Here is a 72,089-nt window from a genome sequence, read left to right on the forward strand (position 1 = left end):
TTGGAAATTAGTTCCTAGACCTCATGATAAAAATGTTATAGGAACAAAATGGATATTTAAGAATATGTTGAATGAAAATGGAGAAGTTATTAGAAACAAGGCAAGACATGTTTGTAAAGGGCATGTTCAACAATAAGGTATAGATTTTGAAGAAAATTTTTCACCTATTGCCAAACTTGAAGCCATAATAACGTTTCTTGCTTTTTCTAGTTTTTGAAAATTCAAAGTATATCAAATGGATGTAAAATCAAATTTTCTTAATGGAGATTTAGAAGAGGAAGTTTATATTGAGAAACTAGAAGGATTCATTCTAGGAAATGATGCAAAACTTGTATGCAAGCTCAAAAAGGCTCTTTATGGTCTGAAATAGGCTCCAAGGGCTTGGTATTACCATCTTGACAAATAACAACAAGGTTTCACAAAAGGTTCTACAGATAGCAACTTATACACAAAGATTGAAAATGATAAACTGCTAATTATTGTTGTTTATGTTGATGATATCATCTTTGGTAGCAATGAAGAATCTATGAGTCATAATTTTGCTTCGGTAATGCAACAAGAATTTAAAATTTCCTTACTTGGTGAACTTTCTTATTTTCTTGGCCTACAAGTACAACAAGCAAAAGATGGTATTTTTCTTTCACAAACCAAATATCTCAAGCAGATCTTGAAGAAGTATGGAATGGAAGATTCTAAACCAGTATGTACTCCAATGGTAACAAGATGCAGTCTCAGTTATAATGATGAATCACCTATAGTAAACCAACCAACATATAGATCTATGTTTGGAAGTCTGCTTTATCTAACATGTACCAGACCTGATATCATGCATGCAATAGGAATTCTTGGAAGGTTCCAAGAAAATACAAAGGAATCACATCTTCAGGCAATTAAAATAATTTTCAAATATCTTCAAGGAAGTCAAGACTTTGGACTATGGTATCCTAAAGATACATACCTTACTCTTCATGCATATACAGATGCAGACTAGGTAGGAAATGTTGATGATCGAAAGAGCACTAGTGAAGGTGCATTCTATATGGGTTCACGGTTATTGTCTTGGTTCAACAAGAAACAAAGTTTGATTTCCTTATCTACAGCTAAAGAATAATATGTGGTTGTTGCATCTTGCTGCACACAACTAATTCGGATGATGCAGACAATGCAAGACATTCAGATCACATGTACTCCACCCATATCCATTCTATGTGATAATACAAGTGCCATCAGTATTTCGACAAATCTTGTCATGCACTCCAAGACCAAGAACATACCCATTAAGTACCATTTTCCATGAGAACAAGTGTTTGAACAGAAGGGTAAATTGGAGTATGTTCCCTCCAAAGAATAGGTTGCTGATATATTCACCAAACCGCTTCCCAGAGAAACATTTGAATATCTCTGAAAAAAGTTGGGAGTAGTTGCTGCATCATCCTACTATTAAATACAATTTTTCAGAGGAAGGTTCTTATACGTGGGTTTCATGAAGTATAGTCACGTATATATGTGGGCTTCTATGGCTGCAAAAGCATATACTTTTTTCTGACAGAAAAACAATGGGGTAGACTCTAATATGGGTGCTCAGTCTGATAATGATGATTACAGTCTAACAATATGATTTGTTCATTGATTTTTATCTAACTAACAAAGATGCCTTGATGAATGACTTGTTGACAATGCACAGGTAGCACAGGTTAAAGGGGAGCAATAGCCTTCACACACATTCTGCATTTTTGGCATTATGGTTGCTAAGTTCAGCTATGGTTTCAGATATTTTTTTGTTGCATAAGTCATGTAAAGATCTAGGGTGTGATATGTCTCCTTCTGTCATAGTCTATGTTTGAATGAGTCCTATTGGACATATGATGAAATTTGTATCCCATATATGCATGGGATGGATGATGTAATATTTGTTGTATTTTAGTCATGTATAAACAATTGGTATATCCCCACTTGGTTGGGTGGATGAGTCAAATGTGGTGTATCCCCACTTAGTTGGGTGATTGATGTATGTATGATTCATTGGTCTTAGGGAGGTCATAACTTGGCTGAGTTAAAGAGTCACGTTATTATTTTGAAACATATCTCTGCAAACTCTACATATACTCAGGGGGAGCATGGATAGCATAATGTATATCAAAGGGGGAGAGTATCTTGGTTCACCCTTTGCCCTTGATGTCAAAGGGGCAGAGTATTTTGGTGTTGTTTGTTATCTCTAACATTTTCTACAACTTGTTGTAATCAACACCAACATGGTTGCCATCAAGTCCAAAGGTGGAGATTGTTGGCATTATGATACAAGAGTTGTCCTTAATGGCAACTCACTCACAGGTCAGTTCAGTTTTGATAAAAGGAAACTCTCAGAGTAACAGGTCTATTCAGAGGTAACAAGGCATTGGTACAGAAGAACAGGAAGATGGAACTAAGGGCTACTGATCAGAATAAAGAAGTTGAAGGAAAAGGACGGTGTAAAGTAGTTTAAGATGTATACGTAGGTCCACTTAGTCAAAACAACGTATACATGTTGGTTGACATAACAAAAAGAGTGTATACATATATACGCACTTTCATAAGAAGAAAAATCCGTATGTGTTGGAAAATCAAGCAAATTCAAGAGTAAACAATACAAGGGGTAAATACCATGGTATTAGCACACAATATTGAGCAGAGTAATTACTATTTAATCCCGTACAAGAATACCATGGGTCCTAAGTGGTTTTGGTTCGAGGTATTGAGAAAGGCCAAAAAATATATAAGGAGGAGAAGATCAAAAGGCCAATGTGTGAAAGTGAAAGGGTTTCTCAAGAATAATTCTATCTGAAGTATATTTTATGTTGTAAGGGCTAAGTTTGTGATTTGATTTGAAATATTTTGTGCACCTTGAATTCAATGTTGGATCAAGATCACGAGACCTGAAATGAATTATCATTAAATGATCTGATATTGGTTGGGCTAGATCTGATTATGTACACCTGTTTTATTCTTTAAATGTCATGATTTGGGTTTGTTTAAAGTCTGAAATACCAGTGAAGTTGCAGATCTATACACTAGTTCACCTCGGTAAAAGCACGTATACATGCAGGTTATACTATTCCAAGTAGCGTATACAAAGGAAAATCATATTCTTCAGAAATGATTGATAAATCTAATCATTTTTGCTGTCTTACTATTGTTTGTCAATGAAGTCTTCTTAGATCTGAATGTAAAACTGAATGCATAAGGAGTTTTGTGTCTGGTTGATTGATTAATTAAGTGAGAAAGGTTATCTCTACTACTTCCCATCTAAATTTCTATATATTGACAATAAGATGTTCAGTATATTGCTGGTTGGTATAGGCTTGATTCAGAAGTTTTATGTTTCAATAAAGTAAAGTAGCATATACATTTTGATGCATGTTTTTTGAGGTTACAACTGGTTTTGAATGATGATGTAGGTTTTTGGGTTCAACACAGTGTTCTCGTGACAGTGATCTGACTGTTCAGATTAACTGATTATTGGTTGATCCAGTTTGAAAGTTCTGATAGGTCTAGTATGAAAATTTGATGAAATGAGGCCTTCATTTATATTGTTCTGTACCAGGAGCATCCAGTCTAAAAATTTATGAAACGTGATCCCTGGAGGAAGAGAGAAGGTCGTAGCCTTCTGTAGGTTGTCAGCTACGTACTAGTAAACACATTGGCTAGTACAAGAGCTAGGGGGTTGTATCTCCCTTCCAGTAGAAGCTAGAAAATGAGAGAAGGTTGTAGCCTTTTGTAGGTGGGTGCCTGCGTACTGGTATGAGTCTGCACAAGTACAAGATTGTAAGCAAATTTTCTTAATATTAAAAGAAGACAAAGACGACAACAACAAGTGGTTTTTCCCTCGCATTAGGTTTCCACCTTAAATCTTGGTGTTCATGTGTGTTTCTTATGTGTGATGGTTTATTATGTTTAACAAGTTATTGATGCACTGATTAAGGTTCAACACATGATAAACTGACTAAATCATAAATTCTCTAGGTATACACTGGTTTCTTTAATCATAGTAGTGTCTACACACAAGTTCACTTCGCACAAGTAGCGTATATAAATCTGTTTGGGAAATGAAAAATTATTGAACTATAAATACTGATTCACCCCCCCTCTCAATATTATTTCCAACATAAGGGGAATTCTCATGAATCCCAGATACCCTAATATGCCCTTCATTTCTAAAACTTTTGTACAAAACAGCTCCTAGTATTCATGTAGCAGCTTTGTAACTTTATTAATTGTATCTTTATCCAAAGAGTCTCCAACCGTTGTGAAATTTGGTTCCTCTTCTGATCATATATTCACATTTTTAGTCTTTACTAACTTTGCTATATTTGGTATTTCTAGCTTAGGTCGAGTGACTTAACGGTGACCTTCTGATTTTGTTATGTCGATATTGCGAAGATCTTCATATTCTTCTACAATAATGCTATAGCATTCTAGTGTATGTTCTAGATGCAGAGTTCAATATGGTTGTTGCCATGTTAGTGAAGTCACTTCCCAAGGATATTTTCTCTGACTGTTTCAAGAGTCGAGTCTATACATGGGAAATCATATTAAAAAATGAATGTTAATATAAATCCTTCAACCAAATCTGCCCAATTTACAGTAGCATGGCGCAATTCTGTTTCTAGGTACCATTTCATAGGAATTGTCTCTAATCTATGGATAAACCCGTGTACCCATTCATGTTATGGAATCTCATCCCATACTATAGTGCATCGGTGAATATGATCCCTAGGTTCAACTTTACCATCATACTTTACTTATATTTATGTACCTATTGACCCAAACCTGATCCACATTAATCTTTGACCCTGCTTCCAGTTTGCTATATTTCTTTTATGTGCAGCCCACCATCTAGTAGGAGTAGACCTCAGGGCTACATCCAAAGCTAACACCCTTTGTTATTCTGGTATTTTTCTTTCATAATCATCAAGGAAAGTGCTTAAATTACCAAAACCATCATAGTAAGGAAAATTACATACCTCAGAGGCTATATAAGGAAGTGATTTAGTGATACTTCATGTAACCTGTTTTTCTAATTTTCCAACTCTCCTTTAGGATCTGAGGTACAAGAGTTGTCCTGTTCCCAACTCAATTTTCCATATGCAGTGGGGTTGATCCATTCTTCTTCTCTACTTGTTATATGATAAATGTTATTTATATCTGCTGCATAATACTCATCTTTGACAGGCTCTGTATATCTCGCCCCTTCTGATGGGTCCAATGGAACTATTACTCTCATGTTGTCCTTTTCAAATACCATTTATATTTTATTTATGTTGATTATAGCCAGATGTTTGGAATGGGTTCCCCTAGAGTCAATTTTGGGGTCAAAAGCCCAAGTTTTGGAGCAGAAAGCCCAAATTTTGTATGAAAGAATGTAAAATCAAGGCATTTTGTGGTCACGGAGTGCAAAGCTGTAAAGAGTAATTAAGGGTTTCCTCCCTTCTTTTGTGTAAGTCATGTTGGCTTTAGAGATCTACCCATGGTCCACGGACCATGGGACTGTATAAAAAGAAGTCCTAGAAGTGTCTCTTAGTAGTTCAGTTCAGTAGATCATGGATGAGTCATTAATATAATGGGTCTATGAGAGCTAAGAAAAAAGAGTCTTAGTGTAGGAAGGAGGCTCTGTAGCTGTGTGCGCAGAGGCCTAAGGTAGAAATCCGCAGCTGAGTGTGCAGACCCCTGCAGTTGTGTGCATAGGGTAGTTAGAGTATGTACTGGAAATATGGATTATCAATAAGGAGAAGTATTCTGGAATTACCTGTGTATTTTACTTCTGTTAATTGAATGTGGTTATGTTGCGTTGAACACTAGGTTTATGTTTAATGCTATTCTGATGCACAAATTTATATGTTTCTCTTTTTTATATGAACGCAAGCAAAGATATATGTTTATGCGAAGATAATCATAATTACTTGTTAAGACTGTACGAAACTAATATAATCTGAGTAAATATAGAAGTAAGAGTAATTACAGAGGCGCATAACTGCCTGATCTATCTATTTAGGGTACGCGAAGGACAGTCGTAGACCTTCATGGAGGACCCTAGGATGATTAGGAAAGCTGTATCAATAAGCCCTAAATGGCTTATAGATATGCATGAAGGCATGATGAAGGTATAAAAGCGACATTGCTACCATCTCAGGGTGCAAAAATTTGGTTCCTGCATCCCCCCATACTGCTTCGAGTGAGACGTCAGTCTGCACTCCGCGGATTGATGCCGAAAGGGATAGTAGTGTTGGGATTTGCTTGGCAAACTAATGCTAAACCTAGGTCAGGGCCCATCAAGCCACCAAATGTTTCCATTGCTAGGACCGGGATCTGCATGAGAGATGTGTAATGTCACATCATTGGAATCCAACTAAGAAAGAGATTGAAGACTGGTTGGACAGAAAGATCCACAAATTTGCGGTGTACGAATAAAAGAATCTATGATTCACGAAAGAACATTGGTTGGACAGATATCTATACACAGAGATACATGAAACCTTATTCTGTTCCTTCCCGGTTGAATTATACAAGTGGATCACGAAGTTGGCAGATGGCTAAGGAATGTGGAGGCTTGACGGTTCCATTGTCTGGACTGCGAAGTTAGTGCAGAGATTGGAAGCCTCGAAGATAAGATCATGCACGTTGTCGATCATTGGATCGATCATATCATAGGAGGGTTTGTGACAAAGTTTGCGGTTGATACCTCGGTTAATTATAGTGAAGCAGAGCACCGCTTCTTCCAGGGGTTGTGAGGTAAGTATTTAAAATCATTAAATACTTGGATTAAGATGCTCTTGTGTGAAAAGAGGGTTATGCAGCTAAGTTGACGTTTGGGGCTATGCGAAGTGGAAGGAAATTTAGGAAAAAGGGAAGATTAGGCCGTGAATATAGCCTGCTAATTGAAACTCCTATGAGTGACGATAATGAAGAAGTATAGGCATCTCCACAGAGTGTTGTTTAGTTGATAAAACAAGGGTTCCCGCGAATACCTCATCCACCGACACCTCCTTCATCTTCACCTCTACCGCATATGCCTTCACCTACACCACCACCACATCTTCCACCATTCAATATGGCAAACTCCATAAAGCTACCTGTGTTCAAGGACATGGGAAATAAAGATCTGGACTAGTTTTGGTTTATCGGGAAGGCTGTATGGGAAGCTTAGGGTATCACAGATGATCAAATGAAGAAATCAACATTGGTTAGTGCTTTGTAGGACCCCACACTAACGTGGTACATTAAGTACTTCACTAATAATCTGATGTCCATGTTGGCAAGTATCCCAACTGCACTAAAAAAGAAATTCAGTAGACCTAAGTTTGATGCGCAATTAATTGTGGGATTCAAAGAGATCATGATGAATCCTGGTGAGACACCTTGTGATTTGGATCAGAGATTGAAGTGTACGATCTATGAGGCTAACATGAATCTAACTGATGGGCAACACCATGAATGGTTTGTAGCCTCACTCTTGCATCATCTAAGGGTTGCACTATCACAACAGAAGATTGGGACCTATGGGGAAGCTTTAGAAATCACAACGACATTGCATGAGATGCCATTGCAAGATGCTAATCTAGGGGTTTAGTAGATTTATGCGCAGTTGCAAAACACTTGCCTCGAAATGTAGAGTCTGAAGAAAGATAGAACAACTCGGCCCAAGGCGCGCGAAGAAGTTTGGTGCCTAAAGTGAAAAAGCTAGGGGCATGGCAAAGATCACTATCTAGTTTTCGCAAATTATGTTGCAGTAGGGGGAAAAATGCCTCTGAGGCCAGAAGCTGCATTAGAGCCAAGTACAGGCTCCACACTATGGTTTGATATCTATCAGGTAGCTGGGAAACATGCAACAGATAATTTCCATTTACTGCATAAATTTGTACAGACACTGCAACAACTCTTCTACAACTTTTGTTAATCAGTGGGTCATGATAAGCGCAATTTCTGGAGTTACAAATTAATGATGGATAGGACACTGCATACAGGGTGCAGGCATAAACACGGCCTCTAGGCCAAGGCACTAGAGGAGTGCGAGGCAAGTATCAGGGGCGTGGACGAGGCCGAGGTGGAGGAGGACCTGGTAGAGGTCGAGGGAAGGATATTTGTTACAATTGTGGAGGACAAGGATACCACGCACGAGGATGCTCAAATTCAACATGTTTGTCATGCCTCTATTTTACTCAGTTTGACCATGCAATGGAGGATTGCCCTATATTGTTGGCTAAGATACACGAGAAGGGGGCATAGCCTCAGTAGCTGACTCAGAACCTGTAGGTGATGAGGGCTGAGCCTCGTGAGGAAGATCCTAAGGTAAATATTATGTTGTGGAGTGGGGAAATGACTGGTGAAGATAAGGGGAAGAAACCTGAAGAAGGTGAGTGGCTCCCCAAAGCGCCAGAAAAGGAGACTGGGTTTGATCTAGAATGTGCAAAAGAAATTGTTTATGGAAGAAAAGAAAAGTTTTGTTCAAGCCTCTACCTCAGGGAGTTAGGAGAAGTCGAATGAAGAAATGGACTCGACTATGATTACCACGTTTTTGGAGACCTGCATGAAACTTCTACATGATAGCAAGGCTGTGAATGGACTGCAGGAGTTGATCAACAGGTATGCTGGGAAGGAAAATTCTACTGATGGACCGCGTGTAATCAGAAATATTGGCAGGCATAAGACAAGAATGTGGCGTGAGATGGGGCTTACTGCGCAGATAGGCAAATATGAGATGGATCAAGTTATTTTAGATTTGGGGTCGGACGAAAACGTTTTGGCGAAATAGACATGGGAGAGAATGGGGAGACCTATGCTACAGTGGTCTCTGATTCAGTTAGGGATGGCAAATCAATAGAAAGTCATCCCAATGGGGAGGTTGCAGGGGGTAACAATTGATATTGAAGGCACAAGCGCACTACCTGATTTTGAAGTGATAGAGATTATGGATGACAGTAATCCCTACCCCATGCTCCTTGGGATTGATTGGGCCACTGACATGAATGGGGTAATCAATATGAAGAAGCGGAATATGATATTTGAGAAGAAATTTCTCTGCAAAATGGTGCCCCTAGACCCTACTGAAGGACTGCACTATACTGAACCAATCCACGATTATGAAAGTGATGATGATTCGGACCAGATTTATAAGATAACATCGCGAGATCAAGACTGGGTGAATCTGACAGAAGATGGATGTATTGCATGGGACCAAAAAACTTCCTGCATGTCAGATTTAGAAGAAGAACTGGAGCACTGATAGAATTGACTGCATGGAGTATCTACACTATGATGTAATATGATGACCAAGTCGCTGCGCTGTGTGTCATCAGAGGTAAGAAATATGCCTTACTATGATGGTTTAACTAATGTTGATCACTTTTTGGATGCATTTGAGAGAGAAGTGCCAGAGAAACATCACTTCTAGGCCATACCAGATATGGTGGGGCACACACAAGGACAATTTTGATGATTGGCACATATACAGAGAAATGATGAGAGTGTGGTTTGGTCACCCACAAGTATGACTAACAGAAAAGTATGATGGGAGGAATGATCCGCATGACCATTTGGCCAAATTGACTGAAGTGTACGGAGAAAAGCCTCAGCCAAAGTGGGTCCATTTGTTTTGTCATACCTTGGATGTTATACCAATGAATTGGTACTTGGAGACAAAACTCTGCCATGGCACTGAAGAATGGGATGTTTTGCACCAAGGATTTTTTATGACGTTCATATTTGAGGATGGCTTTGAATGTATTGACGAAGCATATAGGAGGTTAAGGCAGTGATGTTTAGGATATCATGTGCTGGATTGCTACAATGTAATAGCGGAAGAAGAAGATGAAGACACGAGGAAGATTAATATTCCGGAGACTAAAGGTCACCGCGAAGTTGAGGGACCACAATTAGAGAACCTAGACATAACCGAGCTACTCAAAATTAGACAGGTGAACATTGGCACAGAGGTAGAGCCGAAGTTTTCAAATATTGGGGACTACTAGGATGACACGACAATTGATAAGGTCACCAAAAATACTCCGTGAATATTAGGATCTGTTCCCCACGAAGTTTTCAGATCTGAAATGGATAATAGAGGACTTAGGTGTGATGAATATCACCCTAAAACTAGACGCGGAGCCATTTAAGAAAATACCTTACTACCTCAATCCAAAGTATAAAGAATGGGTCCATTTGGAGTTGGATAAAATGCTTGCAGCAGGTATCATTGAACTAGTCGAGGAGTCTGATTGGGTAAGCCCAATGGTAGTTCAGGACAAGAAACAAAAGGATGAGATATGGATATGCATAGATCTCATGAAGTTGAATGATGCTTGTGTGCATGATCCCTTCCCAACTCCGTTCACCGATGAGGTGTTGGATAATGTTGGCGGCCAAGAAGCATATTCCTTTATTGACGGGTTCTTAGGGTACCATCAGATCAAGATCGCGCCAGAGGATAGGAGTAAGACAAACTTCACAACTGAATGGGGATGCTTCTAGTATATGGTGATGCCTTTCGGCCTAAAGAATGCGCCGACAATCTTCTCACTCGTAGTCATCGCAACGTTCAAGGATTTCATTCACAAATTTTTGGAGGTATACTTTGACGATTGGACAATGTTTGCACTGGTAAAGCACCACGTAGAAAGTCTGCGTTTGATGCTAAATACATGCCGGAGGTACTAGATTGCACTCAATCTAAAGAAATGATTTTACATCCCTTTTGGGATCTGGCTAGGTCATGTGGTATGCATACAAGGCTTGATGGTAGACCCTGCAAAGATCATGGTTATAATGAATTTGGAGGCACCAACAAGTGTCAAATAGCTGCACGCAATGTTGGGGCATACGGAATTTCATCAAGAGCTATGCCCAGATCACTGTGCTGATGTAAAAAATGTTAAAGAAGGATGTTATGTTCTGTTGGAATGAAGAATTTCAGAAGAGGTTGGATGTGCTAAAGGAGAAAATGGTCACGTGCCAATCCTAGTCTTCTAGGATTGGAAGAATGAATTTCATGTGCATGTGGACGCATCATGTATTGTGTTGGGAGTAGTACTGGCACATGCCGGTGAAGGGGGCTTGGATCATACTATAGCGTTCACAAGTAGGAAGTTGTCCAAAGCTGAGAAACATTATTCCACGACAAAGCGCGAAGGATTAGCTATGGTGTACGTGCTCCATAAGTTTAGGCATTATCTGTTGGGTGGAAATTTTAAGATGTATACAAACCATTCTGCATTAAAATACCTGGTCAACAAGTCTATGTTGGGGTAGTAGGTATGCAAGTGGATGTTGTTGTTCCAGGAATATGATTTTGAAGTCATTGTGAAACCAGGACAATTGAATGCAGGACCAGATCATCTGTCATGCATTGAAATTGGAGAAGAGCCTACAAATTTGGGGGAAGGACTGCCTGACGTGCAACTCTCTGCAGTGCGCATCGCATATAGTCACTTTGAAGATATTATACACTTCCTGATGAAAAGAACGACTCCGGATGGATATACAAGTCAACAGAAGAAGGAACTAGTGGTGCGCACAACAGGATTTTCTGTCATTGCAGGGAACTTGTACAAAATGGGATCAGATGAAATATTGTGACATTATGTGCCAAGTTTGAATGAAACAACAACCTTGTTGAGGCTCATGGTAGAGCCGCGAGAGGTCATTATGTAGGAAAAGCAACAACACAAAAGATTCTACACGCTGGGTTTTGGTGGCCGACCTTGCATAAGGATTCAAAAGCATATTCTAGGTCATGCTATGCATGTCAAAGGAGTGGCAGGCCATCGCAAAGGGATAAGCTACCTCAGAGTCTGTAGGTGAGCTTACAACCATTTGAAAAGTGGGTGATTGACTTTGTGGGATTAATTCAACCTCCAGGAAAGAAGACGGGTGCATAGTACATGATCACTGTGACTGAGTATTTAACCGGATGGGCAGAGGAACGACCTGTGAAGGACTATACAAGCATGAAAGCCACAAAATGCATCTTTGAGTATGTATTGACAAGGTTTTGTTGTCCAAAAATTTCAATGAGCAGTCACGGTATGCATTTTCTTAATGAGATGATCAGCGCAATGACAGAGGAATTTCAATTTTATCATCAGAAGAGCACACCATATCACCCATAGGCTAATGGAATGGTAGAAGCGTTTAATAAAATATTGGAGGGTGCGCTAACAAATGTTTGCAATGCTCAAAGAAATGACAAGGATGTGCGCATAACCGTGGTGCTATGGGCTTATAGAACGACTTGCAAGAAGTTGACTCGACAAACACCATTCAGGTTGGTTTATGGCGTAGAAGCTGTGATGCCGATGGAGTACATTGTACCTAGTCTGTGCATAGTGGAATTCAGAGGAATGGCAGATTGTGGAGTCCTAGAGGAGAGGTTCGCACAACTAATAAAGCTTGAAGAGGATATATTTCTAGATGGATTCCATCAACAAGTTCAAAAGGAGCGCAAAAAGGCATGGCACGACTGGCACATCAAACTGCGCACTTTCAAGGTAAATGATTTAGTTTTATTATATGACAACAAGTTTGATAAATTTCTAGGAAAATTTAGGATGCATTCATTGGGGCCATATGTCATCAAGGAGATTACCGACGGTGGGGCAGTTCAGTTGGTAAAATTAAATGGAGAACCCTTCCTAGGAAAGCTGAATGGCAGCCGATTGAATCCATACACCGATGATATGGCTAGATGACTACATGACGGAAGCATAGTCTTAGCACTCCAGGTAGATGAAAGGAGGCACGAGACTATAAACTACACTACTCGAGTTGTGGAGTTGCATGATTGGACAACTACACGGAATGAAGGAATGTCATAGTGTCAGCAGAAACACGTGGGATAAGGAACTGCGCAAAGCAATCGGAAAGTGACCATTATGATCAATATTCATGATTTGATGATGAAAAAAACGGATAAATGGAGTGGGGGGGTGACATTTAAGTCAGAATTTAAGGGAAAGATCTTTGAAAATCTGTCGCAAATCTAGCATTTATGAAAGAATTTTGGGGGGGACAGTCGGATTTGAATTTGAAAATGCCTATAAATTACAGATGGCTACCCAGCAAAAAACACTTGGTATTTTGAGAATTGAGGTGTTGAGCTTTCAGGCGCGTATGAACCATGAGAACTTTGAAGCTTTGATAACGAGTTCAATGTTTGAGAGGTTTCCAAAGGAAACGAAGGTGTTTTTGACTAGCATCATGTTGATGCCTGCAGAAACCGTGAGTGCTTGAGAAGCAATGGCAGTTGAGGGAGTTGCCTCGGAGGTAGTAGTTGTAGCTGAGGAAGCTGCCCCAGAGATAATAATTATCGAAGTACCTCCAGAGGCCCCCAAATCACTGAGGTCGTGCCTACACCAACAAAATAGGGTCTGAAAATAAAGAAAGATAAGAAGAAAGCAACATCACTGGTGTGCACATCACCCAGAAAACACCCGTAGAAGGAAAAGCCCACCGCACAGAAGGGCAAGGTAGTTGACTTCGAACCTGGATAAGACATTGAAGATATCAATATGGGTGGGGAAGACATTGACATGGGGGCAAAGGATGTTGATGTTGAAAGGTCTGACCCTATCTCTAAACTTCTCAAATACATTCCTCTGTGCCGAGGGAATGCAAAGGTCCCAAAGGACAGTGATGAGAGAAAACTCACACTACACATCATTGCTGCCAAACAAGATCGCATTTGAAGGACCATGCCTGGTGCATTTCCCCCATTTAAGGCTAGAGGATTAGGATTTGGCCGATACAAAGTACTTTCCCCACATAGCGACCGATCAATTCATGCACGTGTCTTCTATAAGGACTTTGGTGTGACCATGTTGGAGCCAAGGAAGTGGATAAAAGGGGTGGACAAGGCAGGACTGCTAAACATGCTATGGGTGTTGCATTACAACCGCATGCCCATAACCATGATAGTGATCAAATAGCTGCTATGCTTGGTGCACGATGGTTGCCCGTGGTTAGAAGAACCAATACCGATCATTGACATGCTGATCCATAGGATCACTCAGCTGTTGCATTCAGGATTAAATATGACCATGGAATTTGACAGAAAGATAGGTGAGCTTGACCTCGTCAAGCAAATGAAGGACAAATTTTAGCTCGCCAAGAAGCCACGTGGCTACTTCATTTCTAGTATAACTGACCCTGCAGTAAAAGTAGCCAACCAAATCCTGGATGGAAAAATTATGAGGAAGTGTCTCGCAGATGAAGTGCTAGTACCGGTCATATAATTAGTAACCTAGTGCGCGAAGGGTGTACAATTCAACATGGCATGCTACCTCTGAATCGAGTTCCTCGTGAACTACAGAGAGGCGTAGGATCAAAGTAAAACTTTTCACTATGCATGGTTGTTGCTATCAATAGTATTGGTCACATGGGAGTTACCAGAGGATAGTCAGTTTCCTCTGGTCACACAATATTTACGAGAAGCATCGAAGTTCGCTTCGCTCTAGGCCACCAAGGACCCCCAAAGGGTCAAGGACAACAAGATATTTTGGATCTTGATGGAGATGAGTATCAACATGGCCATCAACCGCAAACTTTGGTTATCACTGATTCTATTCGAAAAGATGGCAGGGTATGTGGAGTTCAAGGCGGACTTCCACTGTGTCTCCATGCAAGCATAGAAGGTCCCTGATCAAAAGTGGTATGACTTTCCATACCTGGTCACAGACGATGCAATCTAGATGGTCCTCGACTGTTGGCTAGTAGAGTGGTGCATGGCCTTAGACTTGACAGCTGGGTCTTGCAAGTCTGCAACGAAGCATAAGAAGGAAGAGGCCAGACTAAAGATGGAATAATTGGCTGAAAATAGGAAGAAAGAGGTTGAGGAAAAATCAAAAGCAGAGCGCACTGAAAAAAAGTAGACAGAAGGGAAGGAAGAAGAGGAGGAGCGCGACTCTGATAAGAGTTAGAAATCTCCTTCCCCGGAGACAGAAGAGGAAGAGAAATGATCCAAATAGGGAGGAGTAGACTTAGAGACTACTCCATTATGGGTTAATCACAACAGGGAGCAGGAGAAAGTAGGGCCACGAAAGAAGTCCAAGGCCATAAAAGCATCCCTCAACCCAATCACCTTATTAGAAGGTGATTTGAATGATATTAGCGATACGATGAGGGATGTGACTGTGAAATTGTTGCAGCAGTTCAAACAACAGTAGAAACAAGCTTTGGGTGCCAATCAAATGGGTCTGTGCGAACTGTAAATCTAGGCATCAAAGGTACAAACCAATGTGGAGAAAAGCAGTGCAGTGTCAGCTAGTTTGGCACCTGGAACTTTAGAGGCAGAAGAAATGGTGCACACACTAGATCCCCGGGCCATAGCGCTGACTATAGAAGCAGAAGCTGAAAGGGCCACTCTCAGCACCCTCAAGAGGGTTGGGATAAATTTGGTTGTGATTCCATGTGAAGCCCTTCACACCTTGCAAGATGGTGTGATCGCGGAAATTTGGTCTGGAGAACAGTGCGCTCGAAATTTTATCAGTGAGAAGAAGGTGAACAACGCTCAGATGGATGTACAGAAGAATTCTACCATTGATCTTCTTAAGGCCATCATAGAAAATAATGAGCACACGATCAAGGTGGAGGCTAAGGTATGCACGATTGTTCCAGAACTAGATATTCCTAAAGATGTGCCAATGGATGTGAGGATTTGGAAGCTCACTACTAGACTGCGTGAAGCGAGAACAAAGCTAGCTAAGGTTCAATTTGAATTGAACCTTAAAATTATAGAGCTTGAGTTGAGGGCCCATCCTTCAACTCCAATAGAGGTTAAAGCACAATGTGCGACTGCTATCAAAGATGCAGTAGCAGTTGTAGATGCCGCAGTGAAGGATTGCACTATGCTCTTCAAGTAGTCACTCGAAGTAGTCACCAGCCTATAGGAGGATTCTAATGTGCAGAGGCTGGAAACAGAGGCACGGGATCTGTTGCAGAGATATGATGAGGTTAAAATGACGGCGCAAACCGTCGCCATTACACAAAGGTTAGAGAAGCTACATGAAGAGAAGGCGCTTAAAGAACAGGTGGACACAACACATCACAAGGAGGCAGTACTGAAGGCTTGATTGAAGCCTTGGCTAGATGAAGTGTGTGTGCTCATGGCCACCATTGAAGGAAAAATAGCTAGTCTATAGGTAATACAGTAGAAAATGCAGGCAGATGGCGTGGGGCTAACGACGAAGCAGTTGGTCAGGCGGGTGAAGCAGGCAGCAACAAAGTACCCCACCAAAGTTGCAGTGGTATAGGTGTAGCCGGGAGATCTTCACGACAAGATCTCCACGCTAGTAGAGTGACTCAAGGGTGAGTCACCATGTTTGTGTTGGGGGCCTATTGGGAACGGGTTCCCCTAGAGCCAATTTTGGGGTCAGAAGCCTAAGTTTTATGGCAGAAAGCCAAAATTTTGCATGAAAGAATGTAAAATATCTGCATTTTGTGGTCATAGAGCAAGAATATGTAAAGAGTCATTATGGGTTTCTGTCCTTCTTTTGTGTAAGTCATGTGGGCTTTAGAGATCTAGCCATGGTCCGCGAACCATGGGATTGTATAAAAAGAAGTCCCAGAAGAGTCTCTTAGTAGTTCAATTCAGTAGATCATGGATGAATCATTGATGTAATGGGTCTATGAGAGCTAATAGCGAAGAGTCTTAGCATAAGAAGGAGGCTCTACAGCTGTGTGTGTAGAGGCCTAAGGTAGAAATCTGTAGCTGAGTGCGTAGACCCCTGCAGCTATGTGCACAATGTAGTCAGAGTCTTTATTGGAAATCTGGATTATCAATAAAGAGAGGTATTATGGATTTACCTGTGTATTTTACTTCTGTTAATTGCATGTGGTTATGTTGCATTGAACACTGGGTTTATGTTTAATGCTATTTTGATGCGTGAATATATATGTTTCTCTTTGTTATATGAACGCAAGCAAAGATATATGTTTATGTGAAGATAATCATAATTACATGTTAACACTGAATGAAACTAAGATAATCTGAGTAAATATAGAATTAAGAGTAATTACATAGGCGCGTAAGTGCCTGATCTATCTATGTAGGGTATGTGAAGGACAGTCACAGACCTTCACGAAGGACTCCAAGATTATTAAGAAAGGTGTATCAATAAGCCCTAAAGGGCTTATTGATGTGTGCGAAGGTAGAGTGAAGGTATAAAAGTGACATCGCTACCATCTCAGGGTGCAGAAACTTGGTTGCTGCATCCCCCCATACTGCTTCGGGTGAGACTTTAGTTCGTGCTCTTCGGATTGATGCCGAAAGGGCCAGTAGTGTAGGGATTTTCTTGGCTGACTAATGCTGAACCTGGTTCAAGGCCCATCAAGCCAGCACCGTATCAAATGCCCAATCCAATCCAAGCAATGTTGGATAGGGGTTGCTGTTATCCACAATTTCTATCACTTCGAAGTCTGCAATAGTGCGAGCTCCTTCAATGTCTACTACCACACCAGATACTATTCCTAAGGGGAGGATCTTCTACTGATTGGACATTCTCAACTGAATTGGTGACCATTGTAACTTTTACTTACCCATCAATTCCCAAGTTTTCTTTGCTAAAACAATGGAATCAAATCCTAAATCCATAATAACGTGATCCATGTCATATTGTATGATTTGTGTAGTAAGTCTTGTTTCTTTTCCAGTCCTTCTTTTATGTCGATTTAAATTGTTGACTGTGTGTAAGTCACTCTGTGGTACTTTCTTAGAAGCACGAGAATCTATCAATTCCTACAACCCTTCTACAAATTTCTAGTTTCTTAACGGATTCATGCAAGTTTGTAGAAAATACTTTAAAATACTTGGATCCATATCTTATGTCACAACTGATATTATGTCATAGTAATTTTTCTACTTTGGCTATGTGCTAGAGTATTAAGTTCCAACATCCATAAAACTTTGCCTCACCTCCATAAACACTTATTTTTCATTCTAAGCATCAAAGGTAGGAGCTTTCTCTGTGATGTTTCTTAGCCAAGTGGATTCATCTTCCTTCTTTCCACCTACTTTGTCATTTCTAGTCAGATATCCACTCCTTGTTACAATAATAACGCGAGGTTCATCGGTCCTTAGTTCCATAGTCATCATCTAAATGTTCTATGTCGGCTGTTGAGTTTTCTTTTCTTACAGTTTTGCTATAAGTACCAAACACTCCTCAATTACATGATCAAATGATTTGCAATACTTACATGTCGTAGTAGGATTCTGACAGTCTCTTGCAAGGTGACCTACCTGGCCACAGTTGTAGCAAATAATCTATCCACAACCTCGACTAGCTCTACCAACTTGACCTCTTCCTTGTTATCTGCCTCGACCACTACATTGTTCACTTACTTCATTTCCTTGTTCCTTAGCTTGTATTCTATATGTGAACACCACGATCAATCATTAATTCATAAGCTCGACAATTATTTTCATCTTACCCTACTGATTTGTAAAAATTGCAATATAAGGTCTTTGGAGTTTGTACATATTTTTTCAACAACTAACAATCTTCTGCATGATGTTCACCTCTATTTTTTCATATCTCACACCATAAACTGGATCCGGGATTCAAAGGATTCGATACTCCACTAGCCATGTAGTTTCTCAAGAGAGGGCATTGTTCTTTAGAATGGCCTTCTAATTTACACTTTATATACCACACTTATTCTCTGGCTTCCTTTTCTTCATATCTTGTATCTCTAGAGTCAAATTTTCTAGCTGACTCTCAATTTACTGCATACTTGCATTGGTATCCCTTATAGGTGAAGCTTCTAATTTCATCACAAGTACTAAAGCTTTGGCTTGAGTTTCTATCTTCTGTTGTGACAAAGGAAATCTTATATTTTGAAGCAGCGCAACTATAAACCATTATTTATGTTGTTGCGGAGCCATTTCGAAGCTCACCTGATCCAATAATATCTTGAATCTTTAATCAAATTCCCAAATATACTCAGTAGGATTTTGTTTGATTTCTCTTAATTCTGTGATACACTGTGACTCAGACTTCAACTTCTTAAATTCTTTTACCAATGTTGTTTTAATTTATACAAATGATCTGATATGATTGCTCAAATACTTCATGTACCATGTCAACTCTTTATCTTGGAATGTCATAACAAGTTGCACTTGCTTCATTTTTTCATCATGGACCTGCTTCGTTGTCCATACTACTTTGCATAAAAACAAGAACTTCTCTGGATCCTCTAATATAATCCCTTTAAAGACATGTAGCTTAATATCATCGGCCATAGTTCTTCTCGGATGGGGTGGGAGAGGGGGTGGGGGAAGGGAGGGGGATGGGGGGGTAAGGGGGGTAGTGGGACAGGGAAAACCAAAAGCACCTTGGTTACTACTTGATTCTAGCTTCGACAAGCTTTCAAGATGAAAGGATGAATACTGTGGAGTTACTTCAGGGTCCTCGCAGCGGTTTTCTTCACTTCCAAACTCACTTAACATAGGGATATAGCCAGTTTCTATAAAACTCTTTGGATCTTTGCCACCAGATCTCCTCCTAGTGTCTATTCTATATCTTTTTCCACTTCACTTTGTTCTAGTTTCTTCTTTAGATCTTCTCCCCAACATAAGTAACTAATGATCTGACTGCATTCGTAAAATTCCCTTTTCGCACAAAAAAATCTTAATCCAAAGTTTTAGAGATGTTAAGAACTTACCTCATGGTCCTTCAAAAAATTTCCATTTTGCTTCATTGTAAGACACAATCGAGTCTACTGCGAACTCAATAATGAATCTTCCCAAAATTCTAACAATCTAAAAATCAATAGCTCTTGAGATCCTATTTTCGGTGTTCTTCAGTCACTGTATCAGTTCAGGAGTCAACTCCTTAGGTTCATCTCCTTTAAAATAGTTCTTTCTCTCAGTAAACCTTCATATCCACTTATATATCTCCACACGGAATGAACCGAAGAATATTTTGTATTTATCTTCAAATATATACTTTTCCAACCACCTTTCAATTGACAAAGAAGGGTTTCTTTTATCTTGTTCTCCAAATTCTCATTCCTTCTATTATACCTAAGCTTGAATTTATTTCTTCAATGGATGCCACATAAACATTGCTCAAACAGATCTTGGTATCAAAAATAGAACAATTTGTTGGTTTGTTTGGGCTTGATCCAGGTTTGATCCTTTACTACACACCAACAAATCCCTAATCATTGACCCTTTCGGCAATGACCTACAAGAAGATCACAGTCTCACCCAAAGTGACTATGGGAGGTTGCAAAACTAGGTTTTTCTATCCTTGAGGGATATTGCGATGTGGCATTTTACTCTATTTTTACTTAATACTTTATTCTTTACTTTTCAAGATTTGAATCATCTACTTAACCATATCATAAACAAACATAAACAATTATGCATGGAAGTAAAATATAACCAAAATATTGGACAGAAAGCAAAGATACACAATAATCATACATAAATTATGCCCATTAAACTATACATCTTTATATAAATGCTTTGAAATAGTGTATAATTCATTGATCTACGCAACCAGCTGCATGTGTTTGCGCACTCAGCTAAAGACTTTAATCCCCAACACACTCAGCTGCGGAGCCTTTCCTTCTAGACCCAAAAATAGATATAGATATTCACTTATGCTTGTATCATATGATTACATCTACATATCTCCTCTTTTGACTTATATAGTTTCCCTTTATATACTAATTACATCAACACGTATATCAAAAATACCATGGATCTTCTAAAACAAGCAACTATTTCCCAAAAACCCATTACAAAAGGAAGGGGTTTCGACCCATCCTGAATCCCATAAAACACTGCATGGTATATAGATCCATAGTACAACGCACTCTGCTCCCTAAAATGCGGAGTTATGACCAAGACTTGGACCAAGTTGGGCTACCCCCAACAGAACTAACCCAACGTTCTAATAATCCCCACACCAAAAAGACAATTCCAAGGAACTGATGCTAATATATCACCATAATTTTCCATGATATCTCTAAAAGAATAACATTCCAAAATGAAATGTTTTTCTAATTCCAATACCCCAAACGTGAAAAATGTACACACCCATTCTTCCCAAGCTTCTTTAGGTTGTTTCCATCATTTTATTTTACACCATTGTTGATGTGAGTTAGTTCTTAATTGAGCAATAAGAATATTTTTTCTCCACAGAATGATAGCGTCAATGTACAACAGTAGGTGTTTTTTCTCCCGCATTGGGTTTTCACCTTAAATCTTGGTATTCATGTGTGTTGCGTATGTGTGATGGTTTATTATATTTAGCAAGTTACTGATGCAGTAATTAAGGTTCAATGCATGATAAATTGAATAAATCATAGGTTCTCTAGGTATATGCTGGTTTCTCTAATCACAGTAGCTTGTACAAGCAAGTTCACTTCATAGAAGTAGCATATATAAATCTATTTTGGAAATGAAAAATCATTGAACTATAAATACTGATTCAACCCCCTCTCAGTATTATTTCCAACAATTGGTATCAAAGAAGGTCCTTCAGAAGAAGCTTGATCACTTAAAGGAAGATCTTTCAAGATGAATTTTCATGAAGGCATAGGATCTATCAGACCACCAATCTTCAATGGGAGCAACTTGGTATATTGGAAAATAAGAACTAGAGCCTATATTCAATTGCTTGGAGCCGATGTTTAGGAAATTGTGGAAGGAGGATATCAATTTCCAACAACAATACCTGCAGACTCTGCAGGTAAGAAGTTATATGAAACCAATGCCAAGGTTGTTAATACTTTATTGGGAATTCTGTCAGAATCAAAATTTGTCAAAGTCATGCAGCTCAAGGTAACCAAAGTGATATGGGACAAAATCATTCAGAGCTATGAAGGAGACTCCCAGGGAAAACATGCTAAGCTTCAAACTCTTAATTCAGTATGAAACTCTTAATATGCAGAGTGATGATATTATTGCTAGTTACTTTGTATGTGTCGATGAGATTGTTAATTGTATGAAGCATCTAGGTGAAGAGATAAAGGAAGCTACTTTAGTTGAGAAAATTTTGAGATCTTTGTCTTCTAAATTTGAGTCAAAAGTATCTGCCATAGAAGAAAAATAGGATATTCAAATTATTACTATGACCCAACTCCATTTAAACCTAACTGCCTTTGAAATGAGGAAAGGAAGTCAGCCATTATGCTTCCAAATGTCCCCAGAAAGATAAATATGAAAAGGGAAGGGAATATGCAAAAGGAAATAGAAAGAAGCTTGTCAATAGAAGGAGTTACTATATGCATGAAGATAGTGATGGTTTATCTAATAGTGATGAAGATGAAACTGAACAAGATTATAGACTTCTCATGGCCTATGACAATGATGATTTTTTGGATGCCTTAGAAGAGGAAGACTTTCTTGAAGAAATCACAAAACTCAAAATCTGTTTAGAAGAGAATAATATGATCATAGATACGTTGACACATAAACTCACTGAAAGAGAAAAAAACAATGAAAATCTAGAATGTGAAATTGTGGATCTAAGAAAAGAACATGAGAAGATGAAACCTCTTAATCTTAGATTTGCTAAAGGATCAGAAAATTTAAATGAAATAATCAAAGTTCAGCATTCTCCTCTTATAAAGACAAGTCTTGGATATACTGAAGAATCATCTCAATCACAAAAGTCATCAGCCTCCACCAGAAGCTATCTTGATGTAGCAAAGACCAGTGAACAATATGTCAATCGTCAGCAAAGGCCTAAAAGTACTCATCAGGTATTCCAAGGATGAATATCAGTAGAAGCTTCAACCAACAGGTAAAAAATGCCAAAAGTTTCTATGATCGCAAAAACTTCTTTAATGTCCAATGTTTTTCATGACATAACTTTGGGCATAAGGCTTCTCAATGTGTTGCTTACAAACCCATCATGACTAGAGAAGCACAAAATCAAAGGAGTGTAATAAGAATCAAGAAAATTTCCTATAATAAATTTTCTCCTCTTGAAGATGAAATAGAATGTTCTATTTGTAACAACTTTGGTCATGAAGAATCTAAATGCAGGAGCAAATTCGGCCAACTCTTCAAAAGGAGCAAACATCATCAAATTCCAAGATATGGAGAAAGAAGGAATCTCAAACAGAAAGATTTGGCATAGCTCTATATGCAGAAGGAAAAGAGAATTAGTGGTACACTGACAACAGATGCTCCAAATACATGATAGGTGATAAAGAGAAACTTCATTCATATAATGATTTAGAAAAAGAAAAGAATGTCTCATTTGGAAATGACACACCAACTGTCATTAAAGGTAAGGGCTCTGTTTTCTTGAAAGAAAAGGTTAAATCTGGAAATGTCGTGTATGTAGATGTTTTAAAACATAACTTGTCAAGTGTCAGTCAAATGTGTGATCAAGGAAATGAAGTTGTGTTTCAATCGAATGGATGTGTGGTTCGTGAGCTTGACACAAGAAAGACTGTAATCAAAGGTACAAGAACTCCAAACAATTTATACGTACTCAAAGGAGGACAACAACAATGATATCTAAGCAAAACAGATGGAAACTGGCTATGGCATAGAAGTTTGGGACATCTAAGCTTTTATCAAATAAGAAAAGCAGGCAGACTCAAGACGGTCCATGATCTTCTAGATATCAGCATCCCAGAAAATACCATATGAAAACCATGTCAAGTCGGTAAGAAAACTAGATTTCACTTCAGTGGGAAAGAAGGACCAGCAAGTAAGCCTCTTGAACTCATCCATACTTGTTTATGTGGACCAACAAGGAAAAAGCCACCCCCTGGAGAAGAATACTTTATTTTATTTATTAATGATTTCTCCAGGATGTGTTGGATAGGTCTACTAAAGCATAAAGATGAAGCATTTGAAAAGTTCAAAGCCTTCAAAGCTTTAGTTGAAAATGATTCAGATCAAAAAATCAAATGTCTCAGATTTGATTGAGGGGGAGAATTCATATCAAATGAATTCTTTGACTTTTGTGAACAACATGGAATAAAAAGGCAATTATCTATTTCCAGAAATCCTCAACAAAATGGTGTGGTGGAAAGAATGAACAAAACATTTCAATAAATGGCTCAAGTTATTCTTAATGAATATCGAACTCCTGCAACCTTCTGGGGTGAAGCTACATTTTCTGCCATGACCATTCTCAATAAAGCAAATGTTTGGGTAAATAGTGATCAAACTCCATATGAACTTTTGTATGGGAAGCCTCCTACTATAAAACACTTTAGAGTTTTTGGAATCAAATGTTTCATCAAAAGGACTGATGAAAAACTTGGTAAGTTTGAACCCAGAGCAGACGAAGGAATTCTTCTTGGTTATTCATCCAGAAGCAAAGGATACAAATGTCATAATAAAATACTTCGAAAAAGTGTTGAATGCATTGATGTTGTAATTGATGAAGCATACATAAATCCAGAACAAATAAAATCAACAAAGGAATATGAAAATGAGGAAGATGGGGAATATTTCCTACATCAAATCAAAATGATATAGAAGAAGAAACCAATGAAGCACCAAAAGAAGATACAATAGACAATGAAAAAACTCCATCCATGTATGTTTAGAAGAATCATTGAGAATATCAAATTCTAGGAGAAAAAGGGTCTGGAGTAAAGACAAGAAGAACTCTTACAGGGACCTCAAGTTATCTAGCATTACTATCCTCCACAGAACCACATAATGTAAATGAAGCTAGAAAATATGAATGTTGGGTTAAGTCCATGGATGGAGAACTTGACCAAATTGAAAAGAATGATACTTGGAAATTAGTTCCTAGACCTCATGATGAAAATGTTATAGGAAGAAAATGGATATTTAAGAATATGTTGAATGAAAATGGAGAAGTTAGTAGAAACAAGGCAAGACTTATTTGTAAAGGGTATGTTCAACAATAAGGTATAGATTTTGAAGAAACTTTTTCACCTGTTGCCAAACTTGAAGCCATAAGAATGTTGCTTGCTTTTTCTAGTTTTCGAAAATTCAAAGTATATCAAATGGATGTAAAATCAACTTTTCTTAATGGAGATTTAGAAGAGGAAGTTTATATTGAGAAACTAGAAGGATTCATTCTAGGAAATGATGCAAAACTTGTATGCAAGCTCAAAAAGGCTCTTTATGGTCTGAAATAGGCCCCAAGGGCTTGGTATTACCGTCTTGACAAATAACAACAAGGTTTCACAAAAGGTTCTACACATAGCAACTTATACACAAAGATTGAAAATGATAAACTGCTAATTATTGTTGTTTATGTTGATGATATCATCTTTGGTAGCAATGAAGAATCTATGAGTCATAATTTTGCTTCGGTAATGCAATAAGAATTTAAAATTTCCTTACTTGGTGAACTTTCTTATTTTCTTGGCCTACAAGTACAACAAGCAAAAGATGGTATTTTTCTTTCACAAACCAAATATCTCAAGCAGATCTTGAAGAAGTATGGAATGGAAGATTCTAAACCAGTATGTACTCCAATGGTAACAAGAGGCAGTCTTAGTTATAATGATGAGTCACCTGTAGTAAACCAACCAACATATAGATCTATGTTTGGAAGTCTGCTTTATCTAACATGTACCAGACCTGATATCATGCATGTAGTAGGAATTGTTGGAAGGTTCCAAGAAAATCCAAAGGAATCACATCTTCAGGCAATTAAAATAATTTTCAAATATCTTCAAGGAAGTCAAGACTTTGGACTATGGTATCCTAAAGATACATACCTTACTCTTCATGCATATACAGATGCAGACTGGGCAGGAAATGTTGATGATCGACAGAGCACTAGTGGAGGTGCATTCTATATGGGTTCATGGTTAGTGTCTTGGTTCAACAAGAAACAAAGTTCGATTGCCTTATCACAGCTAAAGCAGAATATGTGGCTGTTGCATCTTGATGCACACAACTAATTTGGATGATGCAAACAATGCAAGACATTCAGATCACATGTACTCCACCCATATCCATTCTATGTGATAATACAAGTGCCATCAGTATTTCGACAAATCCTTTCATGCACTCCAAGACCAAGAACATACCCATTAATTACCATTTTCTATGAGAACAAGTGTTTGAACAAAAGGTTAAATTGGAGTATGTTCCCTCCAAAGAATAGGTTGCTGATATATTCACCAAACCGCTTCCCAGAGAAACATTTGAATATCTCTGAAAAAAGATGGGTGTAGTTTCTGCATCATCCTACTATTGAATCTAGTTTTTCAAAGGAAGGTTCTTATACGTCGGTTTCATGAAGTATAGTCACGTACATATGCAGGCTTCTATGGCTGCAGAAGGATATACTTTTTTCTGACAGAAAAACAATGGGGCGGACTCTAGTATGGGTGCTCAGTCTGATAATGATGATTACAGTCTAACAATATGATTTGTTCATTGATTTTTATCTAACTGACAAGGATGCCTTGATGAATGACTTGTTGAAAATGCACAGGTAGCACAGGTTCAGGGGGAGCAATAGCCTTCACACACATTTTGCATTGTTGGCATTATGGTTGCTAAGTTCAGCTATGGTTTCAGATGTTTTTTTGTTGCATAAGTCATGTAAAGATCTAGGGTGTGATATGTCTCCTTCTATCATAGTCTATGTTTGAATGAGTCCTATTGGACATATGATGTAATTTGTATCCCATATATGCATGGGATGGATGATGTAATATTTGTTGTATTTTAGTCATGTATAAACAATTGGTATATCCCCACTTAGTTGGGTGGATGAGTCAAATGTGGTGTATCCCCGCTTAGTTGGGTGATTGATGTATGTATGATTCATTGGTCTTAGGGAGGTAATACTCACTTGGTTGAGTTAAAGAGTCATGTTATTATTTTGAAACATATCTCTGCAGACTCTACATATACTCAGGGGGAGCATGGATAGCATAATGTATATCAAAGGGGGAGAGTATCTTGGTTCACCCTTTGCCCTTGATGTCAAAGGGGCAGAGTATTTTGGTGTTGTTTGTTATCTCTAACAGTTTCTACAACTTGTAGTAATCAACACCAACATGGTTGCCATCAAGTCCAAAGGTGGAGATTGTTGGCATTATGATACAAGTGTTGTCCTTAATGGCAACTCACTCATAGGTCAGTTCAGTTTTGATAAAAGGAAACTCTCAGAGTAATAGGTCTATTAAGAGGTAACAATGCATTGGTACAGAAGAACAGGAAGATGGAACTAAGGGCTACTGATCAGAAGAAAGAAGTTGAAGGAAAAGGACGATGTAAAGTAGTTTAAGATGTATACGTAGGTCCACTTAGTCAAAACAATGTATACATGCTGGTTCACATAACAAAAGGAGTGTATACGTATATATGCACTTTCACAAGAAGAAAAATCCATATATGTTGGAAAATCAAGCAAATTCAAGAGTAAACAATACCAGGGGTAAATACCATGGTATTAACACACAATATTGAGCAGAGTAATGACTATTTAATCCTGTCCAAGAATACCATGGGTCCTAAGTGGTTTTGGTTCGAGGTATTGAGAAAGGTCAAAAAATATATAAGGAGGAGAAGATCAAAAGGCCAATGTGTGAAAGTGAAAGGTTTTCTCAAGAATAATTCTATCTGAAGTATATTTTATGTTGTAAGGGCTAAGTTTGTGATTTGATTTGAAATATTTTGTGCACCTTGAATTCAATGTTGGATCAAGATCATGAGACCTGAAATGACTTATCATTAAATGATCTGATATTGGTTGGGCTAGATCTGAGTATGTACACCTGTTTTATTCTTTAAATGTCATGATTTGGGTTTGTTTAAAGTTTGAAATACCAGTGAAGTTACAGATCTATACACTAGTTCACCTCGGTAAAAGCACGGATACATGCAGGTTATACTATTCCAAGTAGCGTATACAAAGGAAAATCATATTCTTCAGAAATGACTGATCTATCTGATCATTTTTGTTGTCTTACTGTTGTTTGTCAATGAAGTCTTCTTAGATCTGAATGTAAAACTGAATGCATAAGGAGTTTTGTGTCTGATTGATTGATTAATTAAGTGAGAAGGGTTATCTCTACTACTTCCTGTCTAAATTTCTATATATTGACAATAAGATGTTCAGTATATTGCTGGTTGGTATAGGCTTGATTCAGAATTTTTATGTTTCAGTAGTTTTGAAGGTATACACAGGTTTGGTTAAAGGAAGTAGCGTATACACGCAGGTTGGGTTCAATAAAGTATCATATACATTTTGATACATGTTTCTTGAGGTTACAGATGGTTTTGAATGATGATGTAGGTTTTTGGGTTCAGCACAGTGTTCTGGTGACAGTGCTCTGACTGTTCAGATTAACTAATTATTGGTTGATGCAGTTTGAAAGTTCTGATAGATCTAATATGAAAATTTGATGAAAAGAGGCCTTCATTTATATTGTTGTGTACCAGGAGCATCCAGTCTAAAAATTTATGAAACGTGATCCCTGGAGGAAGAGAGAAGGTCGTAGCCTTCTGTAGGTTGTCACCTACGTACTAGTAAACACATTGCCTAGTACAAGAGCTAGGGGGTTGTAGCTCCCTTCCAGTAGAAGCTAGAAAATGAAAGAAGGTTGTAGCCTTTTGTAGGTGGGTGCCTACGTACTGGTGTGAGTCTACACAAATACAAGATTGTAAACAAATTTTCTTAATATTAAAAGAAGACAAAGACGACAACAACAAGTGGTTTTTCCCTCGCATTAGGTTTCCACCTAAAATCTTGGTGTTCATGTGTGTTTCTTATGTGTGATGGTTTATTATGTTTAACAAGTTATTGATGCATTGATTAAGGTTCAACGCATGATAAACTGACTAAATCATAAGTTCTCTAGGTATACACTGGTTTCTTTAATCACAGTAGTGTGTACACACAAGTTCACTTCGCACAAGTAGCATATATAAATCTGTTTGGGAAATGAAAAATTATTGAACTATAAATACTGATTCACCCCCCCCTCTCAATATTATTTCCAACATAAGGGGACTTCTCATGACTCCCAGATCCCCTAATATGCCCTTCATTTCTAAAAATTTTGTACGGAATAGCTCCTAGTATTCATGTAGCAGCTTTGTAACTTTATTAATTGTATCTTTATCCCAATAGTCTCCAATCATTGTGAAATTTGGTTCCTCTTCTGATCATATATTCACATTTTTAGTCTTTACTAGCTTTGCTATATTTTGTATTTCTAGCTCAGGTCGAGTGACTTAATGGTGACCTTCTGATTTTTTTATGTCGATATTGCGCAGATCTTCATCTTCTTCTACAATAATGCTATAGCATTCTAGTGTATGTTCTAGATGCACAGTTCAATATGGTTATTGCCATGTCAGTGAAGTCACTTCTCAAGGATCTTTTCTCTGACTGTTTGAAGAGTCAAATCTATACATGGGAAATCATATTAAAAAATGAATGTTAATATAAATCCTTCAACCAAATCTACCCAATTTACAATAGCATGGCACAATTCTGTTTCTAGGTACCATTTCATAGGAATTGTCTCTAATCTATGGATAAACCCATGTACCCATTCATGTTATGGAATCTCTTCCCATACTATAGTGCATCGGTGAATATGATCCCTAGGTTCAACTTTACCATCATACTTTACTTATATTTATGTACCTATTGACCCAAACCTGATCCAAGTTAATCTTTGACCCTGCTTCCAGTTTGCTATATTTCTTTTATGTGCAGCCCACCATCTAGTAGGAGTAGACCTCAGGGCTATGTCCAAAGCTAACACCCTTTGTTCTTCTGGTATTTTTCTTTCATAATCATCAAGGAAAGTGCTTAAATTACCGAAACCATCATAGTAAGGCAAATTACATACCTCAGAGGTTATATGAGGAAGTGATTTAGTGATCCTTGCACATCACCTTCTAGATACTTCATGTAACCTGTTTTTCTAATTTTCCAACTCTCCCTTAGAATCTGAGATACAAGAGTTGTCCTATTCCCAACTCAATTTTCCATATGCAGTGGGGTTAATTCATTCTTCTTCTCTACTTGTTATATGATAAATGTTATTTATATCTGCGGCACAATACTCATCTTTGACAGGCTCTGTATATCTCGCCCTTTCTGATGGGTCCAATGGAACTATTACTCTCATGTTGTCCTTTTCAAATACCATTTATATTTTATTTAAGTTGATTATATCCAGATGTTGGGAATGGGTTCCCCTAGAGTCAATTTTGGGGTCAAAAGCCCAAGTTTTGGAGCAGAAAGCCCAAATTTTGTATGAAAGAATGTAAAATCAAGGCATTTTGTGGTCATGGAGTGCAAAGCTGTAAAGAGTAATTAAGGGTTTCCTCCCTTCTTTTGTGTGAGTCATGTTGGCTTTAGAGATCTACCCATGGTCCACGGACCATGGGATTGTATAAAAAGAAGTCCTAGAAGAGTCTCTTAGTAGTTCAGTTCAGTAGATCATGGATGAGTCATTAATGTAATGGGTCTATGAGAGCTAAGAAAGAAGAGTCTTAGTGTAGGAAGGAAGCTCTGTAGCTGTGTGTGCAGAGGCCTAAGGTAGAAATCCACAGCTGAGTGTGCGGACCCCTGTAGTTGTGTGCGCAGGGTAGTTAGAGTATGTACTGGAAATATGGATTATCAATAAAGAGAAGTATTCTGGAATTACCTGTGTATTTTACTTCTGTTAATTGAATGTGGTTATGTTGCGTTGAACACTGGGTTTATGTTTAATGCTATTCTGATGCATGAATTTATATGTTTCTCTTTTTTATATGATTGCAAGCAAAGATATATGTTTATGCGAAGATAATCATAATTACATGTTAAGACTGTACGAAACTAATATAATCTGAGTAAATACAGAAGTAAGAGTAATTACAGAGGCACATAAGTGCCTGATCTATCTATTTAGGGTACGCGAAGGATAGTCATAGACCTTCATGGAGGACTCCAGGATGATTAAGAAAGGTGTATCAATAAGCCCTAAATGGCTTATCGATATGCATGAAGACATGGTGAAGGTATAAAAGCGACATCGCTACCATCTTAGGGTGCAAAAACTTGGTTCTTGCATCCCCCCATACTGCTTCGAGTGAAACTTTAGTCCACACTCCATGGATTGATGCTGAAAGGGATAGTAGTGTTGGGATTTGCTTGGCTAACTAATGCTAAACCTAGGTCAGGGCCCATCAAGCCACCAAATGGTTCCATTGATAGGACCGGGATCTGCATGAGAGATGTGTAATGTCGCATCATTGGAATCTATTGTGACCACCAACAACCCCCCTCCTCCTTTAGTATTAGCAATAACGCTAAAGAAGTGGGGACCCTTAGTAATAAAAAATCCAAAAAGATTTTATAATTTTTTTTTGTATTATACTCCTCAAAGATACATCATACGAAGAAGAGCGAAGCATTTCTTTATGAGCACATTAAAACAACTGCGAAGAAGCGGCGCTAAATTCATCACATCGCGTACATTAAGAAGCGCCCATAAGTGAGAATCTTAAGAAATCTCCGATGGCCGATATGCGACATCGCATATCGCAACGTCGCATAAACAGCACACGAATAACTTGACAAATTGCAGCGATCTGCGATATGCGATCCGCGATGCCGCGATGCTGCGATAAATGCGATCTGCGATAAATGCGATGCTCCGATAAATGCGATCTGCGATCAATGCGATCTGCGATAAATGCGATCTGCGATCTGCGAGTCACAGAAATTACCCATCGCAAATTTTCCTCGGCTCAGCACCCAAGAAAAGCTGTCCCTAAACCAAAAATTGAGCGCACGGCTTAAAGAAAATTAATGAATGTACGCCAAGGTATTCATGAAGGACAGTTTTGTGTTTTTCGAAGAGTCAGTTCATTGTGGGTGTCATGATTTTACACATTCATAGAACTTGAAGCTTTCATGTCAAAATTTATTATCATTACTTTTTCCTTTGCGTGAACTGCAGGAAACATCTAAGGAAAAAGGGGAAAGTGCCAATGCTCGGAGAACAGAGAAGAGATGCTCTCATAAACGGATACCGCATGCAACAGAAATGCAGATTTCAGAGTGTTACTGAACAGATGCTGATATCAATAGGTGATTCAACATTCAAGGTAAAAAAAAACTCACAAAAGTAGCATGTTTGCAAAATTCTGAAGCTCATGTCCGGTAAAGGAAAAAGCGCTAAAGGCGAAAAACGCACCAGAAAGGTCCAGATCAAAGAACGGAGGCAGTTTTTGATGCACGATTAGCGCCTAGCGCTAATCACGCATCGCTAAGAAAATTGTTCAGAAAGAAAAGTCCCTAACTTGCTTAGTCATCCACGAGTCCGGAAGCTGAGATAGCAAAAGCAGAGGCAGCTAAGAGGAATCTGGGTTTTTACCAAGCATACACGCAGTAAATTCGCTCAACCATAAGATGATTCTCAAAAATATCTTCTAGTTTACTAAAAAGAGGCGCCAGCGCTTGCCATTTCTATTTTCGTAGCTTAAACAAAAGTAGAAGACGACCAGTCGACTCTTCCCAGGCAAATGTTGCATGCTCACAGCACTAAGGAGAAAATGCAGAAATAGTTAGAAATTAGATTCAATTTTTAGAAATAAGTTTGCTTAGATAAAGGGTGGTCATTTTAAACCGTATCCGAAATTTATGTAATTAAGTTATTTAGTTAGCAGTATTTAAACCCTTCTCATGCATTTGGAGAAGGGTCCGAAATTTGTCAAAAACTTGTCCTCAGAACATGCACTTCTGCACCCTCAAAGGAGGTTTTGATGAATGAATGGATCAAGATTTATTAATTTTTGCATTTGATATCTGCTACTGATGTTGTACTTCTGTACTCTTGCTAGATATCAGAACAAGGAGAGATAAATCATTATTACTTGAAGCTTATAAGTAGGACCAGTCATAAATGGTACTTTTATCTCTTGGCCATTTCTGCTTATATTCTTGAAGTGATATACAGTTTTTAGTTGTTTATATGTTATTGCATGAATGTGTGAGTTACCATTTGGCACTTTTGTACGATGGAGTCATTTATTTATGTTTGATATATGAATAACTTATTATGCGATATGCTGTTCACAACTGTTTTGCCTAACTTTTTATGCAAAGTGGTTCATCTTAATTGATTTCCATTCTTATGATAGCTGAATGATCTTTATTACCAGTTATTGTTTGAAATCTCTTTAGATCGCATAATAGAAGAAATACATCCCGGGTTAGCATAGATTAGATGTGTTGTTTTCATTAGATTACAATATCATAGAATTAGACTAAAGTAGCTTAGATTAGAACTTGTAGATCAGCATCATCCAACTCTGCACACACACACCCTTAGATTGGGAAACTGGTCCCATTATCCCCAGTCAGACCCGCTATACCAAACGGATAAGGAGCTGCCAACCAAGGTCCGGACCGGGTGGGTATCCCCCTTGTTGTCGACCCGATTTTCGGGGCTTCAACATATTTGGCGCTAGAAGGAGGGCCCGAACTATGAATGGCACTTAAATCAAAATCTAAATACCATTCTAAGAGTAAATCACCCTGATCATCTCCCCTGACTTCTCCAGTGTATTTAAATCTAGAATCAGAAGTCGCTCGAGTATCAATCGCTGCTGCACACCTTGATATTTCAGACCAATTTACCATTAAACCTCCTGAAGTCGAATCTCTGATTCACAAACTTCAGGGATTTTCCATTTCTCCTCAGAGGTCTGATAAATCTCAAAGCAGTGTGACTTCGCAGTACAATCCTGCTCATCCCCTAACCAAATTGAAAAGTGAAAAATTTGTCATCCAGCCAACTGATTTGCCTCTTCCCACTAGGAAAAGAGCAAGGAAATCACCACAAGAGTCTGACAGTGAGGCTCTTTCACCTACATCACCCATTTCAACTACCTCACTGCGAAGTCAACCACCCACACCTCCATTCCAAACCATCATTCATCCGCCTACCACAATCCCTCTTCAATCATCCACGATCATAGTATCCTCATCTTCCCAACCGTAGAGATCATCTCCTGCACTTTTCTCTACTAGCAGCTCAACGATGGCCCAGTCTCCATGGAACAACCCTGGGGCAGTCTTGATGCCTGAACCCTTGAGCCCAATACTGGCCCATCCTGAGAAATGGCTACCTAAATTCAATCTAGAAGCAGGCATGTTAGCAGAAGAACACATAAACAATTTCATGCTTTCTATCAATCTCAACAGAGTTACTAATGAAGATGCTGTTGTTCGGCTTTTCCCCTACACACTGCAAGGAACAGCTGGGTCATGGTATTTTTCATTACCTTCCGGATCTATCACAAGTTGGGATATCTTCCACAATCAATTCCTTATCAAGTTTGGTGATGATAGATCAACAGCAACATTAATCAATGACATATCCAATCTTAAGGCCCAAGCTAAAGAACCTATCAAAGATTTCGATTTACGGTTCAATAAAATTCTCAACAAAATTCCTACTGCTTCCCAACCCAGCGAAGAAGTACGATGTGAATGGTATATTACTGCTTTACCATCAAACATAGCAATCTTCATGGATAGAGCAAATAAAACAACTTTAGTTGAAAACATGACAGAGGCGATAACAGTAGAGAAACGCGTAATAGCCCTAGAAAAGAGATCCGCGATAGAGGAACGAAAGTCTAAAAAAGTCACCTTCAAGGAAGACTCCAAGAAGAAACAAACAAAAGACCCTTTCGATTTGGAAGGATTGCAGAAAGTATTAAAGACCATGTCTAATGAGATGATTGACATAAAAAAACAAGTAGCAGAAACTTCTTTAAAAAAGCCCTACAGAACTTTTAAAAGAGGTCCTTCAACGGATGCAAAACCACCCAATGCCATCTCCAATGCTGAAACTGACGAAGAGGAAGAAGAAGAATGTGCCACTGAAGGGCAAACCGATGACGAAGAAGTTGTAGAATTACAAGGAATGTGGGATTTCATCCTCCCACAAGAACAGGATCAAGAAGTATTTCTGGTTAGCACTCGAAGCAAAAATCAGCTTGATCCTCCCCAAACTACCCCTAAGCAGAAGGGCGCAAGCCCTACAACAAAAGATAAAGTCGCAACAAAGAAAGCAACAACTAAAGTGACTCAGTCTAGCCTAGTCTGAGTAGATCAAACAACTCCATCAAAAACACTGATAGTGTCAGATGAAATGGAGTACAATATTGTTGATGACATGAAAAAGACTAGGGCTAACATTACCCTTTATGAATTGAGCAAATTGAAGCATCAACAGAAGATAATGATGAAAGAATTACATGTTGTGCCTATTGTACCTTTGCCTGCCGCTGTACTCTCTCAAGCTTCCCATCACATGGGAAGACCTCCAACTAGCGCGATCAATAAGATTGATCCAAATGATATCGCCTTAATTGGAGGAAGATCAAGATCTCACACTCCCCCGTTTCTTCTCACTTATGAGATTTTCAACAAAAATGTGCACAATTGTTTGGTAGATTTTAGTGCTTCTTCGAATATTTTACCCAGATCAATATGTGCTAAGCTAAATGTTCAACCACAAAAATCCGCGGTGCGTATAGTTCAGCTTGATCGATCTCAAGTCGAAGTGATTGGTGAAATTAATCAAGTAACCATAAGATTGTCATCTAACCCGAAGGTATGTCAGGTTATTGACATTCTAGTGGCCGATATCCCATAATTCTATGGATTAATTCTTAGCAGGAATTGGTCCGAGAAACTCCACGGATACTTTGCAACCGACTGGTCGCACATGTGGTTACCCTATAACGGTAAACCGAATCAGATAAAGGTTAAACGAGAATTACACCAGAAGTACATAGTAACAGAATTAGAGGGAGGAAATGAAGCAGTATCGTATAACAACAGTATCATAGGCAATTACTCGGTAGATTCTTTTCTCGGTAATTTCAATGCTCACCCATCACCTTACTTAGAAAATTCAGTTTTGTCCCAAGTCGAAATTTTTTCCCAAACTGATAGTTCAAAGTGTGTTAGTTTTGTAGATGAACCTCTAAATACATCTTTGTTTTGTAAATTATATTTTGATGGCTCTAAATCTAACGAAGGAGCAGGAGCAGGATGCGTTCTGATTAGTCCAGAAGGAAACAAGACCATGCTTACATGCAGACTCAAATTCAATTTCACAAACAACACAGCAGAATATGAGGCCTTGGTGCAAGGCCTATACAAAGCAATCGGGTTAAACGTCAAGTATCTTCAGGTCTTTGGAGACTCTGAGATTATCATCAAACAGGTATGTAACACTATACATTGCCTATCAGGTCATTTAAAACACTATCAATCTTTAGTACAAGATCTTACTGAGCATTTCATAGCATTTAATATCTCTTCAATCCCGAGACTCCAAAATGCGAGTGCAGACCTTTTGGCTAACGTAGCCTCTAGGCTTATTCCCTCCGAAGATTTTAGTCCAGATAGATTCTCAATAGAATTAATCTTTAGACCATCCATCCCTAACAACATTACAAATTGGAGAGTATTCAATGACGATCCTGATATTGTAAATTTCCTCACTTCTGAAGGATCCTACTCCAATCAGATAATTGACGAGGACCATCACGATCGACAAACACAACAAAATAGCACTGATAATGCTATACCTAAATCTGTGGTTAAGTTAGAAGACTTGTACGACTTGAAAAATCGGTTTAAAAGGTCTACCAATTCAAAGCTCTACAGTTCAACTCTGAACTACGAATTAGTAAACCTAGGAACCGATGATAAACCACAAAACATTAATCTAGGCATAGGCCTGGCCCCTGAAGAAAAACTAGCGTATATTCGTCTTTTGAGATAATATAAAAATGTTTTTGCCTGGAATTACGATGAGTTGAAGACATACGACACTTCTATCATTCAACACACTATTCCTATGATTGACAACGAAAAACCTGTCCAACAAAAACTGAGAAAGATCCACCCCAATTTAGAAAATCAGATAAAGACTGAGCTAAATAAGTTATTAAAAGCCAGAATAATTTTCCCCGTCAGACATTCCAAATGGGTCTCCAATATGGCACCCGTTAGAAAGAAAAACGAAGATATTAGAATCGGTATCGATTTTCGAAATCTTAACAAAGCCTGTCAAAAAGACAATTTTCCTCTTCCACCTATGGAACAGATATTACAGGCAGTAGCAGGCTCAGAACTAATGTCTTTCTTGGACAGATTTTCAGGATATAATCAAGTGCTGGTGCATCCCAATGATCAGTTGAAAACCACATTCAGAACCAAATGGGGCACATACGCATATCGAAAGATGCCATTTGGTTTTATTAATGTTGGCGCTACATTTCAAAGACCATGGACATCGCATTTAAGGGTTTAGTCAACAAATCTGTAGTGATTTATTTGGATGATATAAGAGTGTATTCCAAGAAGCGAAGCGACCATCTCAGAGATTTAAAGCAAATTTTTCAATGATGTTTAAGGTATGGGATTTCACTTAACCCGAAGAAATCTTTTTTCGCATTAAGTGAAGGAAAACTTCTAGGATTCATAGTGTCAAAGTCCGGTATTCACATTGATCCTGACAGAATCAAAGAAATCGCAGAAATATCCCTACCTCATAATAAAAAAGCCATGCAATCTTTCCTTGGTCAAATCAATTTTGTAAAGATATTTGTCCCAGATTTTTCACGAATTGTGTCTCCTTTGCAAACCATGATTAAAAAGAATTCAACTTTCAAATGGGGTCAATATGAACATGAAGCATTCAACCTGATCAAACAAGCTATTATTAATGCTCCATCTTTAGCAACCTCGAATTTTTCAGAATCTTTTGTTTTATACACATTTGCCTCAGAAAAATCATATGCTGCGATTCTAACCCAAGCAAATCAAGAAAAAACAGAAGCTCCAATTGCGTTTTTTAGCTCAAATCTATAAGGTGTTGAACTCAATTATTCAGACGTAGAGAAACAGGCCTATGCTGTTTTCAAAGCAGTTAAATATTTCAGACCTTTCTTACTCAAAACCCATATCAAGATCATAGTACCATTTCCAGTGGTAAGAAATCTTCTAGTACAGAAGGATATGGGCGAGAAAAGAGCGAATTGGATCACTCCTTTACAGGAATACGATCTTGAGATCAAACCAGCAAACATTGTAAGAGGTCAAGGCTTCTGCAAGATGTTGGTTGGAGCATCACAAATCCCTGAAATTTCATCCGAAGAGGTACAAATGTATGAGGTAAGCCTAAACGATGCAGAATCATTGTATGCTGATATCATTTATTATCTTAAGAACGGGTATGCTCCATCACACCTGGATCACACTAAGAAAAGAGCTCTAAGATTGAAAGATAAACAATATCAGCTCATAAATGATATTCTCTTTAGAAAGAATTATGATTCTGTTCTTCTTAGATGTCTTGAAAAAACTGAAGCCGAAAAAGTTTTGCAGGAACTCCATGATGGACCAGCAGGCGAACACTATGCTGGAGATGCTATTGCACATAAAATTTTACGTGCAGGATATTACTGGCCTATGCTGTTCAAAGATTCACACAGTTACGTGAGGAAATGTCAAGTCTACCAAACTACTGCTGGAAGACAAAGGAAGCCGTCCCTGCCACTACAACCGGTAAACATCGAGCAACCATTCAGCCAGTGGGGCTTGGACATAATAGGTGAGATCGTTCCTCACTCTTCTAAGTAGCATAGATACATCCTCACGGCAACAGATTATTTTACTAAATGGGTAGAGGCAGTTCCTCTCAAGACAGCTAATTCTGAAAATATTATCGAATTCATAGATCAATTTATAATCACTAGGTTTGGATTGTCAACGGCTTTAATATTTGATAATGCATCATACTTTTTTGGAAATGCAATGACTGAGTTCGCACTTAAAAGGGGATTCAAACTAAAATATTCGGCCAATTACTATCCGTAAGGTAATGGGTTAGCTGTGTCAACAAATAAAAACCTAATCAGGATTATTAAAAGAACAGTTGACCAGAACCAAAAGAATTGGCATAAAGCTTTGATAAACGCTTTATGGGCAGATAGAATAACAAAAAAAGCTTCAATCGGCACTTCCCCCTTTAATTTAGTTTATGGGAAAGAAGCGGTTATTCCAACTCACTTAGTCATTCCCTCTTTGTCTTTAATACAGTACATTGAAGTACTACCTACTTCCTCCATACAGCTAAGACAAATGGAAATAATCAAATTAGAAGAACAGCGAGAACAAGCTAAGAGAACCCATGCTCATCATCAAGCGCTAATAAAATCCTCTTTCGATTCAAACAAAATGACCAGAAATTTTTTTCAGATGGGAGATTTAGTTTTAAAATGGGATAAGGCTCATGAAGAAAAGGGCAAACATACAAAATTTCAAAAGATGTGGCTTGGTCCTTTTCAGATTGTTGAAGTCATAGGACCATCAACGTTTGTCTTACAGGATCTAGCAGGTAGAAAGGATTCTTTGCCTGTTAATGGTCAAATCCTTAAAATATATTTTCCATAGAAGATTATTCTTCTATTTTGTAGAATAGTTTTGTTTTTTTTCCTTTTCTTTTTCATAATAAAAAACCTGTTGTTAATGGTTACTATCGGTATTCGTGAAAAAGGCACCAATTCTCTTTCAGATTTTGAGCTTTTCACTTGTATAAATAGAAAATTTTTGAAAATCTGATCTTTATTATTGACAGACACAGTTAAAAAACTTTAGCCTAGATATGATATTAGTTTCAACTTCAAAAAATTTGATGAAAGCAACCTTTAGCGAAGGAATTGTTTTATATCAGCACAATGAAAGGTATCAATAACAAAATAAAGATTCTTTGTAAAACTGTTGTTTTTTTTAACTCTATTATTGTCGCCCAGAGCTTTCTTAAGGAAAGCGATGATATCCTCCCTGTTAAAGAAAATCACAGCATTCAGAGGGACAATTCAAGAAACACTATATCTCAAAGAATAAGAGGTCTCATCACGAGCTGGCTTATCATGATCACATATATTATAACTTTGCTGACTTTGCCAAACATTGTCCATCAAAACAGGGCAATGACTCAAGATTATTGAAATCAAAAGACAAAGGGTCTCATCACGAGCTAGCTTGTTTAGCAAAAGTGTAAATCAAGTGAATGACTGTGTCATAATTTGGCTACCAAACCAAGACATTGTTCTTTAAGAATAAAAAAGGAAAAAGTGTCAAAATGGATTTTTCTTTGAGGGTTGTAGATAACCTTAAACAAGATAAAGGATCATTGCTGGGTAACAGGTAACCCTGTCGAGGCTATGGACGCCTGCTGGCAGCAGAGGCTCTACCTACGGCAAACGAGCATATTTTAAGGCTAGCACACACAGAAAACTTTATTTTTCTTTACATGACCAAGTAATGGCTGATGTAGATACAAGGACAAGACTGAGGAAGCAAACAATTAGAAAAGAAAGAAGTTGAAACAAAATATCATTGATAGAATAAGGCATAATGTACTCTGTCTGTCCATAACAAAGTTTAGATTTATGAAAATTTTCTGTTTTGGAAGTTTAAAGAATTCAGTAGAAAAGCAGAGATAACTGGTTCTTCCAAGTGAATCGCCATTGTTGTGACCACCAACAACCCCCCTCCTCCTTTAGTATTAACAATAACGCTAAAGAAGTGGGGACCCTTAGTAATAAAAAATCCAAAAAAAATTTATAATTTTTTTTTGTATTATACTCCTCAAAGATACATCATACGAAGAAGAGTGAAGCATTTCTTTATGCGCACATTAAAACAACTGCGAAGAAGCGGTGCTAAATTCATCACATCGCGTACATTAAGAAGTGCCCATAAGTGAGAATCTTAAGAAATCTCCGATGGCCGATATGCGACATCGCATATCACAACGTCGCATAAACAGCACATGAATAACTTGACAAATTGCAGCGATCTGCGATATGCGATCTGCGATGCCGCGATGCTGTGATAAATGCGATCTGCGATAAATGCGATGCTTCGATAAATGTGATCTGCGATAAATGCGATTTGCAAGTCACAGAAATTACCCATCGCAAATTTTCCTCGGCTCAGCACCCAAGAAAAGCTGTCCCTAAACCAAAAATTGAGTGCACGGCTTAAAGAAAATTAATGATTGTATGCCAAGGTATTCATGAAGGACAGTTTTGTGTTTTTCGAAGAATCAGTTCATTGTGGGTGTCATGATTTTACACATTCGTAGAACTTGAAGCTTTCATGTCAAAATTTATTATCATTACTTTTTCCTTTGCGTGAACTGCAGGAAACATCTAAGGAAAAAGGGGAAAGCACCAATGCTCGGAGAACAGAGAAGAGATGCTCTCATAAACGGATACCGCATGCAACAGAAACACAGATTTCAGAGTGTTACTGAATAGATGTTGATATCAATAGGCGATTTGACATTCAAGGTAAAAAAAAACTCACAAAAGAAGCATGTTTGCAAAATTCTGAAGCTCATGTCCGGTAAAGGAAAAAGCGCTAAAGGTGGAAAACGCACTAGAAAGGCCCACATCAAAGAACGGAGGCAGTTTTTGATGCGCGATTAGCGCCTAGCACTAATCGCGCATCGCTAAGAAAATTGTTCAGAAAGCAAAGTCCCTAACTTGCTTAGTCATCCACGAGTCCGGAAGCCGAGATAACAAAAGCAGAGGCAGCTAAGAGGAATCTGGGTTGTTACCAAGCATACACGCAGTAAATTCGCTCAACCAGAAGATGATTCTCAAAAATATCTTCTAGCTTACTAAAAAGAGGCACCAGGGCTTGCCATTTCTATTTTCGTAGCTCAAAAAAAAGCAGAAGACAAGTAGCCGACTCTTCCCAGGAAAATGTTGCATGCTCACAACACTAAGGAGCAAATGCAGAAATAGTTAGAAATTAGATTCAATTTTTAGAAATAAGTTTGCTTAGATAAAGGGCGGTCATTTTAAACCGTATCCGAAATTTATGTAATTAAGTTATTTAGTTAGTAGTATTTAAACCCTTCTCATGCATTTGGAGAAGGGTCCGAAAATTTGTCAAAAACTTGTCCTCAGAACATGCACTTCTGCACCCTCAGAGGAGGTTTTGATGAATGAATGGATCAAGGTTTATTAATTTTTGCATTTGATATCTGCTACTGATGTTCACTTCTGCACTCTTGCTAGATATCAGAACAAGGAGAGATAAATCATTATTACTTGAAGCTTATAAGTAGGACCAGTCATAAATGGTACTTTTATCTCTTGGCCATTTCTGCTTATATTCTTGAAGTGATATACAGTTTTTAGTTGTTCATATGTTATTTCATGAATGTGTGAGTTACCATTTGGCACTTTTGTACGGTGGAGTCATTTATTTATGTTTGATATATGAATAACTTATTATGGGATATGTTGTTCACAACTGTTTTGCCTAACTTTTTATGCAAAGTGGTTCATCTTAATTGATTTCCATTCTTATGATAGCTGAATGATCTTTATTACCAGTTATTGTTTGAAATCTCTTTAGATTGCATAATAGTAGAAATACATCCCGGGTTAGCATAGATTAGATGTGCTGTTTTCATTAGATTACAATATCATAGAATTAGACTAAAGTAGCTTAGATTAGAACTTGTAGATTAGCATCATCCAACTCTGCACACACACACCCTTAGATTGGGAAACTAGTCCCATTATCCCCAGTCGGACTCGCTATACCAAATGGATAAGGAGCTGCCAACCAAGGTCCGGACCGGGTGGGTATCCCCCTTCTTTTCGACCTGATTTTCGGGGCTTCAATAGAATCCAACTAAGAAAGAGATTGAAGACTGGTTGGATAGAAAGATCCACGAATTCGTGGCGTACAAAGAAAAGAATCTGTGGTTCATGAAAGAACATTGGTTGGAAAGATATCTGTACACAGAGATACACGAAATCTTATTATGTTCCTTCCCGGTTGAATTATACGAGTGGATCACAAAGTTGGCAGATGGCTAAGGAATGTGGAGGCTTGACGGTCCGATTGTCTGGACTGCGAAGTTAGTGCAAAGATTGGAAGCCTCGAAGATAAGATCACGCACGTTGTCGATCATTGGATCGATCATATCATAGGAGGGTTCGTGACAAAGTTTGTGGTTGATACCTCGGTTAATTATAGTGAAGCAGAGCGCCGCTTCTTCCAGGGGCTGTGAGGTAAGTATTTAAAATTGTTAAATACTTGGATTAAGATGTTGTTGTGTGAAAAGTGGGTTGTGCAGCTACGTTGATGTTTGGGGCTATGCGAAGTGGAAGGAAATTTAGGAAAAAGGGAAGAACATGCCATGAATATAGCGTGCTAATTGAAACTCCTCTGAGTGACGATAAGGAAGAAGTATAGGCATCTCCACAGAGTGTTGTTCAGTTGATAAAACAAGGGTTCCCGCGAATACCTCATCCACCCACACCTCCATCTTCACCTCTGCCGCATATGCCTTCACCTACACCACCGCCACCTCTTCCACCATTCAATATGGCAAACTCCATAAAGCTACCTGTGTTCAAGGGCATGGGAAATGAAGATCTGGACCAATTTTGGTTTATCGCGAAGGCTGTATGGGAAGCTTAGGGTATCACAGATTATCAAATGAAGAAATCAACATTGGTTAGTGCTTTGTAGGACCCCACACTAACATGGTACATTAAGTACTGCACTAATAATCTGATGTCCATGTTGGTAGATATCCCAACTGCACTAAAAAAGAAATTCAAGTAGACCTAAGTTTGAGGTGCAATCAATTGTGGGATTCAAAGAGATCATGATGAATCCTAGTGAGACACCTTGTGATTTGGATTAGAGATTGAAGTGTACAATCTATGAGGCTAACATGAATCTAACTGATGGGAAACACCCTGAATGGTTTGTAGCCTCACTCTTGCCTCATCTAAGGGTTGCACTATCACAACAGAAGATTGGGACCAAGGGGGAAGCTTTGGAAATCGCGATGACATTGCATGAGATGCCATTGCAAGATGATAATATAGGGGTTTAGTAGATTCATACGTAGTTGCTGAACCTTTGCCTCGAAATGTAGAGTCCGAAGAAAGATAGAAAAACTCAGCCCAAGGCGTGTGAAGAAGTTTGGTGCCTAAAGTGAAAATTCTAGGGGCATGGCAAAGATCACTATCTAGTTTTCGCAAATTATGTTGCAGTAGGGGACCAATGCCTCTGAGGCCAAAAGCTGCAGTAGAGCCAAGTACAGGCTCCACGCTATGGTGTGATATCTATCAGGTAGCTGGGAAACATGCAACAGATAATTTCCATTTACTGCATAAATTTGTACAGACACTGCAACAACTCTTCTGCAACTTTTGTTAATCAGTGGGTCATGATGAGCGCAATTTATGGAGTTACAAATTAATGATGGATAGGACACCTGCATACAGGGTGTAGGCAGAAACACAGCCTCTGGGCCAAGGCGCTAGAGGAGTGCGAGGTAAGTATCAGGGGCGCGGACGAGGCCGAGGTGGAGGAGGACCTGGTAGAGGTCGAGGGCAGGATATTTGTTACAATTGTGGAGGAGAAGGATACCACGCACGAGGATGCTCGAATTCGACATGTTTTTCATGCCTCTATTTTACTCAGTTTGACCATGCAACAGAGGATTGCGCTATATTGTTTGCTTAGATACATGAGAAGGGGGCATAGCCTCAGTAGCCGACTCAGAACCTGTAGGTGATGAGGGCTGAGCCTCGTGAGGAAGATCCTAATGTAAATATTGTGTTGTGGAGGGGGGAAATGACTGGTGAAGATAAGGGGAAGAAACCTGAAGAAGGTGAGTAGCTCCGCAAAGAACCAAAAAAGGAGACCGGGTTTGATCTAGAATGTGCAAAAGAAACGTTTATGGAAGAAAAGAAAAGTTTCGCTGAGGCCTCTACCTCAGGGAGTTAGGAGAAGTCGAATGAAGAAATGGACTCGTCTATGATTACCACGTTTTTGGAGACCTGCATGAAACTTCTACGTGATAGCAAGGTTGTGAAGGGACTGCAGGAGCTGATCGATAGGTATGCTGGGAAGGAAAACGCTACTGATGGACCGCATGTAGTCAGAAATATTGGCATGCATAAGACAAGAATGGGGTGTGAGATGGGACTTATTGCGCAGATAGTCAAATATGAGATGGATCAAGTTATTTTAGATTTGGGGTCGGATGAAAATGTTTTGGCGAAATAGACATGGGAGAGAATGGGGAGACCTATGATACAGTGGTCTCTGATTCAGTTAGGGATGGCGAATCAACAGAAAGTCATCCCAATGGGGAGGTTGCAGGGGGTAACAATTGATATTAAAGGCATGAGCGCACTAGCTGATTTTGAAGTGATAGAGATTATGGATGACAGTAATCCCTACCCCATGCTCCTTGGGATTGATTGGGCCACTGACATTAATGGGGTAATCAATATGAAGAAGTGGAATATGATATTTGAGAAGAAATTGCTCTGCGCAATGGTGCCCCTAGACCCTACAAAAGGACTGCACTATACTGAACCAGTCCACGATTATGAAAGTGATGATGATTTGGACCAGATTTATAAGATAACATCGCGAGATCAAGACTGGGTGAATCTGACAGAAGATGGATGTATTGCATGGGACCACAAGACTTCCTGCATGTCAGATTTAGACGAAGAACTGGAACACTGACAGAATTGACTGCATGGAGTATCTACACTATGCTGTAATATGATGACCAAGTCGTTGCATTGTGTCATCAGAGGTAAGAAATATGCCTTACTATGATGGTTTAACTGATGTTGATCAGTTTTTGGATGCATTTGAGAGAGAAGTTCCAGAGAAACATCACTTCCAAGCCCTACCAGATATGGTGGGGCACACACAAGGACAATTTTGATGATTGGAACATATACAAAGAAATGATGAGAGTGTGGTTTGGTCACCCACAAGTATGACTAACGGAAAAGTATGATGGGAGGAATGATCCACATGACCATTTGGCCAAATGGAATGAAGTGTATGGAGTGAAGCCTCAGCTGAAGTGGGTCCATTTGTTTTTTCATACCTTGGATGTTATACCAATGAATTGGTACTTGGAGACAGAACTTTGCCATGGCACTGAAGAATGGGATGTTTTGCGCCAAGGATTTTTTATGACGTTCAGATTTGAGGATGGCTTTGAATGTATTGACGAAGCATTACAGGAGGTTAAGGCAGTGATGTTTAGGATATCATGTGCTGGAGTGCTACAATGTAATAGCGGAAGAAGAAGTCGAAGACTTGAGGAAGATTAATGTTCTGGAGACTAAAGGTCACAACGAAGTTGAGGGACCGCAATTAGAGAACCTAGACATAACCAAGCTACTCAAAACTAGATAGGTGAACATTAGCACAGAGGTAGAGCTGAAGTTTGCAAATATTGGGGACTACTAGGATGACACGACAATTGATAAGGTCACCAAAATACTCCATGAATATCAGGATATGTTCCCCACGAAGTTTTTAGATATGAAATGGATAATAGGGGACTTAGGTGTGATGAATATCACCCTAAAACTGGACGTGGAGCCATTTAAGCAAAGACCTTACTACCTCAATCCAAAGTATAAAGAAAGGGTCCATTTGGAGTTGGATAAAATGCTTGTAGCAGGTATCATTGAACTAGTCGAGGAGTCTGATTGGGTAAGCCCAATGGTAGTTCAGGACAAGAAACAAAAGGATGAGATATGGATATGCATAGATCTCATGAAGTTGAATGATGCTTGTGTGAATGACCCCTTCCCAACTCTGTTCACCAATGAGGTTTTGGATAATGTTGGCGGCCGAGAAGCATATTCATTTATTGACGGGTTCTCAGGGTACCATCAGATCAAGATCGCGCCAGAGATAGGAGTAAGAAAAACTTCACAACTGAATGGGGATGCTTCTAGTATACGGTGATGCCTTTCGGCCTAAAGAATGTGCCGACAATCTTCTCGCTCGTAGTCATCGCAACGTTCAAGGATTTCATTCACAAATTTTTGGAGGTATACTTTGACGATTGGACAATGTTTGCACTGGTAAAGCACCACGTAGAAAGTTTGCGCTTGATGCTAAATACATGCCGGAGGTACCAGATTGCACTCAATCTGAAGAAATGTTTATTTTACATCCCTTCTGGGATCTTGCTAGGTCACGTGGTATGCATACAAGTCTTGATGGTAGACCCTACGAAGATCATGGTTATAATCAATTTGGAAGCACCAACAAGTGTCAAACAGCTGCACGCAATGTTGGGGCATACGGAAAGCCATCAAGAGCTATGCCCAGATCACTGTAATGATGTAAAAAATGTTAAAGAAGGATGTTATGTTCCGTTGGAATGAAGAATTTCAGAAGAGGTTGGATGTGATAAAGGAGAAAATGGTCACGTGCCAATCCTAGTCTTCTAGGATTGGAAGAATGAATTTCATGTGCATGTGGACGCATCATGTATTGCGCTGGGAGCAGTACTAACATAGGGCGGTGAAGGGGGATTGGATCATACTATAGCGTTCACAAGTAGGAAGTTGTCCAAAGCTGAGAAACATTATTCCACGACAAAGCGCGAAGGATTAGCTATGGTGTACGTGCTCCATAAGTTTAGGCATTATATGTTGGGTGGAAATTTCAAGATGTATACAGACCATTCTGCATTAAAATACCTAGTCAAAAAGTCTATGTTGGGGTAGTAGGTATGCAAGTGGATGTTGTTGTTCCAGGAATATGATTTTGAAGTCATTGTGAAACCAGGACGATTGAATGCAGGACCAGATCATCTGTCACACATTGAAATTCGAGAAGAGCCTACTAATTTGGAGGAAGGACTACCTGACGTGCAACTCTTTGCAGTGCACATCGCAGACAGTCAATTTGAAGATATTATACACTTCCTGACGACAAGAACGACTCCAGATGGATATACAAGTCAACAGAAGAAGGAACTGGTGGTGCGCACGATAGGCTTTTCTGTCATTGCAGGGAACTTGTACAAAATGGGATTAGATGATATATTGTGAGGTTATGTGCCAGAGTTTGAACGAAACGACAACCTCGCTGAGGCTCATGGTAGAGCCGCAGGAGGTCATCATGTAGGAAAAGCAACAACGCAAAAGATTCTACGCACTAAGTTGTGGTGGCTGACCTTGCATAAGGATTCAAAAGCATATTGTAGGGCATGTTGTGCATGTCAAAGGAGTGGCAGGCCATCGCAAAGGGATGAGCTACTTCTAAATCTATAGGTGACGTTACAACCATTTGAAAAGTGGGTGATTGACTTTGTGGGACTGATTCAACCTCCAGGAAAGAAGACGGGTGCATAGTACATCATCACTGTGACTGAGTATTTAACCAGATGGGCTGGAGGAATGACCTGTGAAGGACTATACAAGCATGAAAGCCACAAAATGCATCTTTGAGTATGTACTGACAAGGTTTTTTTGTCCAAAAATTTCAATGAGCACGGTATGCATTTTCTTAATGAGATGATCATTGCGATGACGGAGGAATTTCAATTTTATCATCAGAAGAGCACACCATATCACCCACAGGCTAATGGAACGGTAGAAGCGTTTAATAAAATATTGGAGGGTGCGCTAACAAATGTTTGTAATGCTAAAAGAAATGACTAGGGTGTGCACATACCCGTGGTGCTATGGGCTTATAGAACGACTTGCAAGAAGTTGACTGGACAAACGCCATTCAGGCTGGTTTATGGCATAGAAGCTGTGATGCCGATGGAGTACATTGTACCTAGTCTATGCATAGTGAAATTCAGAGGAATGGCGGATTGCGAAGCCCTAGACTAGAGGCTCACGTAACTAACAAAGCTTGAAGAGGATATATTTCTAGATGGATTCCATCAACAAGTTCAAAAGGAGCACAAAACGGCATGGCACGATTGGCACATCAAACTGCGCACTTTCAAGGTAAATGATTTAGTTTTATTATATTACAATAAGTTTGATAAATTTCTAGGAAAATTTAGGATGCATTCATTGGGCCATATGTCATCAAGGAGATTACCGATGGTGGGGCAGTTCAGTTGGTAAAATTAAATGGAGAACCCTTCCTAGGAAAGGTGAATGGCAGCCGATTGAATCCAGACACTGACGATATGGCTAGATGACTGCATGACGGAAGCATAGTCTTAGCACTTCAGGTAGATGAAAGGAGGCACGAGACTATAAACTACACTATCCAAGTTGTGGAGTTGCATGATTGGACAACTGCGCGGAACGAAGGAATGTCACAGTGTCAGCAGAAACACGTGGGGAGATGTGCTATGGAATAAGGGACTGCGCAGAGCAACCAGAAAGTGACCATTATGGTCACTATTCATGATTTGATGATGAAAAAAATGGCTAAATGGAGTGGGGGGCTGACATTTAAGTCAGAATTTAAGGGAAAGATCTTTGAAAATCTGTTGCCAATCTAGCATTTATGAAAGAATTTTGGGGGGGACAGTTGGATTTGAATTTGAAAATGCCTATAAATTACAGATGGCTGCCCAACAAAAAACACTTGGTATTTTGAGAATTGAGGTGTTGAGCTTTTAGGTGCGTATGAACCATGAGAAATTTGAAGCTTTGATAGCGAGTTCAGTGTTTGAGAGGTTGCCAAAGGAAACAAAGGAGTTTTTGACTAGCATCATGTTGATGCCTGCAGAAACCGTGAGTGCTTGAGAAGCAATGGCAGTTGAGGGAGTTGCCCCGGAGGTAGCAATTGTAGTTGAGGAAGCTGCCCCAGAGATAACAATTATCAAAGTATCTCCAGAGGCCCCCAAATCACTGAGGTCGTGCCTACACCGACAAAAGAGTGTTTAAAAGCAAAGAAAGATAAGAGGAAAGCAACATCGCCGATGTGCACATCACCCAGAAAACACCCGCAGAAGGAAAAACCCACCGCATAGAAGGGCAAGGTAGTTGACTTCGAACTTGGATAAGACATTGAAGATATCAATATGGGTGGGGAAGACATTGACATGGGGGCAGAGGATGTTGACATTGAAAGGTCTGACCCTATCTCTAAACTTCCCGAATACATTCCTTTGCACTGAGGCAAGGAAAAGGTCCCAAAGGACAGTGGTGAGAGAAAACTCACACTACACATCATTGTTGCCAAACAAGATCGCATTTGAAGGACCGTGCCTCATGCATGTCCCCCATTTAAGGATAGAGGATTGGGATTTGGCCAATATAGAGTGCTTTCCCCACTTAGCAACCGATCAATTCATGCACATGTCTTCTATAACGACTCTGGTGTGACCACGCTAGAGCCAAGGAAGTGGATAAAAAGGGTGGACAAGGCAGGACTGCTAAACATGCTATGGGTGCTGCATTACAACCGCGTGCCCATAACCATGATAGTGATCAAACAACTACTATGCTTGGTGCACGATGGTTGCCCATGGTTGGAAAAACCAATACCGATCATTGACATGCTGATCCATAGGATCACTCAGCTGTTGCATTCAGGATTAAATCTGACCATGGCATTTGATGGAAAGACAGGTGAGCATGACCTCATCGAGCAAATGAAGGACAAATTTTAGCTCTCCAAGAAGCCGCGTGGCTACTTCATTTCTAGTATAACTGACCCCGTAGTAAAGGTGGCCAACCAGATCCTGGATGGAAAAACTATGAAGAAGTCTCTCGCAGATGAAATGTTGGTACTGGTCATATAATTAGTGACCTAGTGTGCAAAGGGCGTACAATTCAACATGGCATGCTACCTATGAATCGAGTTCCTCGTGAACTACAGAGAAGCGTAGGATCAGAGTAAAAATTTTCACTATGCATGGCTGTTGCTATCAATAGTATTGGTCACATGGGAGTTACTAGAGGATAGGCAGTTTCCTCTGGTCACACAAGATTTACCCGAAGCAGTGAAGTTCGCTTCGCTCTAGGCCACCAAGGACCCCCAAAGGGTCAAGGACAATAAGATATTTTGGATCTTGATGGAGATGAGTATCAACATGGACATCAACCGCAAACTTTGGTTATCACTGATTCTCTTCGAAAAGATGGTAGGGTATGTGGAGTTCAAGGCAGACTTCCACTGTGTCTCCATGCAAGCACGGAAGGTCCCTGATCAAAAGTGGTATGACCTTCCATACCTGGCCACAGACGATGCAATCCAGACGGTCCTCGACTGCTGTCTAGTAGAGTGGTGCATGGCCTTAGACTTGACAGCTGGGTCTTGCAAGCCTACAACGAAGTGTAAGAAGGAAGAGGCCAGACTAAAGATGGAACAATTGGCTGAAAAGAGGAAGAAAGAGGTTGAGGAAAAAGCCAAAGCAGAGTGAACTGAAAAAAAGTAGACAGAAGGGAAGGAAGAAGAGGAGGAGCGCGACTCTAATAAGAGTTAGAAATCTTCCTCCCCGGAGACAGAAGAGGAAGAGCAACGATCTGAATAGGGAGGAGCAGACTTAGAGACTACTCCATTATGGGTTAAGCACAACAGGGAGCAGGAGAAAGTAGGGCCACGAAAGAAGTCCAAGGCCATAAAAACATCCCTCGACCCAATCACCTTATCAGAAGGTGATTTGAATGATATTAGTGATACGGTGAGGGATGCAACCGCGAAATTGTTGCGGCAGTTCGAACAATAGTAGAAACATGCCTTGGGTGCCATTCAAATGGGTTTGTGTGAGCTGTAAATCTAGGCATCACAGGTACAAACCAATGTGGAGCAAAGCAGTGCAATGTCAACTAGTTTGGCACCTGGAACTTTAGAGGCAGAAGAAATGGTGAGCACACTGGATCCCCGGGCCATTGCGCTGACTATAGAAGCAGAAGTTGACAGGGCCACTCTCAGTACCCTCAAGAGCGTTGGGATAAATTTGGCTGTGCTTCCATGTGAAGCCCTTCAGAACTTGCAAGATGGTGTGATCGCAGAAATTCGGGCTCGAGAACAGTGCGCTTGGAATGTTATCAGTGAGAAGAAGGTGAACAATGCTCAGATGGATGTACAGAAGAATTATACCATTGATCTTCTTAAGGCCATCATAGAAAATAATGAGCACACGATCAAGGTGGAGGCTGAGGTGTGCATGACTGTTCTAGAATTGGATATTCTTGAGGATGTGCCAGTGGATGCGAGGATTCCGAAGCTCACTGCTAGACTACATGAAGCGAGAACAAAGCTGGCTAAGGTTCAATTTGAATTGAACCTTAAAATTATAGAGATTGAGTTGAGGGCCCATCCTTCAACTCCACTGGAGGTTAAAGCACAATGTGCGAATGCTGTCAAAGCTGCAGTAGCAACTGTAGATGCCGCAGTGAAGGATTGCAATACGCTCTTCAAGTAGTCACACGAAGTAGTCACTAGCCTATAGGAGGATTCCAATGTGCAGAGGTTGGAAACAGAGGCATGGGATCTGTAGCAGAGATATGATGACGTTAAAGCAATGGCGCACACCGTCGCCATTACACAAAGGTTAGGGAAGCTACATGAAGAAAAGGTGCTTAAAGAACATGTCGACACAACACATCACAAGGAGGCAGTACTGAAGGCTCGATTGAAGCCTTGGCTAGATGAAGTGTGTGTGCTCATGGCCACCATTGAAGGAAAACTAGCTAGTCTCTAGGAAACACAGTAGAAAATGTAGGCAGATGATGCGGGGCCAACGACGGAGTAGTTGGTCAGGCAGGTGAGGCAGGCAGCAACATAGTACCTCGCCGAAGTTGCAGTAGTATAGGTGGAGCTGGGAGATCTTCACGACAAGATCTCCGTGCTAGCAGAGTGACTCAAGGGTGAGTCACCATGTTTGTGTTGGGGGCCTATTGGGAACGGGTTCCCCTAGAGTCAATTTTGGGGTCAAAAGCCCAAGTTTTATGGCAGAAAGCCAAAATTTTGTATGAAAGAATGTAAAATATCTGCATTTTGGGGTCACAGAGCATGAATATGTAAAGATTCATTAAGGGTTTCTGTCCTTCTTTTGTGTAAGTCATGTGGGCTTTAGAGATCTACCCATGGTCCACGAGCCATGGGATTGTATAAAAAGAAGTCCTAGAAAAGTCCCTTAGTAGTTTAGTTCAGTAGATCATGGATGAATCATTGATGTAATGGGTTTATGGGAGCTAATAGTGAAGAGTCTTAGCATAAGAAGGAGGCTCTACAGCTGTGTGTGCAGAGGCCTAAGGTAGAAATCTGTAGCTGAGTGCATAGACCCTTGCAGCTATGTGCGCAAGGTAGTCAGAGTCTTTACTCGAAATCTGGATTATCAATAAAGAGAGGTATTCTGGAATTACCTGTGCATTTTACTTCTGTTAATTGCATGTGGTTATGTTGCATTGAACACTGGGTTTATGTTTAATGCTATTTTGATGCGTGAATATATATGTTTCTCTTTGTTATATGAATGCAAGAAAAGATATATGTTTATGTGAAGATAATCATAATTACATGTTAATATTGTATGAAACTAAGATAATCTGAGTAAATATAGAAGTAAGAGTAATTACATAGGCGCGTAAGTGCCTGACCTATCTATGTAGGGTATGAGAAGGACAGTCGTAGACCTTCATGGAGGACTCCAAGACGATTAAGAAAGGTGTATCGATAAGCCCTAAAGGGCTTATTGATCTGTGTGAAGGTAGAGTGAAGGTATAAAAGTGACATCGCTACCATCTCAGGGTGTGGAAACTTGGTTCCTGCATCCCCCCATACTGCTTCGGGTGAGACTTCAGTCCACGCTCTGTGGATTGATGCCGAAAGGGCTAGTAGTGTAGGGATTTGCTTGGCTGACTAATGCTGAACCTGGGTCAAGGCCAATCAAGCCAGCACCGTATCAAATGCCCAATTCAATCCAAGCAATGTTGGATAGGGGTTGCTGTTATCCACAATTTCTATCACTTCGAAGTCTGCAATAGTGCGAACTCCTTCAATGTCTACTACCACACCAGATAGTATTCCTAAGGGGAGGATCTTCTACTGATTGGACATTCTCAACTAAATTGGTGACCATTGTAACTTTTACTTACCCATCAATTCCCAGGTCTTCTTTGTTAAAACGATGGAATCAAATCCTAAATCCAGAATAACGTGATCCATGTCATATTCTATGGTCTGTGTAGTAAGTCTTGTTTCTTTTCCAGTCCTTCTTTTATGTCAATCTAAATTGTTAACTGTGTGTAAGTCACTCTGTGGTACTTTTTTAGAAGCACGAGAATCTATCAATTCCTACAACCCTTCTACAAATTTCTAGTTTCTTAATGGATTCATGCAAGTTTGTAGAAAATACTTTAAAATACTCGGATCCATATCTTGTGTCACAGCTGATATTATGTCACAGTTATTCTTCTACTTTGGTTGTGTTCTAGAGTATTAAGTTCTAACATCCATAAAATTTTGCCTCACCTCCATAAACACTTATTTTCCATTCTAAGCATCAAAGGTAGGAGCTTTCTCTGTGATGTTTCTTAGCCAAGTGGATTCATCTTCCTTCTTTCCACCTATTTTGTCATTTCTAGTCAGATATTCACTCCTTGTTACAATAATAATGCGAGGTTCATCGGTCCTTGGTTCCATAGTCATCATCTCAATGTTCTATGTCGGCTGTTGAGTTTTCTTTTCTTACAGTTTTGCTATAAGTACCAAACACTCCTCAATTACATGATCAAATGATTTGCAATACTTACATGTCGTAGTAGGATTCTGACAATCTCTTGCAAGGTGACCTACCTAGCCACAGTTGTAGCAAATAATCTGTCCACAACCTTGAATAGCTCTGCCAACTTGACCTCTTCCTTGTTATCTGCCTCAACCACCACATTGTTCACTTACTTCATTTCCTTGTTCCTTATTTTGTATTCTATATGTGTCAACACCACGATCCATCATTAATTCATAAGCTCGACAATTATTTTCATCATACCCTACTGATTTGTAGAATTTGCAATATAAGGTCTTTGGAGTTTGTACATATTTTTTCAACAACTAACAATCTTCTGCATGATGTTCACCTCTAGTTTTCATATCTCACACCATAAACTGGATCTGGGATTCAAAGGATTTGATACTCCACTAACCATGTAGTTTCTCAAGAGAGGGCATTGTTCTTTAGAATGGCATTCTAATTTACACTTTATATACCACACTTATTCTTTGGCTTCCTTACTTTTCTTCATATCTTGTATCTCTAGAGTCAAATTTTCTAGCTGACTCTCAATTTGCTGCATACTTGCATTGGTATCCCTTATAGGTGAAGCTTCTAATTTCATCACAAGTACTAAAGCTTTGGCTTGAGTTTCTATCTTCTGTTGTGACAAAGGGAATCTTATATTTGGAAGCACTGCAACTATAAACCATTATTTATGTTGTTGCGGAGCCATTTCAAAGCTCACCTGATCCAATAATATCTTGAATCTTTAATCAAATTCCCAAATATACTCAGTAGGATTTTGTTTGATTTCTCTTAATTCTGTGATACACTGTGACTCAGACTTCAGCTTCTTAAATTCTTTTACCAATGTTGTTTTAATTTATACAAATGATCTGATATGATTGCTCAAATACTTCATGTACCACGTCAACTCTCTATCTCGGAATGTCATAACAAGTTGCACTTTCTTCAATTTTTTCATCATGGACCTGCTTCGTTGTCCATACTACTTTGCATAGAAAAAGGAACTTCTCTGGATCCTCTAATCTAGTCCCTTTAAAGACATGTAGGTTAATATCATCGGCATAGTTCTTCTCGGATGGGGTGGGAGAGGGGGTGGGGGAAGGGAGGGGGATGGGGGGGGGGGTAAGGGGGGTAGTGGGACAGGGAAAACCAAAAGAACCTTGGTCACTACTTGATTCTAGCTTCGACGAGCTTTCAAGATGAAAGGATGAATACTGTGGAGTTACTTCAGGGTCCTCGCAGCGGTTTTCTTCACTTCCAAACTCACTTAACATAGGGCTATAGCCAGTTTCTATAAAACTCTTTGGATATTTGCCACAAGATCTCCTCCTATTGTCTATTCTATATCTTTTTCCACTTCACGTTGTTCTAGTTTCTTCTTCAGATCTTCTCCCAAACATAAGTAACTAATAATCTGACTGCATTCGTAGAATTCCCTTTTCGCACAAAAAAATCTTAATCCAAATTTTTAGAGATCTTAAGAACTTACCTCACGATCCTTCAAAAAATTTCCATTTTGCTTCATTATAGGACACAATCGAGTCTACTGCGAACTCAATAATGAATCCTCCCAAAATGCTAACAATCTAGAAATCAATAGCTCTTGAGTTCCTATTTTCAGTGTTCTTGAGTCGCTGTATCAGTTCAGGAGTCCACTCCTTAGGTTCATCTCCTTTAAAATAGTTCTTTCTCTCAGTAAACCTTCATATCCACTTATACATCTCCACACGGAATGAACCGAATAATATTTCGTATTTATCTTCAAATATATACTTTTCCAACCACCTTTCAATTGATAGACAAGGGTTTCTTTTATCTTGTTCTCCAAATTCTCATTCCTTCTATTATACCTAAGCTTGAATTTATTTCTTCAATGGATGCCACATAAACATTGCTCAAACAGATCTTGGTATCAAAAATAGAACAATTTGTTGGTTTGTTTGGGCTTGATCTAGGTTCGATCCTTTACTACACACCAACAAATCCCTAATCATTGACCCTTTTGGCAATGACCTACAAGAAGATCACAGTCTCACCTGAAGTGACTATGGGAGGTTGCAGAACTAGGTTTTTCTAGCCTTGAGGGATATTGCGATGTGGCATTTTACTCTATTTTTACTTAATACTTTATTCTTTACTTTTCAAGATTTGAATCATCTACTTAACCATATCATAAACAAACATAAACAATACTGCATGGAAGTAAAATATAACCAAAATATTGGACAAAAAGCAAAGATACACAATACTCATACACAAATTATGCCCATTAAACTATACTTCTTTATATGAATGCTTTGAAATATCATATAATTCATTGATCTACGCACCTAGCTGCAGGTGTTTGCGCACTCAGCTAAAGACTTTAAGCCCCTGCACACTCAGCTGCGGAGCCTTTCCTTCTAGACCCAAAAATAGATATAGATATTCACTTATGCTTGTATCATATGATTACATCTACATATCTCCTCTTTTGACTTACATATTTTCCCTTTATATACTAATTACATCAACGAGTATATCAAAAATATCATGGATCTTCTAAAACAAGCAACTATTTCCCAAAAACCCATTACAAAAAGAAGGGGTTTCGACCCATCCCGAATCCCATAAAACATTGCATGGTATATAGATCCACAGTACCACACACTTTTCTCCCTAAAATGAGGAGTTATGACCAAGACTTGGACCAAGTTGGGCTACCCCCAACAGAACTAGCCCAACCTTCTAATAATCCCCACACCAAAAATACAATTCCAAGGAACTGATGCTAACATATCACCATAATTGTCCATGATATCTCTAAAAGAATAACATTCCAAAATGAAATGTTTTTCTGATTCCACTACCCCAAATGTGCAAAATGTATACACCCGTTCTTCCCAAGTTTCTTTAGGTTGTTTCCATCATTTTAATTTACACCAATGTTGATGTGAGTTAGTTCTTAATTGAGCAATAAGAATATTTTTTCTCCACAGAATGATAGCGTCAATGTACATCTTTTGTTGGAGATCACAAATGGGGTTGAAGTCATCAACATAATACTTCTTATATAAATTTAGGCTTTTGTGATCCATATCTTGTATGCTAAGAATTCTTTCAGTGATAATCACTTTAGAGATAATATGTTGATGAATTTTGAACCATCCAGTGTGGTTCATCTCCAGGAGAAGATGGAGAATCATATCATGACATCTGATTAAATAAGTATTGTGATGTAGAGACCATAATGACTAGAATCTAATGACTAATTTTTATTAATTAATGAGGAACACTATAATAAAAAACAAAAACGAATTAAAAATATTTAAAGAGAAGTTATAAAGATTTATATAACATTATAATAAAAACAAAAATGAATTAAAATATTTAAAGAGAAGTTATAAAGATTAAAAAAAAGAAGAGGTATCAACCTATTCTAGGTCAAAAAAAATATGGTCAAGATTAAATAATAAAGGATTAAAGGAATCAATGAGGTAGGAATAAACAACTAACCAAGGGGGAGTAAATTAAGGTCAAGACTAAAAAATAAATTAAATATAACAACTAATACATGACAAATTAAAAAAAAAATCAAAAGAGAAAGTCACGACTAATACTTGGGAAGAGACCAAATCAAATGAATATTACAAATAAAAAGAAATATAAGCCTTAAAAATATAATAATAAATCAAAAAATGGATTAAAATAATTAAAGGATCTAAAGTACATAACTAAAGAGATTAAACACACACACACACACACACACACACACACACACACATATATATATATACATGAAAGAAAGATGTAAAGAAACATTTTCAAATTAAAAATCAAGAATTAAAATAAAAATTGATTAGAATAAATATACTAAAACAATAAGAATAACTATAAATATTTATGAACACCCCTATATATATATATATATATATATATATATATATATATATATATATATATATATATATATATATATATATATATATATATACACACACACCAAAATGACTAAAATCAAACCAATTAGAGAGGAAAAAGGCACTCAATAGAAGATTATAAAGGAAGGAAGAATAAAATCAATAAGAATTAATAGTAATTAGATTAACTAGAAGGAGGCCTAAAGAAGATGAAAGAAAATTAATACGCAAGGATACAAGAATATGTAAAATAAAATGAACTAAATAACATGAATTGAAATATGTATATTATTAAAAAAAACATAAGAAGAAAGGGCAGGGACCCAAAAACTACTAATTTTCTAGCCATCGTCACTGTTTAGATTACTATATTTCCTTTCAATCTCTATGGCCTCCCTAAACTTTCGATGATGGAAATGATAAATCCTTGCAATGACATAGACCTTTTCAATGTAGATGTGATGTTTTTTGTTTTCTACATGTTCTTCCAAAGCTAAGGAGTTGGTCCTACCATGTTTTATGTCTATTGTGTGCTCATGAATGCTTTGATATATTGAGTGGTCGGTTTAACCAATGTAGGGTGTCCTGCAGGACCATGGGATTACATAAAAACATTTTATATTCTTACAGTCCACTGGGTCTTTTATAGATCTTAAGGACCTTGAGATGGTGTTAAGGGGCTTAAAGTAAGAGGGAACCTTATGTTTCCTTATGATCCTAGCAATCTTGTCAATGGTCCCTTGAATAAATGGAAGATGAACCCCTGAAATTTAATCTTTGGGGTCTTTTTTAATCATAGGGCCTTTTCTAGCTCTAAGTAAATATTTAAGTCCTCTATGCCTACTATATCCATTATTATTGAAAATGTTAAGGAGATGGGTTTTTTCCTCAGAAAGGTGGTTTTCGTTAGAAACTCTTAACGCACGACTAGCTAAAGTGTTGAGAGCACCCAACTTTTGATTTGGGAAATGATGACACTTAGCATGAAGATACTGCTCGGTATAAGTTTTCTTCAAAAATACCCAGTCCACGAATGAACCATCATATTTATTTGAAATAAGGACATCAAGGAAAGGTAGGTAGCCATTGACTTTACATTCCATAGTAAATTTTATGGAGCTAGATTGATTGTTAAGATGTTGGAAAAATAGATCTAACTTTTCCCGCCGATGAGGCCATATTACACAGGTGTCATCAAAAAATCTCTTCCATTGCTTTGGTTTGAAAGGAGCTAAGGAAAAAGCCTTATATTCAAAGTCTTCCATGAATAGATTGACCACTACATGATAAAGGGGGGAACCCATGACAAAACCACAAATTTGTTCATAAAATTCCCCTTCATAGATGAAGAAAGTATAGGTAAGACAAATTTCAACCAATTTAGTTGTATCTAGATTAGTGATATGATTGATGACTTCAATGGCCTCATTAATAGGGATGTTAGTGTAAAGTGATACTATGTTTAAACTTACAAGATTATCTCTAGGATCAAACTTTATACCCTTTAACTCATTGGAAAATGATGAAGAGTCTTTAACAAAGGACTTTGTAAGGACAACAAGGGGCTTTAGGTTTTGCACTAAATACTTCGATAGAAGATAAGTTGGCCATCCTATAGTGTTGATAATGGGTCTTAGGGTAGCCCCCTATTTATGGATCTTGGGAATCCCATAGATCTTAGGGGTGAGAGGGATACTCTTGATGAGTTTATGGCTAAAGGAGCCAATAGTGCTCCTAGATTGTATAGTAAGAGCAACTGTTATCGATACCTTCTTTAAGGGATTATTATTAAGTTTCCTATAACTCCCTCTATTATTAATTTTCTATTCAACCATACATCCATTCTGACTTAATGATTATGTGTGATAAATAAGTCTTACTTCCCCTACTTACCTTTCTATGTATGGCTTAATCTTACCTATGTGAGTCTGAATGTATGGGTATGGGATTCTTTCTTACTTCATTATTCTATGGGTAGGTGCCCTTCGGGTTGGCTGTATGGGAGTTAAGCCTTTCTCTTCCAGTCTCTTATCTTTCTGGTAGGATTGGACCCTCCGGGGGATGTATCCTTTTGGGGTTGTCTAAGAGTCTTTACCTCCCCTTCTAATCCTTCTATCTAATCCTTTCTAGTCTGTCTTACTAGTTTTCCCCATATACATTTATGAAACTTATCCATAACAAAAAATTTTTGCTCCATGCTATTCGTGGGAGAGGCATTGAGGTAGATATTCTATTTTTTCATCCATTTGTTGTTTTTCCCATCTATGTTTTATTCCTTTCTCTCATGCCTTCATTGAAGATAACTTTTGGCCATCTACCTAATCCCATTTTCTCAAATTTTTTAGATAACTTATGAGACACACCACAACACTTGTTTCGATGGGATTTGCTCTAATTTCACTCAAAGTTATCTCATAAGGAACCAAATTTTTTATTTTTAATTTGCTCATGATCAAACATTTTTTGATTTTCTCAATTTATTTCCACTTTGAGACAGGGGTGTTATTATCCCAAAATTCACACCCATATAGCATCATTGGAAAAACTAGGAGTTCAGAAAACACTTCAATTGTTTTCCAATACCATAACTATGCCTCTCTACATTTGTTTTGAAGAACATATAATTCTTTCCACCCTCCTAAAATTATCTTCTTTCTACAATCCTACCAGTTAAGCTTATTGTTGAAATTAAACTTGAGGTACTTGTACTCATTTAGTTTTCAATAATTTTTCCTTCAAAAAAGAACGTATGCTGGCTTTGCTTCCTTTTATTAGAGAAAATCATTATTTTGGTCTAACTAGTATTGACTTGCATCCCCACTGCTCTACAAAAATTCTCAAGGGCATATAGGTGCATCTACCATCCATGGACCGATTTAGAAATCAATACAAGGTCATCAACATATAAAATAAGCTTTATCACAAACTTCCCCAACCAAACACCATCTCCACCTTGCATATTTAACCACTCTTCCAGTTTATCAATATATAAACCTGAAAGAGTAGGGGAGAAAGGAAAACCTTGCTTAACTCCAATGTCGCTTCTAAAGCTTTCTGAAATTCCTGTTGAAGTTTGAATTTTAAATTTGATCTCTTCATAGAGCCTATAATATTTGTGACTCATTGTTGCTCCCCATTACATTTCTGTTCTACTGTCTCTATATTTTCTCTCTTCATCGTTTTCTAGAACTGCTTATTATTGCTATGCCATTTATGAATATTTTTCTTTTCTTTTTTATCAAGGCCAAAGAGAAGAGAGAAGTTGAAGAAGAGAACTGAGGCTATAGTACATCTACATCAAATAATTTCTCATGCACACACACCCAACTTTAAAATACAGTATATAGAATATGCATTTCGAATGCGACAGTCTATAAATTCACCCATTTCATTGTAATATTGTGTTTTCATGTTTGTTGCAAATCTATATGAACATGGCTGTTCAAGATTCTAGTGAAAATCCATATGAACATGAGTGTTCATGATTCTAAGAAATTTGGGCTTTCTTTCCATTTCAATTTCAATTTCAACATTTCAACATGAGAGCTCCTGGAAGATGAAAAATAGTCAACCATCCATCCATCCATTTACCACCAGCTTAGATCCATCTAACACTAGATATATCATGCACTGAGAGGGATCAAATCCCTCAAGGTGCAAACCTTATTTTTGGAGTATATAACTTGATGAAAGGTTTGCACCTTGGGGAATTATATCCCTCTCGACGCATGGTAGATCCGGTGTTGGATCTAAGATGGTTCTAGTTGAGGGCAACAATGTCACATTTTTAGATTATCATTATTATGTATATGTTTGACATAAACTTCAAAATTCACATTATTTTTCCTTTTCTTGGCATGACCATATTATTCTCTTCTTCAATTTAGTGTGTGTTTCTTTCCTTGAATGATTTGTACATTTGTGTTTGGATGCTTTGAGTGGATTGTGTGTTTATGTGTTTGGGTTTGGATGGTAATTTTTCTGAATGTTATAATTGTTGTGTTATATTTTATATGTGTACGTAATTTTTTATTAGTAATTAGTTGGTGATGAAGAAGGACAACAACCTTATCAATAGTTTATAGGAGTATTGATACCGCACATTTATTTCATTTAATTTTAGGTTTCACAACTTTTGACAACTAATTCATTCCAAATAGTGTTCCTCCAAATACTACAAAATATATCTTGAAGAGTAGTTTTAACAATTTACTGCGTAAATATTACTTTTGAAATAAATTTTTTCTTTGCTAATGTTTGAAATAATTTATTTCCTTCAAGAATATTTTGATGATTTTGTTTTTATCTATAGTCTATTTTGCAAAGTCAAGAAATAATGTATTTTTTAATTTTTTTTAATGAGTGGCCAGATTTATAAAATATTTACATTATTTGTTTCTCCAAACAATTATCACATCTCCTTCAAGAATATTTTGATTTGTTTTGAATGTTTATAAATATATATTTTCCTCTTATAAATATTTTGAATACATTGTTGTATGCAATTATCTATTAGTAATTTTGAATATATGTAATTGTCTATTAGTAATTAGTTGGTGATGAAGGAGTGAGACAATATTGCAAGGATTAATTTTCACTTTGCAGAAGGATTGATTCTGCATATCGTTTTCATTTTAATTCTAGGTATCACAACTTTTCACGGCTAATTATTTATTATTAGTTTCCCTCTACGTATTAGTAAATATATATTGATTTTTTTTTTAATAATCTACAGCCACAATATTAACAACATTTAACGCATCTAATGCAAACAATCAAATAGTATTAAAGAACAACATGTATATTGAAATATTGCATTTACTGCAAGAAGTCAAATTAGATTAGAAATCAACATCTACACTAAATCAATGCATCTAGTGAAAGTAAGCAAATAGGCTTAGAAATTGGCATCTACACTAAAATCAATGCATCTAGTTCAAGCAATCAAATAGGATTAGAAATCCACATCTACACTGAAATTAGTGCATCTAGTGCAAGCAATAAAATATAATTAGAAATTAACATCTACACTAATATCAATGCATCTAGTGAAAGGAATCAAATAGGATTATAAATCATCGTCTACACTAAAATCAATGCATGTTGTGCAAGGAATCAAATAGGATTATAAATCATCATCTACACTAAAATCAATGCATCTAGTGCAAGCAATATTCTTCCCTCTCCCCCCCACCCCATCTAATCTTGAAAAATATTTGTAATAATTTACAGCTTCAAGATTAACAACATCTAATGCAAGAAATCAATTAGGATTAGAAGCCAACATCTATACTGAAATCAATGCATCTAATGTAAGAAATCAAATAAGATTAGAAACCAACATCTACACTTAAATCAATGCATCCAGTTCAAGTAATCAAATATAATTAGAAAACAATATCTACATTGAAATCAATGTATCTAGTGAAAGCAATAAAATAGGATTAGAAATCACCATCGTTTAAATTAATGAATCTAGAGAAAGCAATCAAATAGGATTATAAATAAACATTTACACAGAAATCAATGCATCTAGTGCATGTAATAATAATATAATTAGAAATAAAAATCTACACTAAAATCAATGCATCTAGTGCAAGAAATCATGTAGGATTAGAAATCATCATCTACACTGAAATCAATGCATCTAGTGCAAGAATCTTCTTCCCTTCGTCCCCCCTCCATCTATATAAATATCTCCCCCCATCTCTCCTTCTTTGTCTCTCTATCTCACTCCCCCAAGCACACACACTCTCTCTCTCACCATATCTATCTATCTCTTCCTCCCTCTCTCTATATCTCTCCTATTCCCTCTCTTCACATCCCATCTATATCTCTATCTCCCTCTACCTATCCTTTTTCTCTCTAAATCACACTGTTGACTATGCTGGACCGGCCAACATTCAAGGGATCTCCCTAGTATCAAGTCCCAACTAGACCTCACACCATTTGGTGTAGGAATCCCATCCTGTATGATGGCTCAGTTGCCATTATCTTAAAGATATGCCTTAGCTCTTTCTTGTCAGAACATGAGAGTGGTTTACTTAGTATTTGAACATCACGGTTCATGTGCTTGGTGAGTGCTTAGTGTCACTTGTGTCAAGGTTCTTTCACTCCAGAGGGAGAGGGTGAGAGTGAGTCTCAAGTCGAAAGGGAATAGTCCCAATTTTGTTAGAGACACACAACATAACAGGACATGTGCAACTTCCAGCGGAATAGTCCATACAGATGCAACAATCACAAACACAAGGTGACCAAATAGCACGTACAACACCCAACGGAGTAGTCCACATGAGTGTGACAGTCATTATAAAAAGTTTACAATAATGAATATGTCGAGTTTCCATTGTAATAGTCCACATAGGCGAGACAACGTTAATAACTGATACAACACACTTTCAACAACTTATGTACTAAAACAACCGAAATAGTTCAACAATCTTAATACAGGTTAAAGAAACATGCATTACAAGCATCCAAAGAATAGTCTTACAAATGAATAAAATACATGTGTGAAAATGTGTTGTACTGTTAAGAAGCTTCTCAATTAAATGAAAGTTCCAAGACACATCCGTACACCATTACATCACTAACCCTGATAGCGGGGCATTAGAGCCACTGCTCGCTCCTCAAAGAAAAGACTACAGACTCTTAAGGTTATGTGAGAGGAGCCAATGTGAAAAGTCCTTTGCATGTACAAATGAGGGGCATATATAGCCAAGGGTGAACTCAACCCTTGTGACTCTTTGACTTCCCTCATGATTGTTTGACTTACATGACTCTTCAACTAACATGTGGGTATCTTGGACTTCCACGTTACATTACATTGATTATAATAGTATGGCCCATAGTAGTGATGTGGCCAAGATGACTCATGACATGGCTCACATGACAGTGCTGGTATGTTCATGATGATGGTGGTGTTCATGTCAAGCTACAACGCTGCTAAGTGATGAGTGTGCTCTTGGTGTATCATAGCTTCACCTCTGCATGGCAAAGTGTACGGAGTCTTCGATGGTCTTGGTGTTCTCTTGATGTTGCACGTGCATGTATCCCCTTCACTGGTACTTGGAATGCTTCACGTGTTCATCCATTTGTGGACAAGTCTCCTAGCATGAGCTCCTTTTTCATCCCATTCGTTGTCACACCATGTATCGTCCACGTACCTATATCTGCAAACCCTCATGACAAGATGACATCAAATCTAGAAATATCCTAGTCTACCATGATGCATAATCTTTCGTTTTTTGGTGTAGGTGACAAGGAGAGAGGACAAGGCTTTGAAACTATAGAGAGCACATTTCAGGTCAGGATGCGGGGCTCTGGGGCACTATAAAGGAAAATTTCCCAGAGGTCACTGGGATGAGTAATCCGGAACAACAATGACATTCTGTGGGATTTGGCTCAGCTGGGTGGTAGAACTATGCAATTTTTTTAGGGAGGCAATGCGGGTAGCAAGGAGGACACTGGTAGTGAAAAATAAACAGATTGTCAAGGGAGGCTGGGAGTGGGTTGCAGAAGCTTGCTGGCCAAAACTACATAGAACTGGGAGGTAGGCATGCAGGACAAGTCTGTGCAGTTTCCAAGTTGAGTGGGGTGTTGGGCAGTTCGTTGAAAGTCCAAGAAGACTGTATAATTCTTAGAAGGAGAAGTAGGCTGGCTAACAGGGGGATTGACTTAAAAAATTGCACAATTTTCAGAGACAACGCAATGAAAGGAAATAGGTTCTTGTCTCTCTTGTCTACACAATTTATTTAGTTAGTGGAGGATGGCATGCTAACAAATTCTACACAATTCTTTGGAGGAGTGAAGCCCGCAGTCACTACCCAGTCAAAATATCTGGTTAACCAACGAGACGCTTGATGGATTGGCCTGTGGGCAGTGTGGATTCAGATAGCTTCTTGGGAAAATTTTGCATTGTTTTGGGTGATATTCATCCAGGTCGACTCCAAGATTGCATAGTGTAGACTGCTTGGGAGGCAGCTTCAAGCTCTGCGCAATTCTGGGCAACAATACTTGGTCACTAAGGGCTAAGACTGAGCAGTGCAACTCAGCGGAGGTTCGACTATTGGAGGGTGGTCCAGTCAACAAGTCTTCTACAGAATGACTAAGTGTGAGTAAGTGGATTTGTGTATACATGACCTTGTGAACACACACTCAACGACACTTGCCGATAAGACACCTTGAACCAACAAGACAATATACGCTAAGTGTGACTGACTAAAGGGTGCGAGCAAGAAGCACGAAACATGAGATAGATTTTTGAACAACCATGATGACACTTGCACGACATTACATAAAACTTCATGTGTGAGTGAGACAGATGCTTACGTAGGGAATACAACTTGTCCACATGAAGACATACCTTCAACGTAGCCAGAACATGACTACAAGCATGACATTATGACTAACATGCTAAAAGATGTTTGGTGAACAGTCAAGCAAAGAGGGTCTCAAGACTCAACACAAGCTCATGGGATGAGCTTGAGTGTTTGAAAACATCAAGGAAAAAACTAAGGGAGGATCCAAAATTGGATGTAGGCCAAAATTTTGGAGGGTGTTGTAGCTGGTAAAACACTTGGCGGCACACTGGTTGAATACCAGCTTCTCTATTTTGGTCCATTGATAGCACATGGCCTTACTCTATCAAGTAGTATTGAATCACTATGTGGGTTACTTCGACTTCACCACTTGCCCCATGGACAAACATGGTCCACCTTTTACCAAATCAGTCAAACACAACAACAAGTTTCAACTTGATCATAGTGCTTTGAAATCGGGAAGGGTAGTTTGGCTCATGAATTTTATAATTTTCAGAGTATAAGTTTTCATCTTTGGTGTTTCTTCACTGCTAGTAGGCCTGAACAGCACCCTGGTGGAGTCACACAGGAATAAATGCATTGCTCTACTGCCAACGTGCTTGGTCAATACCCCGGTGGAGTTGCATGCTTCACCTCTTTGCGCAAGAAGCCTTTCTCTTCTTTTTCCTTTGTATTTTTAAAAGAGGACTATGCATAGGCACTTATTTAGTTTTGGGGTGGAAAAGGGATCCTAACTTACTGAGAGTAGAAGAGGTTGTTCCTTCAGAGAAGCATGTAAGAACTCTGATATAGGTTTCCGCATTTAGATTTTTCCCTTCTCTGTTTCTACGAGTTGGATGAGCTTGAACACACATAACATAAAACTAAGTATAGGCATGGGGTTTCCCAGTGTGGACACAGGTTCATGGATGGACCAGAGATTCCCTTACAGACAGATTATATTTTCCATCAAGCATTCATCAGCTGAAGGTTATAACCAAGCATAGAGAAGATGCACAGATGACTGGCCAATTTCTACAATGTCATAAGACTCTTTGGATCGCAACCACATACTCATTCAAAAGCTAGAACTCAGTAGAGGGAAGCACTTATTGAAAAACCAAAAGTAGCATGATACTAAGCAAAGAAAACAAGCGAAAAAAAAAGGTAAAGCAAAGAAAAAATAAAACAAGTAGTAAACAAACTATGTACATGGCGCAAGGTGAAACCTTGACTTACTAAAAGTAGTGTTTTAAATCTTGGCAGTTGAAAGGAAGGTTGTTAACCCTCCCGTCAAGTGATTACAAATGGTATGCATGTGGGCCAATCTTCTTCTAAGAAATAGATGAACCAATCCACAGGGACTGGAACTTCGTATGTTTTCCTTTGTCTTCATGTCATTTCTCCCATTTCAAGACTAAGTCCCCCACATCAAAGTTAGCATTCCCTGCAAACTTCTTGCCAAACCATCTCTTGATACAGTTTTGGTGGAGTGTGGATTTTTCTTTTACTTTCATGCTTTCTCCCTGCAACTTGTGAAGTGTATACATCCTATGCTAAACTAGAAAACAAGACTTGCCTTGGGATTCTTGGAACAATTGGAGCGCAGGAAAGTAGATGTTTGGTGGAAAGATCGATTATTTCCTGTAAACCAAGAATTATGATGAAGTGTTCAGAGAGGGTTTGGGTGTTATGTGGTCAGACCATAAAGCATTCATCAAAGAGGAGTGTCAGCTACGCTGTTCAAAGTAAATGGTCTTCTTGATAATTCAGATAAGATTTTTATTTGTATATTTTGCGAGACCATTTCCCTACAGGTAGTAGTTAGATGAGTGTTTAAGAACAATACCATATTGTAATGAAAAATCATAAATATTTAAAGATTAAAAGTAATATGCATTGTCAAACACAAGTGATACCAGAAAGCCAAATCATGAGATGATGTTTTGTTGGGGGAAGCTGATGATTTCCTGGTAATTCACTTGCTTAAGCGAAACTACTTCTGTCCACCGTGTGAAGTAATCTGTAGTTGTCAAGATGTAACGGTGTTGTTTTGGCGAATGTGGGAATATTTCCCCAATGATGTCCAAGCCCCATTTTTAGAATGGTTCAATCACTGCAACAGGGTGTAGTGGGGCTACCGACCTTCATGTTCTATCGGCGCATCCCTGACAGACCGGGCACTCGCGGGCATAAGCATGTGCATCCTTGATAACGTGGGCCAGTAGAAACTGGCTCACATAACTTTGTGCACAATGGTATTTCCCATGAAGTGGCCCCTGGCTGGTCTATCATGCAGATCATGTAAGACTTTCTTTGAATCATGTGCCTCTAGGGACCTAAGCAAAATTTCTTTACTATGCTTTCTGTAAAGGACTTTGTGCACCAAATGATAAGGTAAAGCTTTGATGTTGGGTGTGGAGCATGATTATCTTCTATATTCAAAGGTATCACCACATTGGACCCCAGTTGCCGCCCATAAAATATTCACTACAGGGGGGGTCCAGGGGGGGTGGCTGCGACCTTTGGGAGCCCCCCCTGGCGAGGGGTTTTGGGGGCAGCGCCCCTGAAGCTAAAAACAACTGTAAAATTTCCTTGTAAAATTATAGCAATTTCTAGTCAATCTGGGCCGTTCATTAGGCAGATGATCTGACGGTAGAACTTATGTTTAGTTTAGGTTTTTTTGTCCTAGAAGGAAACTTCTCTCTTTGTATGAGGGCATTTTATTTTGAGGCTGTGTGATAGATGTGTATTCTGTGAGCGGGAAATAGAGAGGTGAGACTGTGAGAGAAAACAGAGGATATTACAGCGGATCTGCTGTAGGTTGTGTCTCTTCATTTTGCTGGATAATAGAAAGGAAGAACTGGCTGTTCGGGGTGGACGTAGCCCAAACTGGGTGAACCATGTATATCTGTGTCTCTCTTGTTTTATGCGTTTTCTGTGTTTATATTTCTGCAATATTTTATGTGTTCCATTGCTCCATAATATATAATTTCTAACAACTGGTATTAGAGCTGAAGGTCTATTTGGCTGATAAACTCGTAGGAAAGAAGGGTTCCTGGTTCGAGTGGGAGCAATGGCGGAAGATGGTAAGTTTAGGGTCGAGAAATTTAACGGCCAAAACTTCTTGCTGTGGAAGATGCAGATGGAAGATTATCTGTATCAGAAAGATCTATACCTACCATTGGGCAAAAAATCAAATATGCCGACAGGTATGACAGACGAAGAAGGAACCTTCTTGATAGAAAGGCACTCGGAACAATACAGTTGTTCCTTGCTGCATCAGTCACCTTCAACATTTCGAAGGAAACCACGACAGAGGGTTTGATTCAGGCGTTGTCGAAACTATATGAAAAACCCTTGGCCTCAAACAAGGTATTTCTTATGAAACAGTTATTTAATATGAAGATGTCAGAAGGTGGATCTGTTGCAGACCATTTAAATGATTTTAATACAGTTACAAGTCAGTTAAGTTCTGTAGGGGTAAACTTTTATGATGAAGTTAGAGATCTGTTATTCTTGTGCTCATTACCAGAAAGTTGGAATGGTTTGGTAATGGCCATTAGTAACTCCGTTTCTGGATCTAGTACTTTAAAGTTTGATGATGTTGTCAGTGATATCCTTAGCGAGGAAATGCGACGAAAGCTCCGGTGAGACATCGGGAAATGCTTTGAGTGCATAGTCTAGAGGAAGAAAAATGGAAAGAGGAAAGAGCTCAAGATATCGCAGTAAATCAAGGAAAGACAGATCCAAGTCCAGATCGGGGATAGTGTGCTAGAAATGTGGAAAGAAAGGACACCTAAAGAAAGACTGTAGATCTCGGAAGGGAAAAGAAGGAGATGCACAACAAGAAAACAATCATGAAGCAAATGTGACAGGTGGGGTGTTACACGATGCTTTGATTATTTCTTTTGAAAATATTACTGATTCCTGGGTGGTAGATTCAGGTGCTTCATTCCATGCCACACCTGATAAGAAATACTTTCATGACTATGTTCAAGGAGATTTTGGACAAGTTCGTCTGGGTGATGATAAACCCTGTAAAATTGTTGGAATGGGTAAGGTTCTTGTAAAACAGCAGAATGGAAACCAATGGCTATTAAAGGAGGTAAGGCATGTTCCAGATCTAAAGAAAAATCTGATTTCAACAAGGCAGTTAGGCGGTGAAGGTTGTGTGACAACTTTCATAGATAAAGCTTGGAAAGTCACCAAAGGAGCCCTGGTAATAGTAAAAGGTGAAAAGGTTGGTACATTGTATTTATGAAATGGTATTTCTAACTCTGTTAATGCTTTAACTTCCAAAGAAGCAGATGTAGCATTATGGCATCATAGGCTCGGACACATGAGTGAAAAGGGGATGAATATTCTTCACTCAAGAAATTTGTTGTCAGTTTTGAAGAATGTTGATTTGGACTTCTGTGAGAATTTCATTTATGGAAAACAGAAGAGAGCCGGATTTCTCAGAGTCGGGAAAGAAAAGAAGAGCGAAAAATTAGATCTTGTGCATACAGATGTATGGGGACCTGCTCAGGTATCATCGCTTGGTGGCTCTCATTATTATGTTACTTTTATTGATGATTGTTACACTAAAAAATGTCACCATGACTATTTACAGTTAGTATGGCTCTATCAACAGTCATGCTATCCTCTTAGGCAAGTCTTATGCCTCTGCTCTCCATGTCAAACTTCAAAAAGAGAGAAAGTCTTTATAAATGTATTTATCTCTGGGTACGCAGGTTCTCTCAACCTTACCTGCGGGGACGCACCCAATGTTCACAAAAGCTGCGTCTTTGGACGCTCTGTATGTAAAGGGGCAGGTGCGTCCCCCTGTAAAGGTTAAAATGCGCAAGTTTCATCTTTAAAAAGTTACTTGTGGTCATTTCTAGAGCATTCTAGAAGGTTGTTCGACGTGTATTGAGCGCCTCCAGATGGTTCATGCACCCCTACCAAAGAGGAACTTATCCCATCAATAAGGGAGCTATCCCATCCAAAGAGGGGATTATCCCATTGATGGTGGACCTGATTAACTTCCTCTTGAGCACTATAAATACAGGCATTGGGCCAGAAGGAGGGGAGGTTGGAAGCCATACATTTCTAAGGGTAAATGCTGCAGGAATTAGGACTCCCATTTAGAAGCTTGTGAGGAGAGATTGCCATCTTTGCTTGTTCTATTTGGAAGTGGGTGAGCTTTGTCAAAGTAAAGGAGAACTCTTGATGGACCCTGGGAGGGACTTGCACAACACCAAGGCTCAGGTTGTATTTGTTCCTTTTGTTACCTATTAATGCAAATGAGTCCATTCTTCTCAATAACTTGTTATTTATGAGTTGTTTCATGTACTCCTTGGTCTATGTGTTAAAT

Source organism: Pinus tabuliformis, chromosome 8 (genome assembly GCF_031772625.1).
Source record: "Pinus tabuliformis cultivar Carrire ecotype Pingquan chromosome 8, CPIR1, whole genome shotgun sequence".
In the NCBI taxonomy this organism is placed as follows: domain Eukaryota; kingdom Viridiplantae; phylum Streptophyta; class Pinopsida; order Pinales; family Pinaceae; genus Pinus; species Pinus tabuliformis.